Genomic DNA, 72,089 nt, shown 5'->3' with positions numbered 1-72,089 from the left:
TTTCATTTAAGACCTGCCATAGATGGGCCAAAGTCTTCTGGCTGATTGCCTTCACTGCATCAAGCAAATGAGAAGCAATGTAAGAACGCAGACTTGGGGCAAACAATATCATCAGAAACCTGATGAGATTTATTGAACCCTATCTTATTTGGGTTTATGTACAGTGGATTCAGAACATCTTGCTATGTTGCAGCCTTCTGCTAAAATCATTTAAAATAATTTTTCCCACGCCAAGCAACACTCAATACTGCAGAGCAACAAAGTGAAAATGGGACTTAGACATTTTTGATAATGTATTAAAAATAAAGAAAGTAAAAATCATATTGGCACAGCATTGAGACCCTTTACTTGGTACATAGTTGAATATCCTTTTTCAACAATTACTGCCTGGATTCATAAGTTTCACACACCTGGATTTGGGTATTTTCTGTCATTCATCTCTGCAGATCCTTTCAAGTTCAGGCAGATTGGATGCAGACTGTCAGTGAATGGCTGTTTTTAGGTCTCTCCAGAGATGTTCTATTCGGTTCTATGGCTGTCCCAAAGCCACTCATGTCTTGTCTTTGCTTTGTGCATAGGATTATTGTTCTTTTGGAAGGTGGACCTTCTGCCCGGTCTGATATCCAGACTACTCTGGTGCAGATTTTTGTTAAGGGTATCTCTATACTTTGGTCTGTTCAGCTTTCTCTCAACCAGGTCTTGTCTCCAAGTCTCTGCCACTGAAAAACAACTCTACAGAATGATGCTGCCACCACCATCCTTCACCGTTGACATTGTATTGCATAGGTTATGAGTGATGCCTGGTTTCCTCCAGACATGACACTAATCTGAGACTCATCACACCAGACAATCTATATCTCACAGTCTGAGAGTCCTTTAGGTTAGTTTTCGTGAAACTCCAAGCTTCCAGGTGTCTTTTACTGAGGAGAGACATCCGTCTAGCCACTCTGTTATAAAGGCCAGTTTGATGGAAAGTTTTAGTGATGGCTTTCCTTCTGGACGTTTCTTCCATTTCCACATAGGCTCTCTGGGGTGCATCCAGAGTGACGATCTACCGCTTAGTCACCCCTCTTGCTATGGTAATTCTCCCACAATTGCTCAGTTTGAGGCAGATGGCCCTCTCTAGAGAGAGTTGCAGTTATTCCAAAACTCATCCTTTTAAGAATTATGAAGGCAGCTGTGCTCTTGGGTACCTTTAATCCTGCAAGAATTTTGTGGTCTTCCCGGACCTTTGGCTTCACACAATTCTGTCTCTAAATTCTGCAGGCAAGTCCTTCAACCTCCTGGCTTGGTTTTTGCTCTGATACACATTGACAATTGTAGAACCTGATATAGATAAGTATGTGCCTGTCCCAACCATGTCCAATCAGTTAAATTGACCACAGATGTACTCCAAACACAGTGTAGAAACATCTCAACAATGATTAATAGAATGGGATGCACCTGGACCAGATTTCAAGGGTCTGAGTACTTGTGTCAATGTGATATTTCTGTATTTTATTTTCAATAAACTTGGAAAACACTCTAAATCCTGTTTTCACTTTGACATTCTGGGGTATTGAGTGTTGCTTGAAGTTGGAGAAAACATAAATAATTTTAGGACAAGGATGCAAAGTAGCAAAATGTGAAAAAAAACTGAAGGGGTCTGAAAACCTTTGAACCCACCACATACCTGTTTGTTGTAACCAAGAAAACACCTTTGCTAGCAATCTAACATCTGAGTAGAAATAGCAGGTAAGTTAGTCGATTCCAGAATGTCGAGGAAAGTTCTGGTAGTAGAACATTGAGACCTTGAGGTTGCCCCAGAACATTTGAATCTCAATTTTCCAAAAGCTGTGTGTGAGAGAGAGAGAGATTGGGGTAAGTAATATGGATATAGGGACTTCCTCATCTGAAACTCTGGGGAGTACCAGGATGCAAAAAAAAACAATCTTGTAGATCAGAAAGAGGCGCATTTGAGTTATTCCAAAATAGCTTATAATAGAACTCATTTATCAATTTCATTTATCTCAGCATGACTATTAATGAGGATACCTGACTTTTTTTGATTGTGGAAATTTTAGTGAAAGAATCACATAACCAAAGCCTTAATGCTAGCATCTTGTTGGGCTTAGTACTAGACATGTAATAATGAAACCTTATGGGGTTGATTATAAATCCTGCACTTTGAAAGCAAAGGGAGTTTACTTCCATTCTGGTAAACAATTAATGACTTTTGCCTTGTATCAACCAAATAAAGATGTATTATCTAGAGGAGTATGGGTAGATTGATTTCAAGGCAGATATTCTAAGATGTCTCAAATGAGACAAGCTACTGGCAAAACTAGACTCAATCTTTAATTGCCAGCCAGAAAAAGGTAGTGTTAGTAGAGATTACATTTTCTAAATATGAGGATATTTGCTGTAAGAATTGAAAATTTTGTAGTAATTGGGCATTGAAATGCCAGCACTTGGCACATAGTAAAAGGGAACATGAGTGGAGTTAAAAGACAGCAAATCTGTGACCTGACAAAGAGGTTGATGTGCTTAAGGTATTTCTGACATGGACGGTAAGGGGCTTACAAATGAAAAGATTATTCAGTCGGGATTGAGACTGGTAACCAGATGAAAGAGGGTATTTTTAGTCAAAGTATTCAACATCCTCAACAAATCAACCAAATTCAAATCAGAAGCAGATTTTCAAAGAGCTTGTGCGGAATGGGGTATGATATTGAGAATTTTGTCTGTGGATTTGTGTGGAAGTTGGCTTAAAATCCAAGCAGTATTTTAAGTTTGAGGATTTCATTGGTCAAAAATGGAAGAGGTGAAGGCTGATAATGAATTTGGGCCACAGACTGGGCACAGAGCTAGTATTTTCCTCCAAGCTCACTTAACAGATTGCAAATTCAGCATCTTATAGTGAAGGGCAGTAGTATATAAAAATAAGCACTCCACAAATACATACAGGGACAGAGAGGGAAGCAACCAAAGAATAACATTTGTTTCCAAACCTGAAGAAAGCAGTGTAGAAAAGCAGGGGTTGATTTTCCACTTCACAATCTTGTTTTATGCTCGATTTATCACTGCTACCATTACTTTCCAAATGTCCACCGTAACTGAGAAGTAATCAGAGATAAGAGTAGATGTTCTGTAACTCAAAATGTTGGCACAGGATCGAGCTTACTGTAGAAGTGTCCAGTGGTCTGCAAAGTTGAGAAGTCTATGACATCTGGAATTTAAATGTGCAGACACTCTGTTCTATCTCTCAGGGATAGCAGTGCTGTCCCAGATATGTGGGAATTTTTCAACAATTCCATTGACCTTTCATTTTCTATTTTTTTTCTCTGAGCTCCACTTATATGGATGTTATTCCTTCTGTTCTTGTTCCATAAATTGATTTATTTGAAAATGAGTGTGGAAAGCTTGTTCTCCAGAAATTTAATCAGATTGTTGTGCTGTCCACTGTATTCCTCAGCAAGCCAACTTCTTTAGTGATGGCATCCTGCACGGATGCAGGTAGTTTGGGTACATATTGTTTCTCATACCCAAAGAAGGGTGCCATAGTGGATTTAGGACTTATGTCAGATCTTCTTTAACAGGACTGGTTATATCTGAATGCAATCTTTTCACAGAGAATTATATTGCTGGGGAAGTAATAGCAGGTAAACAGAATGGTTAATTGACAGAATTGAGGATGAGAGTGCCAAATAAAGAGGGTACCAGTAAATCAGGAGAACTATTATTACCACCCAAGGCCCCATAATTCCCTCTATTACCTGAAATATTCAATAGTTTACATTTTATTACATTTGGGTTGAGTCAACAGTCCTACTTCCTTCAGCAACAATTTTAATCAAAATATACCTGGCTTAAGAAAAAAAACAAAACAATTAAAAAAAAGGTTAGTCAGCATTTTTTCAAATGCTTCTTTATAATTGGGTAAATGCTTAAATCCACAAGCATTTGGTCATCATATTTTAAAGTATAAGATATTTGTTATGTAAAGCTTTGAAGAAAAGTATCACATTTTTTAAATGTAAGTGAATTTTAAATTAAACAAAGTTGTAATTTCTGTATTTACAGCTGATAAGAATAGTATTTAATGACAAAAATAAAAATATATCATGACATTAGCAAAACTGTGACAGTCATGAGCTATATTTTCAAAGTATTTCATTTGAAAAAGTGCCCACCACCAGCCCATCATTTTTTGTGTCATTTAAACAAAATTAGTCAGCTAACCCATACATATCCTGTGATAAAATCCCCTCTAATGAATAATTTAACTTGACATGTTTGATGTGGATCAGAGGAAGGAATGCATGCCAAACATCACCCGGGTGACAGTCCGCAACACAATGTCTGCAAATCTGAATTGCATGGTTTTGAAGCACCCATTACCAACAAGCATTTTGCACCACTTTGTGTTTATGAAAACGTCTCTTACAACAAACCAAACTGCTTTGAAAGATTTGAAAATAGGCTGTCCTCCTTTGAAGTCAGTACAGCTTGTGATCTGCTCATTTAGAACGACACAGAGCTTTTGTGGTCAGAATTGTTATAGGAAATAACTTATACAAGCGCCTTTCTTGCTTTGTTTGGAGCGTCTATTTAGGACCTTCGGAATGGGTCAGAATTAAAGGCAAGTTCAAGCATACTTCATAACAGGGGTGCAGCAAAAAAGCTGCTCAATGCAGTTTCAAGAATTTGAGTTTAAGTCATGGTCCAAGGCTAAGTCAGGGGCTCGACATACTGACCCTTAATGCTCTTCTGTTAATAATAGATGGGAATGTTTGAAAAAATAAAAATATTTTATTTAGAACTGTTGAAAATAAAATAAGCAAAGTTTTCTGAAGATGTGTGCTCCTGATTGTTATGATTCTCAGTTTGTTTTTACTTAAATCCATATTTTGTGCCTTTAGTATTTTTGTGCGGCTTTGGCATGTCTTTCTTTTTGTTCTTAGTGTTGATTATTTTTATCTTTGAGATGGTGACATCACTCCTTTGCCATTCAGTGTTTTTGTTTTGATCGCAGTTGACACTATTTATGTGGTCTTGACAGAGACACGGCCATCTTTTTTACCATCTTGCCATTGCAATGACGTTTGCTGGTCACGTTATGTAATGACATCAGCTTCATTTGCCTCTAATGGGTGTTGATGCCACAGTTCTAGTATTGACCAAAAGCCAGCCGCAAACACCTTTTGACTTTTCTGGCATAGTTAGGAGTAAAAAAATCCACTTTACCGTAAGGCCCTTTGGCAGCATTATTTTCACTTTATCCCTAACTTACTTTTAGCTTTGCATTTCATTTTGTTTGATTCTCTGGTTTCATATTAATAAAAAATCAGAGCACTGGTAAGGTTAGCAGTTGTAAATTGGTCTAAAGGGAGAAGCCAACAAAGAACAATCCATTAATGACCTTCATGAGAGGCTTAAGTAAAAGAATGAGAACCTTGCTTGGCATTGAAATACTGTGGGCTGATTTGCAACGAGGGCATGCTGGCTGGGTGATCTATGTAAACCAGTCGGGCACAGCCCAAAAAACACTGTGGAACCACCATACTCAGTGTGCTCACCAACCACAAGGGAAAGGATGAGGGTCATTTGCAAAGCTGGTCAAGCATAAGATTAAACTGTGGCAACTGAAACTTTGGCTTTGGGACATTAAACAGAGAACACAATTTTTTTGGCGGTATTAGTTCTGGAAGTAGACTTCTAAGTGTAGAAGATCAGGAGAAGCCCTAGCATATGGTGCCACAAAATTACTATTTGATTGAGTTGATGAAAAGATTACCTCAGTGCTACTTCAAGTTTCAGTGAGGAACTCTTTTATTGTTATTTTTGTATATTCACTATATACTATATATAACATTTGGGAGTAGTCATTGCTTAAAAGAGTACCATCTACTTACTTTGTAGTCCTACTGCGAGTCTTCAGTGCTCATGTGAGGAACACTAAAGATATCTGGATGATGGTGGTGGGGCTTCCTCATCTGAACCCAAGTGTTGAATTGTTGCTGAATTTTTACGGTATGCTAGTCATCAACTGTCCACATTGAATATCATGTCTAAACACAGGGATGCTTGTATGAGTACCTCATACCAGACTACCTTAGGATCAAAGGTTAATGATCAACAATTCAGAGTTATTAGTCAGCCGCAATGGGACTTCATTAGAGTATACAAGTAAAACTGGAGTACCCGGCAGTCCCTGTATTTTAAGAACATCCAACGTACAGACAACTTGTTCTTACGAATGGACTGACTTAAAGCATATTATTTAAAAAATTAGAAGAAGGCCTGTTTATACAGTCATGCATGAAGGATTCACGCCCTTCTCTATTTAGAGTTCAAGGATTGAGGTTGCAGGATTCCCATATGTTTTTTTTCTTTTCCTTTACACATCAGTCTTGCAGATACAGTAATGTGCCAACCTAAACCTCCATTTGGAACTGACCATTTTGCCGTTTTTCAGTCACAAAGTTTACAGGTCATTGCAAAAGAGGCTGTGTTGGTTTGGTGCAGATCACTGGTACACATTCTGTAACTCCCAGTGTTAGGAGTAGCACAAACCAACAATCAAGCCTTGGTGTCTGCACACATTGGCTTTGTGTAAGGCAGTGTTTCTCAGCCACTGAGCTGCACCACCAGTGGGTCGCTGGCTGTTGGTTCTCAGATGAGTTGCTACTGGGTCGCAACCTTGCTACAGGTGGGTCCCATATTGCCATTGTTGGTTCACGAGCGTGACATAGCAGGATTGCCTACACAATCGGCAGCAGAACACAATGCTTCAGCTTTTCTAAATCGGCTCATTTCATCAAGGGGGACACCCTGATCACACTCATTTCACCTAAGGGGTTTACAATTGTTGCTAGTATGCCATCAATTCATTTAAAAAAGGCAAAACTGGCAGGTAGGATCATGAAGGTTGAGAAGCACTAGTGTAAGGAAGGTAGTGCAGGCTGGATGTATAGGAATTAGATACACAGAGCAAGCAAAGCAAACCTTAAAGCTCCCTCCTATAGGCAATATCTTGAACATTATTACTAAATTGTTTTCCAGTGGCCATCGACCATAAGTATGAATTGCATTTTCAGTTGGCTGTATTCCTTTTCTAAGTGCAAACACTTAACACTTCTCCACAGAGTCTGGGTAATTTCTCACAATGAATTTGTGCACATATGGCTACCACTCTATGCTTTAAATGTTGGATTGTGTGAGTGCGGGTAGAGACACTTCAGATAACTATTTCTCTGATGATTAGATATTTTCTTGTCTAGCACATGTAAAATGAACAAGCACAGGGCCGCATGGTCCATCTTCCGGCGCCGTCACGGACGGCAGCCTGTCTAGTGTGTTCTTTTTAAACTCTTTACTACCTTATCTTTATTCCTCTTGTTGCACTGAGCATGTATATGACAAAAGAATTTCCCTCGGGATAAATAAAGTTCTTATCTTATCTTATCTTATCTTATCTTATCTTATGCCAGGACTGATGATGAAATTTATATCACACACACTTTAGTGTAACACACTGATGCATGCACTATAGTACATGGTGATGCTCAGGAAAGCATTGCGCAGCTTCAGCAATTTGCTGGCTCGAAAGAGGAGCCGTTTTAAATCAGATCACATTACTTTAACACTAGACAGGTAAAATATCTCTCTATATATAAAATCCAACGTCTGTATGTCTGTCTACATTTTACGAAAGAACTATAGAAATGTAATGAATTATTATTATTTTTATTACTACTTAACGGATTTAGATTGTTTTTTTTTCTATAATTTGCTTGAATATTCCAGTTAATTTTGCGACCTGTCTCATCATGCTAGGTATCATAGTTCGCTTGCTGTACCGATTTATTTGCGCGAATCCGAGACAGAGGCAGCAGGCCAAGGCGAGGGGGCGGGGCCCTCCTCACTCACACGCCAGCCTCGTGGTGTATATTACATCCACTTAGCTAACAAACGAAAGAACTACTTAACGGATTTAGAATTTGCTTGAACATTCCAGGTTGATTGTGCAACTTCTCTCCTTGCGCTAAGAATTATAGTTTGCTTGCAGGAGTGATATATTCTCGCTAATCCAAGACAGTGGCTGCAGGCTGAGAGGGAGGAGGAAGTGTGACATCAGGAGTTGGGAGTCGGTATACCTCTGCATTTTGGAACGTAATTTGCCTCCGCTTAGCTAGCAATAACTGTTTGTTTATTGATATTTAAAGTTTGTCCTGTTTCACTACTTCACGGACAGAGCTGCGGGGAATGGCTAGTATACTATATACTAAGATCAACATTTGACTAACTAAAGCAAAATAAGAATTGCATTTACCTGTTCTGACTTATCTACAAATTAAACTTAAAGATTGACTTTACTGCGGTGGGCTGGCGCCCTGCCGAGTTTGTTTTCCTGCCTTGCGCCCTGTGTTGGCTGGGATTGGCTCCAGCAGACCCCCAAGACCCTGTAGTTAGGATATAGCGGGTTGGATAATGGATGGATGGAGATCGACTTTATGGATCTCATTCATACCCTGGGGATGGCCTGTACATGGAAAAAATATACATGCAGACTTGTAAACTTGACATAAACAGTGATCAGACTGGGATTTGAAGAAAGGACTAGTTGTGTCTTCTAATTCTAATCTGAAGCATAATGTTCTGGGCACACAGGTAAAACGAGGTGCTAAACTATAAACTTGGTGAATACTTAGTGGTGAGCTGACCCAGATAATGTGGAGTGATTTCTAGACAGACCTGGAAAATCTTATTGTGAAAGGAGATGAAACCTATTTTAGTAGAGTCCCACAAATTCAGTCAATTTACTTGATATTAAGTATGCAGAGTTAGAGTTGTGTATCCAAATACAGGGATCATATGGAACACAACATCACCCCTGAAGCCTCATATTTGTTGTAGCTCCTTCCACAAGATAGTACAAGCTACATGATCATAAGAATTTTTCTAAGTACACAAGGCAGATGTTTGCAAGAATGGCACAACTGCCATGACTAGTCAAAGAAACTGATCCACTCTTCCAAAGCCCAGGACAGAATACTGTATGTCTTGTCCCTCTGATGTACAACTATTGAACAGAGTCTGTACTTACTTACACTGAACATCATGGTAAATCAGCAACTGAAAAACACTCATTGTTTTCCCACTTAAAAGTGAGGCCCACCATTTTAGTCCACCAATGTGAACACACCATCCCTACTTTCCATTGAAGAGGTGCGTTAGCCATGACACCACCACAATATTCAGTGCTTTCAAACTTTCTGACAGTCCATTCCCATAGCCTTGCAACTATGGAGCTTTTTAATCACTACTGTAGCCTCAGTCACTGTAAAGGAATGAATACTCACCAGTGTTTGAGTCCACCTGGTTTAGATGTTTTTCAAAGAGCACTTTCCTTCTCTCATTGATTCAACTGATCCAGGCAAAGTCTATATTTTCCTTACTTGAGAATTACCAGACTGATGTTCCTCCAACCTTTTTTGCATCATCAAAGTGTTTGCCAGAGCCTCATTGAGGCCATCCAGAATTATTCTCTGTATCCTTCCTTAAGTTATCCAGCACACAAATGTTTCTTTTAGAAACCTCTGCCAGCTAATAACCTTTTAGTCAAATCCTAAAAGGGTTTTTACTTACAAGACCTCATTCTTAAACTGCTAAGTCTCTCATCTGTCCACCAATGACCTCTATACAATACAATACAATACAATTGATTTTTGTCACACAAGGAGTTCCTCAATGGGCTTTAACAGGCCCTGCTTTTTTACAGATAAGCCTTGACTCTCTAAGAAGACAAGAAAAAAACTTCCAATAAAACCCTTGTAGGGAAAAAAATTGAAGAACCCTTGTGAAAGGCAGTTCAAAAAGAGACCCCTCTCCAGGTAGGTTGGGCATGCAGTGGGTGTCAAAAAAAAAAACAAGGGGGTAAACACAATACAATACGCAGAACAGAACACAAATAATCCTCAATACAATACAATAATAGTGCAATAGAAATATTACAAGTACAGAGCAGAATTTAACGGTAAATGATATCACATAATATGATTTGGATTTGTTCAGAGTCCTGGAGACCTCTGCCATCAAGCTGCTTTTCCCTATTGGCCATTCCACAGCTGAGTCAGCATTGGGCCAGCCAATCCCATGAAAGGACCTTCTCTACCTGATGATTCCTGCGATCCTCCACTAGAGATGACTTTACCTTAGGCAGGCAAAACAACTTGACAGGTGGGCAGTGGTACGAAGTGCCACATTTGAGTACTGAGAAGAGAAACAGAATAGATGAGGGTTGGTAACAAATTAGAACTATCATATTACTTGTGTTTTAGTGTTAATGACTAACAAGAGAGATGCAGTCTGTATAGTTAATCCAGAGTGGTCATGACAAGCACCAGCCAACTTTTGGTCTTAGGCTTCCTTGTAGCTTCCTCCACTAGTTAAATTTTGAACAGGATTAATTTAGATTGTTTATCCCAAGGCCTTTACAAAGATGTAGGAAAAGCTTTCCCAGAAGTGAGGTTTGAATTCATCTGGATCAGAGACATTTTCTATGTATTCCAGGCTCACCTTTGTTACTCATTTGAGTCTTCTGCAGCTGCTTCATTTCATCAGTTAGTGATCATTTGATAGCTTAATATTGCTGCTTACTTAAATAGATAGATAGATAGATAGATAGATAGATAGATAGATAGATAGATAGATAGATAGATAGATAGATAGATAGATAGATAGATAGATAGATAGATAGATAGATAGATAGATAGATAGATAGATATTTTATTAATCCCAAGGGGAAATTCACATATACTGATAAAGAAAATATTAAATTAAAGAGTGATAACAATGCAGGTATACAGACAGTAACTTTGTATAATGTTAACATTTACCCCCCCGGGTGGAATTGAAGAGTCGCATAGTGTGGGAGAGGAACGATCTCCTCAGTCTATCAGTGGAGCAGGACGGTGACAGCAGTCTGTCGCTGAAGCCGCTCCTCTGTCTTGAGATGATCCTGTTCAGTGGATGCAGTGGATTCTCCATGATTGACAGGAGCCTGCTCAGCGCCCGTCACTCTGCCACAGATGTTAAACTGTCCCGCTCCATGCCTACAATAGAGCCTGCCTTCCTCACCAGTTTGTCCAGGTGTCTAACAGGTATAAACAGGTATAAACTTCAACTATAGCCCAGCCTGAGGCTTATGAGAATCCTTTCGCCTGCCTGACCCCCTTTCGTGTGTGTAAACTCCAGAGCAGGTTCAGAGCCATTGTTGTGCATAGGAGTGAGTCTGACAATATCTAGTTATTGTTTTCAACCTCCTATGCAAATTCAGTTTCTTTCCTGTCAAATAACTTACATTTTATGTTCAAAGAGCCTGCATCAATCTCACAGGGCAATATGGCTTGGTTCCTTTCAAGCTGTGCCTGTCACCCGGCCAAACCATTCCCACCTTTTAGGTAGTTAACCCACATGGTATACCTGAAGAGAGGCATAGTTTTTTTTTTAACAGCCACTAAATTAAATTATAATTATGATTTTTATAAAACCAAAGTCTTAGGCAATCACTGGGTGTTATACATTTTTTAACTAAATGATTGATCTATTTGTACTAAATTGTTAATCACAAAACCGTTTTACCAATTTTTTCAAGATGGGATGCTTAAAATGTACTTTCTTAAATGTGTAACACAAATAAATCCTTTGTTGAGGTCTTGTTACATTTTAGTAATGAATAGAACATTCACCTAGGTAGCCCCCTGTTCTTATGTGCTACCATAAAAGAATGTGAATTCTCTTTAAAACACAGTCCTTATTAGAACCAATGCTATTTTAAATTATCATTATATTTATGTTGTTAATAAAAGAGATGAACAGATTTGGCAAAAAGAAAAAGCAAAATACATCAGTATGTCTATGCAGACTTGAGTCGAAAAACAGAACTGATTCACTGTTATCAAGATGGCATTTTTTATAGTAGGACAGAGGAAGTGACATCATCGGGCCTGGAAGTGTAAGTAATGCAATCGGGATCCTGAACCAAGAGTGATGTCATCAGGCCAGGAACCAGAAGTGTTGTTGACAGGCCCATGCAGGATTTCCCTTGGGTGGTCTGCAGGAGAAAAAGAGAAAGAGTTAGTGCACACTGCCACCCCCTGGTCAGGTAAGAGATTACCATCTTTTGAGCCCTTTAGCTGCCTCCCATGCACGAGTGTGTGTGTGACAGTGTTTAGAAAAAAACGCAAGCAATTTACAGATAATCCAAAAGTAGGTTTTAGGAAATAGTCAAGAAGCAAAATCTGAAATAATTACAAATATGAGGCAAATTAAACAAATTCTAAGCTAATGCAGTTCATTACAGATAAGTACAGAAGCAAAAAGTAATATATAAAGAGGCTTGTAAAATATAACTCTGTAATTCTTATGAGGTGTATTTCCATTAATTAGCCAAGCTAGAAAGTGAAATACATTATAAATTTAAACGAAAAAGAAATACAAAACATCAAAGGAGGAGCACTAAGAAATACAATCATATGACAAAGTAAGTACAGCCCATGATTTTTTTTTTCTTTTATAACATACCAGTAATGGCGCACTGCACGATAACGTGCACTGAATCCACTTGACTTGAGCATTCCTACTTTTCCTCCTCTTTCTTTCTCTGTATGTTTACCATTCATTTGCTCAGAGGTTGATGCGGTTGCTGCTTCCTGAGCAGCTCTTCTTTTCTCCACCCTAGCTGCCCGCTTCTTCTCTTCTTCCTTCTGCATCTTTCTCGGGTTAAAACTGATTAAGTCGGTGTTTGTGTTGCAATTACTTAGTACGTTTTCCTTAATTTTTCACTTAAGCTGGCACTTAAATCTTCAATCTGCCTCAAGAATTATTTAAGATATGAAAAGGTAGGGGAAGTGACGGCGAAGGTGGTAGGGATGAGAACGGCGCCTGTACACATGCACCGCATGGCCACCCTGCTGGCTGCTGCTGAGAGTTGATTCTACAATAGAATAAAATTAAAATGAAAAGAGGAATAACCTTGGAGGTCAATCATCACCCTGAAAGCGAATAGTAGACATCACGTAGTATATGTGTACTAAATTTCAGGTCAATTGATCAAACGGTTTGCAAGCTACAGGTGATTTAAAATCCTGGACAGACAAACGGACAGCCATGGTAGTGTACTATATAAGAAGATGTGGACATATAAAGATTTAACCTTCTTTTAAACAGTCCCTATAGATAACATGATGCAATTGAAACAAAAAATGAAAATCTCACTGCAAATATATATTCAAAGAAACATAAACTGATATGACATTTCCATCTATGAAAAGAAAAAGTCCACCCTTGGCTGTAATAGCTGATACTTCCCCCTCTGACAGAACAACCTCAAGTATGCATTGGCATTGACTGGGAAAATGTTTTTCCCCACTCCTCCATGCAGACTTCTTTCAGCCATTCATTATTTAATAGGGGTTCTTGCATGCACATCCGTCCACATCATCTCAATGGGATTTAGATCTAGGCTTTGACTTGGCAATTCCAGAACCCTCAGTTTCTGCTGGTATATTTAGGGCCATTGTCATGTTGCAAGGTTCACTTTGGATTGAGCATCAATCTTCTGACAGATGGTCTCATATGATCCTTAAAACCCCTCTGGCACAATGAATAATTCTTAATGGATTCTAGGATGGTGAGCTGCCCAGTCCCTGATACAGCAAAGCAGCACCAAACCATAACAATGGCACCACCATGCTTTACTGTTGGTATCAGGTTCATCAGGTCAAATGTTGTCTTTGGTTTTCACCATACCTGTCTAAGAAATAACTCTTATCCTTGCCTTGTCTGTCCATAGGTTTGCTCTTTGCGGAGGTGTTTGTGGGCAGTCTTTACTCTTGCCCCCATATTATTCCTGGACAGCAAAGGTTTCCTCCTGGCACACCTCCCATATACAGTTAGGTCCATAAATATTTAGACAGAGACAACTTTTTTCTAATTTTGGTTCTGTACATTACCACAATGAATTTTAAATGAAACAACTCAGATACAGTTGAAGTGCAGACTTTCAGCTTTAATTCAGTGGGGTGAACAAAACGATTGCATAAAAATGTGAGGCAACTAAAGCATTTTTTTTAACACAATCCCTTCATTTCAGGGGCTCAAAAGTAATTGGACAAATGACTCAAAGGCTATTTCATGGGCAGGTGTGGGCAAGTCCATCGTTATGTCATTATCAATTAAGCAGATAAAAGGCCTGGAGTTGATTTGAGGTGTGGTGCTTGCATGTGGAAGATTTTGCTGTGAACAGACAACATGCGGTCAAAGGAGCTCTCCATGCAGGTGAAACAAGCCATCCTTAAGCTGCGAAAACAGAAAAAATCCATCCGAGAAATTGCTACAATATTACGAGTGGCAAAATCTACAGTTTGGTACATCCTGAGAAAGAAAGCAAGCACTGGTGAACTCAGCAACGCACAAAGACCTGGACGTCCACGGAAGACAACAGTGGTGGATGATCGCAGAATCATTTCCATGGTGAAGAGAGACCCCTTCACAACAGCTAACCAAGTGAACAACACTCTCCAGGGGGTAGGCATATCGATATCCAAGTCTACCATAAAGAGAGGACTGCAAGAAAGTAAATACAGAGGGTGCACTGCAAGGTGCATGCCACTCATAAGCCTCAAGAATAGAAAGGCTAGATTGGACTTTGCTAAAGAACATCTAAAAAAGCCAGCGCAGTTCTGGAAAAACATTCTTTGGACAGATGAAACCAAGATCAACCTCTACCAGAATGATGGCAAGAAAAAAGTATGGAGAAGGCGTGGAACAGCTCATTATCCAAAGCATAACACATCATCTGTAAAACACGGTGGAGGCAGTGTGATGGCTTGGGCGTGCATGGCTGCCAGTGGCACTGGGACACTAGTGTTTATTGATGATGTGACACAGGACAGAAGCAGCTGAATGAATTCTGAGGTGTTCAGAGACATACTGTCTGCTCAAATCCAGCTAAATGCAGTCAAATTGATTGGGCAGAGTTTCATGATACAGATGGACAATGACCCAAAGCATACAGCCAAAGCAACCCAGGAGTTTCTTAAAGCAAAGAAGTGGAAAATTCTTGAATGGCCAAGTCAGTCACCTGATCTTAACCCAACTGAGCAGGCATTTCTCTTGTTGAAGACTAAACTTCAGACAGAAAGGCCCACAAACAAACAGCAACTGAAAGCCACTGCAGTAAAGGCCTGGCAGAGCATTAAAAAGGAGGAAACCCAGCATCTGGTGATGTCCATGAGTTCAAGACTTCAGGCTGTCATTGCCAGCAAAGGGTTTTCAACCAAGTATTAGAAATGAATATTTTATTTCCAGTTATTTCATTTGTCCAATTACTTTTGAGCCCCTGAAATGAAGGGATTGTGTTAATAAAATGCTTTAGTTGCCTCACATTTGTATGCAATCGTTTTGTTCACCCCACTGAATTAAAGCTGAAAGTCTGCACTTCAACTCCATCTGAGTTGTTTCATTTAAAATTCATTGTGGTAACGTACAGAACCAAAATTAGAAAAAAGTTGTCTCTGTCCAAATATTTATGAACCTAACTGTAGATCTAATTTGTGTGGCTTATTTCTATTGCAGACTCGTGCACATTGATATCAACATACCATGAGTTACCTGTAGTTCTGCTTTCAAGCTAAAGTTCCTGTGATGGTCTGACTCGGACTCGGTAGTTGTTTGAAATTTTCTCCATTTGTAGATGATCTTCCAGACTGTGGAATGGTTGATTTCCAACAGTTTGAAGATATTTTTAAATCTTTTCCCAAATTCACAGGCATCTATAACCTTCCTTCTGAAGGCCTCAGAGAGCCCTTTCAGTCTCGGCATGATGATAATGCACAGTTCAACAACAAGAGCAGTCAGTCATTATCCATCCATCCATTATCCAACCCGCTATATCCTAACTACAGTGTCACGGGGGTCTGCAAATCCTGAGCCCACCACAGGACACACACACAAATACACACCAAGCACACACTAGGGACAATTTAGAATCGCCAAAGCACCTAACCTGCATGTCTTTGAACTGCGGGAGGAAACCGGAGCACCCGGAGGAAACCCATGCAGACAAGGGGAGAACATGCAAACTCCACACAGGGAGGACCCGGGAAGTGAACCCAGGTCTCCTTACTGCGAGGCAGCAGCTCTACCACTGCGCCACCATGCCGCCCCCACAAGAGCAAGCCAAACTAAATTAAATAAGACAGGTTCCTTCAAGATCCTCTGTGATGATGTTCTAATTATTTACACTTGATGTGGAGCACTTGATTTTAATTTGAGGTAGTAATAAATGGAGAGGTAGGTTTACATTTTCCAATTGTGTAGTACATGGGTGTTGTACTGTGTTATCTATTATGAATGTAGTGAGAAGTAAAGCAAAATGACACCTTTTATTGGCTAACTAAAAATATTACATTTTGCCAGAAGAAAAGGCCTGAGTTGCCTCGAAAGCTTGCATATTGTAATCTTTTTAGTTAGCCAATAAAAGAGGACATTTTGCTTGATCTTTCACTATTTTCCATGTGTGAAATTTGTATTTATATACATTATAAGTTAGTAAATGTGTTAGTCGAGTTAGTAAATGTGGCATGATGTTTGTCATACTTTATTATATCATTTTTATCTATAGATATGATTTAAATGAAGATCAAATCTTGAAGAAATGTCCACACAACTGTATGTTAATAATGAAAAAAAACTTTTCATGGGGAGTACTTTCTTTTTAAATACAATAAATGTACGTACAAAGTGTACAGAAATACACACAGATGCCAGATGGTTTTAAGGCCAAATTGTAACTTTTTGAAACAACTTCAAATAGGTAAATCATATGTGATGATACATTCACTTGAAGCGCAAATCAAGCACCACCACAAACTGAGATAGAAAAAGAAAATATAAGAGACTTCAATTATCGGGGTAATTATTGTCATGTTAACAGAGCACAGTGAAATTCTTACTTTCCTGATCTCATAAATTTGTAACATGTCACCAGTAATGGCAAATCAATAACAATTACTATAATTAGTTAAAAAGCAATAAAAGAGAGCATGCACGTAATACCTGGCAGCATATTGAGTGCCACCATTTTTTTGGAAACTGTGTACATACTTTCCACTTGAGCTTTCCCAGCCAAAGTGTATGGTGCAGGCTGCAATGAGATACAGTTAGGTCCATAAATATTTGGACAGAGACAACTTTTTTCTAATTTTGGTTCTGTACGTTACCACAATGAATTTTAAATGAAACAACTCAGATGCAGTTGAAGTGCAGACTTTCAGCTTTAATTCAGTGGGGTGAACAAAACGACTGCATAAAAATGTGAGGCAACTAAAGCATTTTTTGAACACAATCCCTTCATTTCAGGGGCTCAAAAGTAATTGGACAAATTAAATAACTGGAAATAAAATGTTCATTTCTAATACTTGGTTGAAAACCCTTTGCTGGCAATGACAGCCTGAAGTCTTGAACTCCTGGACATCACCAGATGCTGGGTTTCCTCCTTTTTAATGCTCTGCCAGGCCTTTACTGCAGCGGCTTTCAGTTGCTGTTTGTTTGTGGGCCTTTCTGTCTGAAGTTTAGTCTTCAACAAGTGAAGTGCCTGCTCACTTGGGTTAAGATCAGGTGGCTGACTTGGCCATTCAAGAATTTTCCACTTCTTTGCTTTAATAAACTCCTGGGTTGCTTTGGCTGTATGTTTTGGGTCATTGTCCATCTGTATCATGAAACGCCACCCAATCAATTTGACTCCATTTAGTTGGATTTGAGCAGACAGTATGTCTCTGAACACCTCAGAATTCATTCGGCTGCTTCTGTCCTGTGTCACATCATCAATAAACACTAGTGTCCCAGTGCCACTGGCAGCCATGCACGCGCAAGCCATCACACTGCCTCCACCGTATTTTACAGATGATGTGCTATGCTTTGGATAATTTGCTGTTCCACGCCTTCTCCATACTTTTTTCTTGCCATCATTCTGGTAGAGGTTGATCTTGGTTTCATCTGTCCAAAGAATGTTTTTCCAGAACTGTGCTGGCTTTTCTAGATGTTCTTTAGCAAAGTCCAATCTCACCTTTCTATTCTTGAAGCCTATGAGTGGCTTGCACCTTGCAGTGCACCCTCTGTATTTACTTTCATGCAGTCTTCTCTTTATGGTAGACTTGGATATCGATACGCCTTCGCCCTGGAGAGTGTTGTTCACTTGGTTGGCTGTTGTGAAGGGGTTTCTCTTCACCATGGAAATGATTCTGCGATCATCCACCACTGTTGTCTTCCGTGGACGTCCAGGTCTTTTTGAGTTGCTGAGTTCACCAGTGCTTGCTTTCTTTCTCAGGATATACCAAACTGTAGATTTTGCCACTCGTAATATTGGAGCAATTTCTCGGATGGGTTTTTTCTGTTTTCGCAGCTTAAGGATGGCTTCTTTCACCTGCATGGAGAGCTCCTTTGACCGCATGTTGTCTGTTCACAGCAAAATCTTCCACATGCAAACACCACACCTCAAATCAACTCCAGGCCTTTTATCTGTTTAATTGATAATGACATAACGATGGACTTGCCCACACCTGCTCATGAAACAGCCTTTGAGTCAATTGTCCAATTACTTTTGAGCCCCTGAAATGAAGGGATTGTGTTAAAAAAATGCTTTAGTTGCCTCACATTTTTATGCAATCGTTTTGTTCACCCCACTGAATTAAAGCTGAAAGTCTGCACTTCAACTGCATCTGAGTTGTTTCATTTAAAATTCATTGTGGTAATGTACAGAACCAAAATGAGAAAAAAGTTGTCTCTGTCCAAATATTTATGGACCTAACTGTATGAAACGTCCAGCACAATTTTCTTGATTAGTGACTAATGTGTGTGTCTGTGTGACTCAAGCACAAGGTGTTACACTGAGCAGAATGTGTATGTTTAACATGAGGAGAGCAGCCATATCTCTAGCTGATGATGCCAGATAAGAAACTGAAAATACGCTTCCTATATTCTGTGAAAAAAAAAAAAACAGAGATGGCAGAGTGCCAGGATTGAATCATGCAGTGTGGTGCTTGGTATTATTTTTAACTTTAATTACCTGTTATTAGGGGTTGTCCTTTCACAGCTGGGAGCCATGCAATTCTAAACTGAATGAGTTGTTACACCAGTTTTGGGCAATTTAGAGCTACTGAATTTTCTAGGTGAATAAAGTTAGCTGTGAGGCTCACAATTTATGCAATACTTAAATCTGCATTCCTGTATTTCCTAAAAAAACAATACCAGAACAGATCTCAGTGGTCAAATGTAAAAAAGCATAGACCAGACTCCATCAAGCATTGATTCAGGGAGTCAGTGTGAATTATTTTCTTGTCCAGAATATATGTGTGTTGCCTATTAGCAGATCCACCTATCACAAAGCAGTTTATTGTGGCCTCTTGTCAAATCAAATTTGAGGAAAAAGACCCATTCAAGACTGTACTAAATATGACAGTAAATACAAACGCTTTCTGAGATGTGATGTAAAATTATAATTATGAAAAAATAGCCTTATCTTTCATAAAATGTGGTGGCATTGGCCCGTGATCTTCCTTTACCAGAAAAGCAGAAATTCCCTGACATTTCCATATCACCTAATGACTAAAAAAGCATCTAAGACTATGGTCTTTGCCTCATGCATCTGCTTTGAAAAACAAAAATACCATGCTGTTAACTGGATTTAGGAGAATATGACCACCTTACTAATCTGGAGATACTGGTAAGCTTTGATGGTCTTGCAGTTTCTCATCATCTTGCTATCCACTTATATGGATAAAGTAATTAAAAATATCCTCATACACAACAGATGCCTTTCATAAGTTGTCCTCCCAGGTTGTCATCTAATGAGGATTGGGGCCACTACTCTTTATAAATAAGTGCAATTTTTCTCAAATCCAGACTGCATGTTTACCTTTAAGTTATCTTCCATCCATCCATTATCCAACCCGCTATATCCTAACACAGGGTCACAGGGAGTCAATCCCAGCCAACACAGGGCGCAAGGCAGGAACAAATTATGAGCAGGGCGCCAGCCAACCACAGGACACACACACACCCACACACCAAGGACAATTTAGGACTACCGATGCACCTAACCTGCATGTCTTTGGACTGTGGGAGGAAGCCGGACCACTTGGAGGACACCCACGCAGACACGGGGAGAACATGCAAACACCACGCAGGGAGGACCCGGGAAGTGAACCCAGGTCTCCTTACGGCGAGGCAGCAGTGCTACCACTGTGCCACTGTGCCACCGTGCCGCCTTTAAGTTATCTTATGCAGGGAATTTTAGGAAAGGTCAGAGGTCACGCATAAGGTGTAAAGGGCTGCAACTGTGTGAGAGAACCATAGCGACAGCTTGAAAGAAGAGCACATGCCATGCCAAAATAGCTCAAACTTAATTTTAATACTGAAACTGATGGGAATTATCTAACTCTGACCCTCATACAATACACTTATTTATTTGTTAATTTACACCATGAGCACATCCAGTTTGGATAATACCACCTCATTAATTCAAATCCAGTGTGAAATTAGTGGAATTTAACACATGGAATGATTAGGATTCTCTTAGGAGAGGTTCATGAACTAAGTCAATGTTATTTCACAACCATAATTTGCTTTTCTAGTCACCTTCTGTTCAATGTCTGTTCTTTTGCCCATTTTAATCTTTCTTTTTATTTGTTAGTTTCAGATATTTCTTTTTTCTTTGAATCTCTGCCTCTACAGTAAGGCCAGCATTCCAGCGTTGTCTTTTTACTGTTGTAGTTGACACCGGGGTGTGCCGTGTATTTGAGGAAGAAGCCAACTGAGGGCCTGTAAAGCATTTGTTTCTCGGGCTACACACCGTGATGTACTTATGCAGTTGTGACTCTGGGCCTTCCCCTTTCTTTTCTTTCCTGGTTACGTACAGTTTGCCCTCTTATATCGAGACAGGTAACCTGTCACATGTAATAACCTTCCTTCTTCAAATAATAATAGACTGACATGTTTGTTGAGAATGCCGATTCTTTTTGGCCATTTCTGAACCTGAACTGAACTTTAGAAATGCCAGTACCTTGCAACTCAAGTGAACAGAATATCAGGTTTCAGTGTTGCTAATGCAATTATAAGGATTCTATAATAACCAATTATCACTTCAACATGACTAATTAGGAATAAGCCAAGGGAGTTGACCATTAGGGCACTGAAGGAATTGCTGATAAAAATGGGGCTTAGCAGTCATATGTAAATAATGAATTAAAAATCAGTAGTTTCAAGCAGTAATGGCCATTAGAAACACTAGTAATATGTTAGATGTATTTTTGGATGTATTTTAAAATGAGGCTAGGGATCTGCACTGGGAATCGGAAGGTTGCCAGTTCGTATCCCGTAAATGCCAATAGGGACTCTGCTCTGTTGGGCCCTTGAGCAAGGCCCTTAACCTGCAATTGCTGAGTGCTTTGAGTAGTGAGAAAAGCGCAATATAAATGTAAAGAATTATCCATCCATCCATTTTCCAACCCGCTGAATCTGAACACAGGGTCACGGGGGTCTGCTGGAGCCAATCCCAGCCAATACAGGGCACAAGGCAGGAACCAATCCTGGGCAGGGTGCCAACCCACCGCAGGACACACACAAACACACCCACACACCAAGCACACACTAGGGCCAATTTAGAATCGCCAGTCCACCTAACCTGCATGTCTTTGGACTGTGGGAGGAAACCGGAGCGCCCGGAGGAAACCCACGCAGACACGGGGAGAACATGCAAACTCCACGCAGGGAGGACCCGGGAAGCAAACCCAGATCCCCAGGTCTCCCAACTGCGAGGCAGCAGCACTACACACTGTGTCACCGTGCCACCCTAAAGAATTATTATTATTATTATTGTTATTATTAAAATCAATTTAATTGCATCTTGATTCAAAAAACATGACAGTTCTATGTGTGTTCAGACTTTTGACTGGTAGTTTACCTTACAGGTCTTTGTAATTAGGAAGAATCATTAGGCGTGTCACAGCTGACAGTATACAGCAGGGGTCCCCAATTCCAGTCTTGGAGGGCCGCAGTGGCTGCCATGAGCACAACCAGTTTGGATAATACCACCTCATCAATTCAAATCCAGTGTGAAATTAGTGGAGTTTAACACATGGAATGATTAGGATTCTCTTAGGAGAGGTTCATGAACTAAGTCTATGTTATTTCACGACCATAATATGCTTTTCTAGTCACCTTCTGTTCAATGTTTGTTCTTTTGCTCATTTTAATCTTTCTTTTTATTTGTTAGTTTCAGATATGACTTTTTCTTTGAATCTCTGCCTCTACAGTAAGGCCAGCATTCCAGCGTTGTCCTTTTACTGTTGTAGATGACACCGGGGTGTGCCGTGTATTTGAGGAAGAAGCCAACTGAGGGCCTGTAAAGCATTTTGTTTCTCAGGCTACACACCGTGATGTACTTATGCAGTTGTGACTCTGGGCCTTCCCCTTTCTTTTCTTTCCTGGTTACATACAGTTTGCACTCTTATATCGAGACAGGTAACCTGTCACATGTAATAACCTTCCTTCTTCAAATAATAATAGACTGACATGTTTGTTGAGAATGCTGATTCTTTTTGGCCATTTCTGAACCTGAACTGAACTTTAGAAATGCCAGTACCTTGCAACTCAAGTGAACAGAACATCAGGTTTCAGTGTTGCTAATGCAATTATAAGGATTCTATAATAACCAATTATCACTTCAACATGACTAATTAGGAATAAGCCAAGGGAGTTGACCATTAGGGCACTGAAGGAATTGCTGATAAAAATGGGGCTTTGCAGTCATATGTGAATAATGAATTAAAAATCAGTAGTTTCAAGCAGTAATGGCCATTAATAACACTAGTAATATGTTGGATGTATTTTAAAATCAATTTCATTGCATCTTGATTGAAAAAACATGACAGTTCTATGTGTGTTCAGACTTTTGACTTTTAGTTTACATTACAGGTCTTTGTAATTTGGAAAAATCATTAGGCGTGTCACAGCTGACAGTATACAGCAGGGGTCCCTAACTCCAGTCTTGGAGGGTCACAGTGGCTGCAGGTTTTCATTCTCATCCTTGTCTTAATCAGTGACCTGTTTTTGCTGCTAATTAACGTCTTTTGAATTCATTTTATTTGACTTGCTCTTGAAGACTCAGACCCCTTAATAGTTTCTTTTTCCTTCATTAGCAGCCAAACAATAATGAGATTCAAAAACTGAGCCAAAACAGGACCAGCAAACTGTGATCATCATACAATATTTGAAAATAAAGAAAGGTGAAGGTCTCAGGAATGCTGATCTGCTCTTAGAAAAGAGAAAATCCACAATTCCGGAAATGTCTGCTATTGCACAATGAGACCAGCAACAAGCCATGGAGTTAAAGAACGAGTTCAATTAACAACAAGAATCAGCACCTCATTAAGCGATTGGTTGGAGTGAAATTTTTTGGAGTTTGAGGCCCTGACTTAGTTGGTCTTCTGTTGGCTCACTCACTTCACATTTCATTTCTGTTTGGGTGCCATTTAAGGAAAGAAATGAAGCAATTCAGAGGAACGATGAAGAAATTCAGGGAAACATTTCTTAAAAAGCAAGTCAATTAAAATTAATTCAAAAGAATTTAATTAGCTGCAAAAACATTACTAATTTAGAAAATGGTTAGAATGAAAACCTGCGGCCCTCCAGGATTGGAGTTGGGCAGCCCTGGTATACAGTGTGATTTTCTTTGATTTTAAGAGAAACCTTGATTTAAATTAAATGACTTAGCTCAAGCAGACAGGTTCTTGTAAGTTAATTACAGTGCACTCTTAAGAAAAGCCTCCTTTTTTAAAGCATCGACGTAGCAAATACATGAATGAAATGGTACAGGAAATAGATAGCTGGATGATTTTGTCACGCAGCTAAACCAGGATCAATGAAAATCAACTTCATTTTTTGCCTGCACTACTACCAGTGTATGTATTACACTGCAGAGGGGCAGTTTGTCCAGCAGAGGGAGCACTTGGCTATGCAGCAGACAAGTAGTTGGGACAGCACCCTTCGTAGTCTGTGAAGGATTTAACTGATGTTAAGCAACCAAGGTTGATATCAGTCAATATACCCCGTCCAGTTTGTTAGTGTTAAAGAAAATAATTATAATAATATTGTTGAATAAAAATGTACATTTTTTTGTCTCCTTAACAGTAAAATATGTTTAAAAATGTCCCTTACTTGAAAAAATATAATTGAGTAAACTTTTTATAAGAATGGTCAATCCAGTTAAAGAATGTCCCGGTTTTCAGCACAGTAAGTGTATAATGGCATTTATTTTTGCCGATGATAGAATAAAAGATTGAAAAACAATGAGCATAAATTCATTGTCCCAGTGTTTCCAGCAGTAACAAGACAACTCTTACGGGACTCTCCTGATTAGATTCATTATTCACAGTCATGATAAAGCAATTTACAGCCACCAGTCAATCTAGCAACTGAAGACTCGGTTAGACGCTCAGCATTAGGAGCTGGAGAGGAAGAACTGAAGGAAGCTTTGGATAATCTGTGTTGTAAAGGTGGACTGTTACCTACTATGCAATTTAGCAGTTTGACTATGTTAATGAATTAATAACCATATACAAAGTTCTATTTCTTTTATAAGAAAGTTAACATAAAAATAAAATCATAAGTGGGAAAAATCTTTGGTTTTCTTTTTAACAATACTCATCAATCCATTAATCTATTATTGCTGAACAAGCGTAATCAAATTCAGGGTTGTATCATATACAGACAGCATGGGGGTCATGTTAGCTAACCCTAGGAAGGAAACTCTCACAACACAGGGACAATTTCAAGTTTTTAACTTTTCTTTCTTTGGAATTTGGGAAGAAAACCAGAGTATCCACAGGAAAAAGTACTGCATACAAGAGAAGAAAGTGCAAACTACTGGGATTTGAACACAAGACACTGGAGGGATGAGGCAGTACCACTAAACACAACAGTAATGTGACAAACTCATTATGAAAATCCAGCCATTTACTAATCAACTTATACGGCTCAGTGCCTAACCAAGCAGAACTGAACAAAAGTCCATTGCAGGGCACCAAAATGCAACACCCTCAGTGCACACGCTCCATGGAGCTCTTAATTCAAATATTCTTCAGAAATCTAAAATCTAAGGTAAAGGAATAACTGTATTTTTTTTCTTAATTTAAAAATCGCATATACATTTTGTTAATATAAATGAAAAGGATACATTATGCTTTATGTAAATGTAATGAAAGAATTATGAAGAATCTTGTCGTGGGGCATGTTTTAAAGCACAAGGACACACTTCAGTCCATGTTTTTTGTCTGGATTGTTAAGCAGTCATTTATCCTAAACTACATGGAGCTTTTGTTCAAGTTCTTCCTGTTTTCCATCTTAAGCCAACCCATATTTAATTTCCACCGACAGCATATCTATGTATTTGACTTTTACTCTCTTGAAGTTATCCAGTAGGTTTGAGGATAACACGTAGTTTGCTAGATGTTTCCTTTAGTATACACATAAAGCTAATCAAAATAGTTGAAATGATTTCAAAACTTGAAACATAAATGGTCTTTTATATTTTTTAATTTTTTCACACAGTTAGGTCAACTTCTCTAACTGAGCATAATCAAGAATTCTTACTGTGTGGTTTTTAGTGAACTCATAGTATAAATAATGCTTTAGGTACGTTCTTTTAAAGAAGCTACACAGACTCAACATCAATTTCCATGTGATGTATTTGCCCCATCTGGTTTCTGAGCTTGTATCTTCCAGATGTATCCTTGACAGGACTTTTGTCTCTTTGTGTCCCTGACCGCTCAAAAAATTACCTAATCATTTAATATTTTTTACTTTAAATATTGTTTTAAAAAATTAAATTACTTCTACTGTGCTTAAAAACATATTGTAGATCATAGTTGCTGCTTCTCATCTGAAAAGTTAGTTGCAGTCATGAGGATTCAATTTAATTTAACAATTAACAAGTATATAGTTTCAGTAAAAGGTGCCCTGTTTGGTTTCTCACTAAATGTGAAGATTTTGAGTTTAAGGAAAGAAGACAAGTGGGTTAGTGTATATATACAGTATATGTATATATATATATATATATATATATATATATATATATATATGTATATGGATATATGCATATATATAAATATAAATATATATATGACTCGCGCTGATTCAATCTGGCTGAGGGCTTCTTGTTCCAGCAGCACTGGGTGCAAAGCAGAAAGCAACACTGGTTTGGGCACAATTCCTTCACAGAAGCCATTCATGTACAAACCCCAAAATGACCAATTTAGAGCTGATAAATAGCCTAACTTGCATTTCTTTAGGATTTTGGAGGAAAACTGAACCACCTGTAGAACAATTCATGTACTGCAGACACATGCAAATTCCATAATGGCAATGACCAAGGTACTGTAACTCAGCAGTGCTAATTGTTGTGCCACCATTCTACCTTATATACTGTAATTATATGATCCTTACATCAAACATAAAGCTGATTATAATGAACATTTACAAAAATGTTAACTAAAAATAGCATTCGTACTCTGAGTTGATTTTGTGTAATGGTTTACTCTCTATTTTGTTTTGCTCTTTTCTATCTCACGCCTCCTCACCTTTTAATTTAATTTACTACAAGTTGAATTTACAATTTCTATGTTAACTGACTTTTTCAAACTTGCCCTTTAAACATATTTGTGGAGTTTAAGTTAATTTGCATTTTGTATGTTGACAGTCTGCACAGTGTCCTGTGCCAAAATATTGTCAAGGTCCGTATATTAAAGTAAAATCAAATACCAGAATAAAGTGTGGGTGGTCCCGTTTTATGGTTTTGAGAATGTCTGTTGTTGAAGTTCAAGAAATGACTATAGTTTTCATTTCTGACACTCTAATGCACAGGTGTTGAACTCCCGCCCGCAGGTTTTCATTCTAATCATCTTCTTCATTAGTGAGCAGTTTTTTGCTGCTAATTAACTTCTTTTGCCTTAATTTTAATTAACTTGACTCAGGCCCCTTTGTTGTTTCTTTTTCCTTAATTAGCAGCAAAACAATAATGAGACACAAAACGAGCTGCCCACACGACCAGCTATCCACAATATCTGAAAATAAAGAAAGGTGATCTCTCAGATCACCAAAACATTTTGAAGGTGTTCTTAGAAAAAACAGAAAATCAACAATTTTGGAAATGTCTGCTGTGGCAGAATGAGAGCAGCAACAAGCCATGGAATTAAAGAACGAGTTTAATTAACAGCAAGAATCAGCTTCTTATTAAGAAAGTGGTTGGAGTGAAATTGGTTGGAGTTTGAAGACCCGATTTAGCTGATCATCTGTTGGCTCATTTCACGTCTCATTTGTGTTTGTCTGTGATTTAATGAAGAAAGGAATCAAGTCAGAGCACTGAAAACGTAAAAACAGGGCTATTAAAACAAAGGGCAAATGAGTTAATTAGCAGTGAAAACTGATCACTGATTAGGAAAAGGGTGAGAATGAAAACCTGCAGCCACTGCGACCCTCCAGGCCCGGAGTTCGACACCCCTGCTCTAATGCTTTGCTATATAAAATGCTAGCAGATGCATAAGAGCATTTAAAAAGTTTTATGCTGGACTACAATTTTGCACAATTCTTCCTTTTGTTCGTCTGAGATATGCTTTAGAAATGAAAGTACATTTTATCTGATCAACTTAAAGGCTTTGGTTTATCATTTGTGGCACCTTTGAGCCTCATCTTTAGAAAATATCTAGTTCTTTGTCCAATATGTAAACTTATGCTGCTTTAACACATTTTTTTGTTTCTTTTCTGTTCTTAATTGTTCGGAAACAGTAGTTTTAACTTTTAGGACTAGTGAAAAATAGATTAGTAGATCATTCTCTCCTTACGCCCTCCTTTCACTTTGTAAGTAGCATTTCCTTTAACTGTGAAGAACAGCATACTTTATTCTTGAATAAAAAGTCAGATATGTGCTAACATCAGTTTAAAGAAATGCAGCTCCCCCCCCACCATCACCACTTTAGTATGTGGTCAGTTGATAGGTTCATATGTATCATGGTGTTTTTAAGAGGAGATGACGTTGTTGATTTTATATCTAGATAAGCATCCTAATTATTATTGTCTCTCTGATGACCATACTTCACACACTGTTGTCTTTAAAGTGAAGTACAGTATTGTTTGCCTTTTCTCACAAAGATGGATTATGTTTATGTTAAAGTGCATTTAAAACCCAAAGATAACATTTGTAAAATGTGTATTAATTTTTTGTGTAGTATAGCCAGATTCTGTTTTTTAATTCATCAAAAAATGATAAATTGTTGAATAACTGAAAACAAACTTTTAAAGTGTTGCCTGACATTCACAAAATATTTTATGTTATTTCATTTTTTGCCTTCACCATTTTGTAGAGTTGTATTAAATATACACTATTTCCCAAAAATTCTTTACAGACCCTTTTCTGATAATATATTTTGTCAGTAATTCATTCTTCTTAGAAAATATATAATTATTATGAAATAAATTATCAGTTTTTTAAGGATGTAAGTAAACTAGTTTTAAAATTATTTAAATAGCCATTCAATCATATCTTGACATAAAAATTTAAAAAGACCATTTGACATTGATAGATGTTTTACAAAGCTATGAGTAAACAGAGTGTAAAGTATCTTGTGAATCCTATGTGCTGCTGCACTTGACAAATAGCAAAGTTAAACAGCCAATTTTTAACTAACCTAGAAAAGCTTCACCTGGGGAGACTGGTTTGAAGAAGGGAGACTGGGAAGTGCTAGTTAGGAAGAAGTATTAGTAGAGAGTGTAAGGATACAGACTTGGAATGTTGAGGAAACAATAGGAATATTGCTAAACTGTGGAGTGTGGAGGCGATGAAGAGAAGGAAAATAAGTTTGTGAGGCAGAAAAGTGGAAAAAGTAAAAAGCTGTTATTGTGGCTGATGTAGTAGACAAATTCATGTAGGCGCTGAAGAGGATGAGTGAACATGGTGTAGTTTTAAAAATGGAAATAAATGACTAATGAAAAAATCTCAGTGTCTACCCCCCACACAAAAAACACAAAGCTTAATTTTCTTCATATTGTTGTATGTTTGATTGACCATAAAATTATTTTTAAGTGGAGAACAGGGAGATTAAATGACTTGCTCGGGGTCTCAGACTGAGTCACCAGTAATCTTGTGTTTTTAATGTCCAGTGTTCTAATCACAGTGCCTGCAGGTCTTGTCAGGTGCTAGTATGCTAGATGGTGACCTAAATGGACTTAATACATGTGTTGGCTTTGGGTTCAGGCGTGATGATTCTAGAGCCCATGGAAGGAAAGACGTTAGTCATATTTGAGTCTAAAGCAAATAATCAGCTCCTGGTTAGTAAGAAATATATGAATAAAAATGTGAAGACGCTTCCAGTACAAATTCAAAACATAATGAATCAGAGGTATTGAAGGAAGAAAAAAGCAGGTTAGATGAGTTGCAAGACCAAAGACAGAAGACACTAAGACAGTTTGAAAGAAAAGAAAGCAAAATACTAGAAAAGCATGAGGTAGGGATTAAGACACTTAGGCATTTTTATTTAGACAGCATATTAGCATCTTATGAACAATCGCACTCCATATTTAATTTTCCAGCTATACACTTTTTCCTATTTGCAAATTAGAAATATTGTATAAAGAAACCCGCTGAACTTTCCTCATTTCACACCCAAATCAATCCCAAAGGTCATACTGGTTAGTCTTGATGAAGACTCCGAGAGTATTTCAGCAATATATGAAAAAATGTCAAGATCATAGGGAATGGTGGGATAGGGACCTTTAAATAAGCATCTCAGAAAAAGAGTGGAACTCGGCCATGCACAGAATACACTCTAGTTCTATATGTGCCAAGTATTTCATAATTTAACTAAAAGCCTGTCATCAGTCACATTTATTTATTTCAAATTGTCCAAAATGAACCCAGGGCAAGACTCAACCTGCAAGCATTGCCATTTAACTCCGGCATCATTAAGCCATTGGTTTTGGGAATGCACTAAATTAGCGACATTTTGTACAAAACTCTTAACATACCTCTTCAACAGCCTTGGTGTTACAATTACTCCTGATCCACTATTTGGTGCACTCCCAGATGGCATTAAGGTGCATAAGGAATAATTTAATAATAATATCTTATACCAGTGGTTCTCAATCTGTGGGGCGGGCCCCCCTAGGGGGGTGCAAAGAAACAAAAAAAAGGGCGCGAAGATGTGAAAAAAAGGAAACAAGAATCGAAAATATGAAAAATACATCTATTGAAACCAAAACAAATTAACTTAAACTACATTCTGATACTAGAAAAATAAATATAGAGTTAGATAAATGTCGGGCGGCACGGTGGTGCAGTGGTAGCGCTGCTGCCTCGCAGTAAGGAGACCTGGGTTTGCTTCCCGGGTCCTCCCTGCATGGAGTTTGCATGTTCTCCCCGTGTCTGCGTGGATTTCCTCCCACAGTCCAAAGACATGCAGGTTAGGTGGATTGGCGATTCTAAATTGGCCCTAGTGTGTGTTTGGTGTGTTTGTGTGTGTCCTGCGGTGGGTTGGCACCCTGCCCGGGATTGGTTCCTGCCTTGTGCCCTGTGTTGGCTGGGATTGGCTCCAGCAGACCCCCGTGACCCTGTAGTTAGGATATAGCAGGTTGGAAAATGGATGGATGGATAAATATCGATAAAAGTTAAGTAGGTATAAGAAAATATGCATCTATGATATATCATTAATTAAAAAGGAACAAATTAGTATTAGTGGCCTCCTTTAAAAAATAACGTTAGGGGGGCGCGATTAAAACTGTTATGAAAACTCGGGTTGAAAATACTTAAAGGTTGAGAAACGCTGTCTTATACCACGCTAACAGCATGCAGACTTATCTAGCTCAACTAAAACAATCCAACCCACCTTCTGTAACTCAGTGGGTAAGTGATGTTCTATATTATCTGATATTAAAAAACTCTAATTCTCTCTTAGTGGATATGTCCAAAGCTTTTATAAAACAAGGCAAGAATTTGTTCATGTTATTTTAAAATAAGCATGCTGTGGCCTATCATTGACTCATGTTCAAAAAGCTTTTATTTTTTTTGCTCATGTCTCTGTTCTTTTTCTCTTTCTTTTGAGTGGGCGTTGAGTCTTGTTTTCCTTTAATTTTTTTTTTGTTTTTCTCCTTTTTATTCATTTCAAAGTAAATGGTTGTATCAGTTATGTTATTATTATATGTTTGATTAGGTAGCATGCCATTCTATTACTTCGGTTTTCGAAAATAAAATTAAATGAAACATATTAAAAGAACAAAAAGGCATAAGGTGGGAGTTTTAAAGTGATCAGCAGAATTGGTGAAAAATTGGAACGCATCCATTGTTGTAAACCAGATAGTAAAGGAAAAAAAATAGTGATTTAAAATAATCTGACTAAGACTACCTGAAATATGTACATGAAGCAGTTACGCAATGAAGAGAACTAACGGGATCATGTCACGGGTTGTAAAAATTAGTGTAATTTCACAAGAGATAAAAAATAATTACAGAGGGGTTAAAGTGCTGGAAGTGTCTGATAAATCAGAGTCAAACAGTTATTAGATCAGTGTAATCTGACTGTGAGGTAAAGGAACACTTTGATTGATTGGAAAAAATTAATTAACAGTATACAGAAAAGAGTGTGATCTACTCAGGTAATAAACAGTATAAGCAAACATACATAATTATTTGGTAAGACAACATTTAGAGTTGGAATAATGGAACTAGAAGTGAAAGCACAAAAGTTCAATGAAACAGAAATATCAGATCCAGAGATAAAGAAGTCGCTCAATTATAAAGTGCAGGACCGGACGCACGGGCTGTATGTATTTGTCAGCTCAATTAGTGGAGCTCTGGGGTTATTATGAAGAAAAGCAGCCAGAGATGCAACATGCAGAAGTGCAGTGAAAGCAAAGCCACCAACATAAAACAGAGGCCCAGTTATACAGTAATAGGCAGTGCTATAGAAGATAGTCAGACATCAAAAATATGTCTATTTGACATAGCACCTTTCTATAATCAGAACCTTTCCAAGGGTCTTTGCAGGTTCAAAATACAAGTATGTTTTACATTCTCCTGCAACTGTCATAATGCAGGTGCAGTGACTTATTGGTTGAGAGTATGATGGAAATTTTCTTTTTTACAGTTCAATTAAGAAGTTGGATAAATTGGCTATGTTATCAAATAAACAATAAAATGCAGTGTGGTGTAAAGTCTAGAAATGGTAATGCAATATTTTATTGTAAAGCAATTGCAGAAAAAGGTAAGGAAGCCACATTACACTTTTGTGCATCTTAACAAAGTGTTTTGATGGCAGGTGATGTAGCCTAAAGCTATTTCAGACACACTGCTCCGCTTTGTTCAAGACATATTAAGTATGGCATACACTGTCTGAGAAGGACAAAGAGTGTTATTAAATGCCTCGGTTATTCTGCTCTGTCACTTTTCTCCATTTGGCATTACAACAACACCACAGGACCGTTAGTACCTGCACTAATAGGGTCAGGGACAGGTTTACCCACCGGTCTTGAGGCTTCAGCACAAACTCTTGCTGACAGTCGCATGGGGGTTTCTTTTACATCCATGATTCTCAAATTGTTAGTGTGTGAATCCACATTCAAAATCAATACGAAAATGGCAATTCATTTTAAAAAATAAAAAAAATTAATGAACTTCATCTACTTATTTTCTACTACAGGCTTCCAAAAGTAATTTATTAGATTCTGGAGTGATACAAACCAACCTCATGAATTTTCACAATGCAATACCCTACCTGCATGTAGAATAGCATAATAATTGTAACAGAAAAGAGTTTGAAGCTTTTTAACATTAAAATTTTAAACTGAAGAACCCACATCTCAGCAAAAAAAATTACTATTTTCTTTATCTATAGGATAGCAATTCAAAAGAACACAAAGAAATCCTGGAGTACATTGTGACAATAAAACACAGAGTGCAGAAATAACACTTTAAATGTTAATAATGTCAAAAGAAGATCACCTGTCAGTGTGTACAGCAAAAACACATCACAAAATGACATATTCACTAACTTCGAAGTGCCTATTCATATTGAAAGATGAATAGAAATGGTAAAATAAACAGATGGAAATACTAATGTAAGCCACATTCTGTGATTTATTAAGTATAGCCTTCTGAAGGAAAGCATAAATGAGGCAGGCATCACGGGGGGGGGCTGGGGTGGGCACTGCCCCCCCCCCAGAGACAAGCCGTGCCCACCCTGCGAAATGTTCTGTCTGTCCAATGAAAACTCCGGAGAAGAATAACATTTGATTTTCAAAACTGAGTTGCTTTCCAATCGGCCCGTCTGAATTTGGGGCGTATCCGGCAGTGTCTCCTTCACTAGACAGGCACCGTACTGCTCACAGTTCACTTCACTGCACATTTTGCAGCACGTTTTGAACTTGTTGACCGCATTCTTTTATTAAAACATCGTATACGTTCCATTCTTCTTTTATTTTCTGGTTGGTAACACCAAAGGCTATGCATAGGAGGCTTATTAAAAAGCAGACATCTTCAACCTCTGTCCATCCGCAAGCTGCTGGCTCCACGGTTGAGCCCAGTACTGCTGCTACCAACAGGGAGCACAGCGCACCCACGTCGGGAACTGAAACTCCAAAAGATGTAGATAAGCCTACACAATCCTCCAGCTCTGCGCCCGTGTCGGGTACTCCAAACCTCTGCCTTCAACAAAATATACAGTCCGGTCTGCCTGACTTACATATGGATAGCCCATCCCAGCCCATTTTAATTAATTATCCCAAGCACGCATTCGGAAAGACACTCAGATGTTTTAGTGCAAGCTGGTATCAGTCTCGACCATGGCTTGAATATTCTGTTGTCCATAACGGCAGCTTTTGCTTTGCCTGCCGCAAATTTAGCGTTTCCAATTCGGACCGCGAGGACATATTCACCAAACACGGCTACACTAATTGGAAAAAAGCTCTAGAAAAAGACGGTGGCGGCTTCCACAAACACACGTCTAGTATCCCGCACATCAGAGCCATGTCTGCATCACAGCACTCATCATTGGTGTGTCTTCAGCTGCATGCGAAAGCTCTTTCTCTACTTTGAACCGCATTCTCACTCCACTCCGCCGAACAATGCTGCATTCAAGGAAGAGAAATGTAGTCATTCTGGCACATGAGAAAAACATCACAGAAAATCTAGATATGAATGAATTTATTTCAGAATTTGCCAAGAGTAACCGCAGACTGGTCCTGTAGATACTATCCAGGTTAAACACTGGAAACTGATGTCCTAGAGCCTCCCATGACTACAATAAGCCACGTTTCTGTTCTTGCTCTCATATGTTGTATACATTTGACTTTATTGATATTTACCTTGTAGATGTAGTTCTATATTTGTTCACAAAAATAATAATACAAGTTACATTGCCTCTGTTAATTTTATTGAACATTAGGTTATGATTTATGCCACAATTTTTGCTTTTATATGTTATATAAAATTATGTTGTTATTATTGTTTGACCACCCTACAAAAATGGGGATGGATGGATGGATGGATGGTTGGATATTTTGTGCCCCCCCCCAGACAAGCCAAATGCCCACCCACACATGATGTTCTGGTCACACCTCTGGTATCAGCTCAGTCCAACATTCGTTTTATTGTTCTTTTGAAGTCTCTTTACATTCTAAAATAAGTAATTATCTCAAATGTACTTTATATTTATCCTAAGTCACATTCAAAGACTCGGAATAGATGCCACTGAGAGCACTCCTACACAATCTGATATCACAGGCATCGAGTCATTTGGTGACATCATTTTCTCAAGCTGGTGACCCCAAATTTGAGAGCCGTTGTTGTATATACACATATCAACAATGTTCTGATTACTGTATCATGTTGTATTCAGTGTTTGTATGTGTTTGTAAACTTGTGAAATTCACAGATGACACTTAAATTGGAAGGATAGCAGGAAAAATAATTCAAAAAGACCTGGACAGGCTTCAGAACTGGGCCGACACCTGGAAAATGTAGGAAAAAAGAACATAAATTTTATATTTACATATAAGATGGGAGACACAGTCATACAGAAAGCAACCACTGAAAAGGATTTAGGGGTTTATGTTGATGCAATATTTTCTTCAGCTAAGTAATTCTCAGAAGCAATTAAAAAGGTAAATAAAATGTTAGGTTATATAATATAAGCTATTCAATTTAAGTCAAGAGATGTTATGCTCAAACTATATACTGCACTGGTAAGACCACATCTGGAGTGTTGTGTGCAGTTCTGGCCTACACGCTACAAGAAAGAAGCTGTGCAGAGAAGAGCAACCGAGTGCATCATGGGACTTAAGGACACGTCATACTGTGACAGACTCAGAGAATTAATCCTGTTTAGTGTCGAGAAGAGGAAACTGCGTGAAGACATAATCCAGGTATTCAAAATCCTCAAAGGCATTGATAAAGTAGATCCAGCAACATTCTTTCAATTTAGTGGTGAATCACATACTCGAGGACATCAGTTTAAAATAAGGGGAAGTGCACATAAAACTGAAGCCAGGAAACACTTCTGTGCAAAGAGAGTTGTGGGACTCTGGAACAAACTACCAAGATATTTGGTTGAAGCAGAAACCTTGACAAGCTTTAAGAAGAATATGGATGAAACTTTGGGATAGCTTAGCTATTAGCTAAACAAATGGGCTTGATGGGCCGAATGGTCTTCTCTTATTTATAACATTTCTTATGTTCTTATGCTACTGCCACTGGTTACAGGTGGAAGACTTGCAAGTAACAGTTTCAGTTACTAAAGACATATAACAATAAACTTGAACTAAACTAAACTGATATGGTGTATCCAGTAGGGGGTGAATGATCCTTGGGAATGTTTTCTTTTTAAATGTACAGCTGCTAGTTTGAACCTGTATATACTGTATACCCCTTCTGTAACCATGGTGAAAATATTGAGACTAGACAAATATGGTACACAAGAAAGGGTATACCTTATTTAACTTGCTTTAAAATACAGCCGAAGAGAAGCCTTTGGAACAGTGGAATTGTCATTCAGTTCTTCAGTGGAGGTCGTTCGCAACTGTGGTTCCATCTTTCAGTAGGAGTGTGGAGGCATGGCTCTTGGTACAGAGTCACTGTTATATCTTTGCCAACTTGGCCTCTAGCTTTGAAGCATCTTGACAAGCCATAAAGAACCCACACCTTTAGCCTTCAGTAAGCTATTTGTGACCAATACCACAGACAGACAGACAGACAGACAGACAGACAGACAGACAGACAGACAGACAGACAGACAGACAGACAGACAGACAGACAGACAGACAGACAGACAGATAGATAGATAGATAGATAGATAGATAGATAGATAGATAGATAGATAGATAGATAGATAGATCAGAATTTGTGACACGTTAGTATGTTCTGCATGCATATATATTGCTTTTCTTCACTCTATAATGGAGCCCCAGTCATGTTTCTTGAGGCACTTCTGCTGAATAATTTGTTGGCTGAAAGTCCTCAGTCTTAGTGAGTCAGAGAGAGGATGTGCAGCATTTTTCATAATAACACTCGTTTTTGTTTTAATTTTTCTCTTTAGCTACAAGATTCGGGGTAGAGCAAAGTGTATCCTATTACTAAGCCTGCCCTTTTAATTAGCTTGTAGATCCATTGGGCCTCTCTTGAAGTGATGTTTCCAGGTCAGCACACCACAGAGTAGAAAATCGCACTGGCCATCACAGAGTTATAGAAGATGTGAAGGATGTCACTTCCCCCATTAAAGGAACACAGTCTCCTAAGGAAAAAGAACCTGCTCCATCCTTTCCTATTTAGTTCCTTGTGTTTTGAGACCAGTCCAACCTGTCATTAATGTGGACCCCAAGTACATGTATGAGTGGACCAGAAGTACATCCACTCCTTGAATAGTGACTGGACATAGAGGTTCATTGGAATGACAAAAACCAATAATCAGTTCCTTGGTTTTGCTGATGTTAAGATGCAGACAAATCTCTTTGCACCAAGAAACAAACTTTTCCACCTGATTCCTATCCTCTGTCTTAACTACTTTTTCAATTCACTCCATAAGTGAAGAATCATATGAGAAATTCTGCAAGTAACATGACTTGGTGTTATTTTTTATAGTCTGAGGTGTACTATCAGCTTTGAACAGAAATTAAACTGAACTGAGGTCATGAGGTCGCTGGAAAGGGGTGTGTGGCGCTCCCGATATCTATGCAAAAGGTCGAAGGTCCAAGTCTTTTGAGTCCTGGTGCTTCCTGTCTTGCTATATGGATGTGAGACATGGACGCTATCCAGTGACCTGAGATGAAGACTGAACTCCATTGGTACTGTGTCTCTCCGGAAAATCCTTGGGTACTGTTGGTTTGACTTTGTGTCGAATGAGCGGTTGCTCATGGAGTCCCAAGTACCTGCATTGTGAGGGAGTGTCAGTTATGGCACTACGGCCATGTGGCACGCTTCCCCGAGGGTGATCCAGCTCGTAGGATCTTCATTGTTGGGGACCCGAGTGGCTGCACCAGGCCAAGGGGTTCCTCATGTAGCATCTGGCTGTGGCAGATAGAGGGTCATTTCCAGAGGGTGGGACACCTGGGGGACTGCCAACCGGAATCCTGAGTTGTTTCATTGTGTAGTGGTTGCGGCAACGCACTGTACCAGTGCATGCTCCCCAACTTGACTTGACTTGACTTGAGATGTACAGAGTGAAGAGACAGGAGATCGGACTGTTCCTTGTGGTGCTCCAGTGTTGCTTACAACCTTATCAGAAACAAAGTCCTTGAGTCTCACAAACTGTGGTCTGTCTGACAGTCAGTCCATTATCCAGAACACCATAGGCTCATTCACGTAACTGAGCTGTTTGTATATGCTATGTATAGATTAGGCCCTCTAAAACCCCACAGTCAAAACCCCAATAGAGCACATTCTTTTATTAGATCTTAACAGTGTCTTTGCTCACTTAAGGTCCCAGCCTGAAAGAACTGTCCTTGTTCCAGCTAAAAATGTTTGCATGCTAAACATAATGTCTTACAAATCACACAATCTAACAAACATGTTGCTGCAGAATGTACTACAGTGACGTGGGCATTAGTAAGTTAGTGCCTACATTGATACATGAAAAAAATACAATGGGTATCAATATTGCAGGTAAATAAGAGTTTTGCTTTGAGGCAGTTGCTGCTTCTGATAGTAGGTTGTGATCGAAAAAGTTTCTGAGTTGTTACAATTGGATCTAGTATGATGAAGAACTTATATTGATGGATAACACAAAGCAGAATTGAAAAAGAAGGTGCGGAAATGAAAAAGGCATAGATGTGTTAGAAAGCAATGCAATAAAAGTCATCAAGAAACTGATACAGCCGTAGTTGCAGAATCGATGTGAAGTCTGTGTGGAAAAGATGTTGTTAAGAATTTTTTCCTGCAAAGCTATTGTACATGAATTTATATCAGGTGCACTGAAGAGAAGAACAGTGTGCAGACACTGAAGTAGAATATCTTAAGGTCAAAAGTGTATGTCAAAAATACCTGGTGCTGATTTAGTGGGGAATTCCACGTAACCGATTCATTGTCAGAGGTTTCTGTGACGATGCCGGCCCCCTACAGACTCCTTCTTCCCACATGGGAGTCTGCTGAACCAACACCGCCGATAGTTATGACCAAGATGAGCTGTCATATGAGGACAATTCACTGATGAGGGCAGAGGATGGTGGAAAAAGTGCTCATGTGCCTTTATTAAAAGCAAAGTTAAAACACAAGTAAAACCAACAAAAGTGCCAATGGTGCAGTGTTCAAAAACAAAGTACATACTGTATATAAATCCATAAAATCCAGTGAAAAGTGAGAATAAAAAATAATCAATAAATACAGTAAATCCATTAAAATCCAAGGTTAAAATGCAGTCTAACTTGTTCCGATCTCTGTCCACCTCCTTCTCATGCTCCTCGGCTCACCCATTGCTCGAGTAGCTGGTGGAGACTCAGCAGCCACAACCTCCTTTCGGCCGACCTCCATCTTGGCTGCCTCCAGGTATCACGGCCAGACCATCCGAGGTCGGTTCTCCTCCCTTCTTCCTTCGTGCTCATGTGGTCGGACCTCAGAAGCCTAGGGAGGGCACCCGCCTTGCTCACCACACTCCACCTGGATGTTCAGTGGGGCGAACTAGCCCCTAGAGCGCCACAGCTAACACTCCTTCAAGGGGCCCTAGCTTGTGCTGTCTCCTCCTTCCAGGTGGCCAGATCCTCTTGCTAAGACTGATTTTCACGTCTTTTAACCTCTTTCCATTTCGATCTTTCTTGCGATCTCCCTCCATCTTTGATTTCTCCTATCTTTGATTTTCCTCCACTTTCACGCGTCTCCGTGGGCGCAGCGCCTTAATCACATGGCGCAGGAAGCCAATGAAGCAATTGAGAACCAGGTGCGACTCGCCCCAACTACCTCATTAACTCCCTGTGGTCATGCAATCGCGCCCATGGAGTGTGACATGGCTCTATGGATTTAAAACTTTTTTTGAAGTCGTGGACCTGCTATACCACAGTTTCCACAACACCTCTGGAATTAATTGTGTTTGCCTGTAACATAATTCACTGATTGCAAAGTATCAACAGTGGAACTAGGGGCTCAGTTGAAGTTAAAGTTAATATCTAAGATTGTAATTGTTAACAATGTAAATACTCATTAGCATTACACAAATGATGATCTGACAAAATTTTACATTTCTTTGTATCAGTTATGTGGTGTTTTTTTTTTTTTTAATATGATGTTTTCTATTTTAGTAGCATATCATTTCCTGTTTTCATTTCCCTATACTATAATTAGTGCATTAGTGCAAATTCAGTTGAATTCATTTGAGTTTGCTGGAGTGGTTGTGTGCAGTTTCACTGATATCAAGTTAACACTAAAGGGAAAGGGTTAGAATAAGTTTGAGGAGTTGACTGGTGAGTTAAAATCAGGCTGGAATGGTTTGGACATGTGAGGTGAAAGACAGAAATTAGGAGGGATTTTTTATCAAACCATAATGGAGATGTTACTGACTGTTTAATGAAGTGTTAGTTTTATACATTAAACCAGTGATCAATGAACTACAAATATTGGTATTAAAACAGGCAATAGTGTAAGTGCACATAATTTAAGAACCTTAAGGAGGCTAAAATCAGTTTCATAGTCATCAGGAATGTGACTCGGTACTGTGAAAACTATAATGCTCAATTTAAAAAAAAATATGAAACACGTGAAATTTCTTTTTCATAGTGGATGCAAATACTTTTAGAACTGCTGAAGAATGTGGGTGCAATTTGCTCATTTAATGAAATCCAAACCACTTAGAATCATATAAATGAAATCAACCTTTATTGCTATTATTAAGCTTGTGAGTAATGCAGAAAGCGTCCCTGAAAGAGTCGTCATGCTGTCTGTAGGAGATGCTGCAAGTCTCGTGTTAACAATTTAGTTTAAATAACATAAAGCTTAATGTAATTCTATCAGAAAACAAGCAAATTTAACACCTCGTGTCCAGACAGGAAGTGCAATTGTGAGACTTTATGAAATTGGACCAAGAAGGTGGTAATGTACAGTAGAATTTTTAAAGGTCTCACGTCAGTTTTTAAAAGAAAAGTTACAAAAAAGGATACTCACATCTCGGGCTTTGTCATAGAACAAGAAAAGAAATCATGCGAAAAGTTGAAACAACAAGGTGATTTGAAACAGGTGATTTTTTTTTTAACATTTTATTGAATTTATTAAAAGTAAGTAACATTCCATACAAGCAAATCATACTTGACAAAACTAAGTTCAAATCACCCCCCAGACATGACAAAGAGAGCAAGGCCAACAGCCAGAATAAAAGTATAATAAGAGTAGTGCAAGAAAAAAGGATGAAAATCATTTTCCCCAATTTAAATTCTTATTCTAAAATGTTATTGATTAGATCCTGCCAGGTTTTAAAACAAGTTTTGAACATATCCTCTAATTTGATTTTTTTCCACTTTCAAATAGTACATAACATCTGTTACCCACTGAATTAAAAGAGGTGGGCTCTGATTCTTCCAGTTGAGCAAGATAAGTCTACGTGCCTATAGTGAAGTAAAGGCCATTACAGTTTGTTTGTCCTTCTGCACTTTAAGCCCCTCTGTGAGCCCACCACACACAGCTGTTAGTGGGTTAGGACGGCTCGTGACAACATGGCTGGCTGAGGGGTGTTTAAAGATTTTGATCCAGCATGATGTTAATTTGCTGCAGGCCCAAAACATGTGGCCCGATGAGGCTGGAGCTCAATTGCAATGTTTGCAGGTTGGATCTTGCCCTGGGAACATTTCAGACAATTTGAAATGAGACAGATGTGCTCTATAAAAGATTTTAAGTTGAATAATTAAATGCTTGGTGCATATGGAGCTCGAGTGAAATCTGTGTACAGTAATCCCTCCTCCATCGCGGGGGTTGCGTTCCAGAGCCACCCGCGAAATAAGAAAATCTGCGAAGTAGAAACCATATATTTATATGGTTATTTTTATATTGTCATGCTTGGGTCACAGATTTGCGCAGAAACACAGGAGGTTGTAGAGAGACAGGAACGTTATTCAAACATTGCAAACAAACATTTGTCTCTTTTTCAAAAGTTTAAACTGTGCTCCATGACAAGACAGAGATGACAGTTCAGTCTCACAATTAAAAGAATGCAAACATATCTTCCTCTTCAAAGGAGAAAATAAATCAATAGGGCTGTTTGCTTTTAAGTATGCGAAGCACCGCGGCACAAAGCTGTTGAAGGCGGCAGCTCACACCCCCTCCGTCAGGAGCAGAGAGAGACAGATAAAAAAATCAATACGTGCCCTTTGAGCTTTTAAGTATGCGAAGCACCGTGCAGCATACTTAAAAGCTGCACACAGAAGGTAGCAACGTGAAGATAATCTTTCAACATTTTTAGACGAGCGTCCGTATCGTCTAGGTGTGCGAACAGCCCCCCTGCTCACACCCCCTACGTCAGGATCACAGATAGTCAGCGCAAGAGAGAGAGAAAGAAAAGTAAGCTGGGTAGCTACTCAGCCATCTGCCAATAGCGTCCCTTGTATGAAATCAACTGGGCAAACCAACTGAGGAAGCATGTACCAGAAATTAAAAGACCCATTGTCCTCAGAAACCCACGAAGCAGCGAAAAATCCGCGATATATAATTAAATATGCTTACATATAAAATCCGCGATGGAGTGAAGCCGCGAAGGGCGAAGCGCGATATAGCGAGGGATTACTGTATTGCTGCCTTCCACTCCTTTTCTGAGATGTTGAATAAGAAATTCTTTTCCCACTGTACTCTGGGATCTTTGAAAAAAAGGGACTTTAAAATGTTTTTATATATTATAGAAATGCTGTCTGAGTCCTCAAGACTGATCAATATTTTTTCTGGAATAGAAGTAGGTGGGAGGTGAGTAAAATTGGGCAGATTTTGTTTAGCAGAGTTTCTAATCTGGAGGTAGTGAAAGAACTGTGTTGATGGAAAGTTAAATTTGGAGCGTAATTGTTTGTAGGATGCAAACACATTATTCTATGTACAAATCTCTAAGTGATGTAATTGTGTATGTTTTCCAAACATTAATAATTGCGTACATTTGAAAGGGTTAAAAAAGGTGGTTATCGTGCAGAGGTGCCACAGTGAAACAGGTGATTTTTAACGGGTGAATATTTCCGGTAAACCTTTGTCAGTCAACACCATTTTCTGCTACATCTACAGATGCAAGTTAAGTTTTTACCATATAAAGCAGAAGCCATGCATTAACACGGCCTAGAAAGTCTGCCAACTTCTCAGGGTTAGGTTTCATTTAAGGTGGAAACTGGCACATTGAAATTGTGCTTTGTGGTCTGCTGATTCAACATTTCAAACAGTATTTTGGAAAAATACCCAAAAGTCATGTTCTCTGGGCCAAGGGGAAAAAGGACCATACACGCTATTATCACACCAGATCCAAAAGCTGGTCATGGTGTGGAGGTGAGTCAGTGCCCATGGCAATGGTAGGTTGCACTTTTATGAGATCACCATTAAAGCACAAAAATGTACAATTGTTGAGGCATTATATGTTGCCACCCTACACTGTCTTTTACAGGGAAGTCCCTACATTTTCCAGCAGGACAACAGCAAACCACATTCTGCCCGGATTGCAGGTGGCTGGCTGTGAGTGAGAATGTGTGGCCCATTATGAAGTGCAAATTACAGCAGTGAAGACCTGCATGATGGATGAATGGAGGAAAATTCAACTCTTAATCTTAACTAACTTATCTCTTCACTGCCAAAAGAAATGGTGATGTTGCACAGTGGTAAACTCTCGACTGACCAAACGTTTTTGGCCATGAGTGTATATTTTCAAAAAGGACAGGTAAAACATCAAACAGTGTGGTTATGTTGTGCTTTCAATGTACTGCAATGTGAATAACATTTTCAAATGAATCCTTTTTCTTTTTATTAGCATTTTCCACGCTGTCACAGCATGTGGTTGTATTATTTATAGATAATTATATTTTGCCCTTCAGTTACCTTGTCATGTGCTATTGAGCAGACATTGAATCTTGGCAACACTGCAGATTGATGTTATTTGTAACACCCTGTCTTCTGTTTTAGTCATGAGAATTTCTGGGAGGGCATCTGAATTAATAATGTGACAATGGTAAGCCATGTTACAGCTGTTCTACCTTCTGTTCTCTTTTTTTTTATTTTTTCCATCATTCCAGTGTCCTGCTGGGAATGTGAATTTTTCATAGTGTGTAGAAAAATCAAAGTTTCACCCCAGTCTTCAGTTTCCCAATGTTAGAGGCATTTGTTTGTTTTTCTGGTGGTCCAGCAAGGTCTCAATTAAAGACTACTAATGCATTAAGCTTTTCTTGTCTTGTTTTTGACTGTTCAGCTTTCTTATTTAATTAACCTAACATAGATGACCGCTGCATTCGGGGTAAACTTTGTGCTTATAGATATTTTGTAGTTCTTTGCTGTTCTGTAAGTGAATTCCTTGACTGCTGCATTATTTGTTAATGATTGATGCCATGGGACCAAAACTATCTGCAACTTCAATATCTTCTTAGTCAAGCCTAAAGCTCCCTCTTGCCCAAAGCCACATGATATTGGTTTTTGCAATATTTAATCGTATATCTATCTTTTCATTCTTTTCCTTTGTTGGTAAAATTTCTGAAACTTTTAATTTTCAACTGACAAAGTAGTGTTGGTGGGTATCTTCAATTCATCCAGTTTCCCTTATTGTATATTCAGTATACAAACTGAGCAGAAAAATATACAGTGTTTCATAACTTTGGTAATAGAGAGCCAATTTGTTTTTGCACATTCTGTTCTCAGTGTTTCAGATTCTTTATAATGGTGATTTTATTTTTATATGTGGTTACTTTAAATTGCATTCTTGTTTGATTATGGGTGTTTTTAGCATAACATTGCTGTTATGCAAAATTTAGAAAATTACATGTTTTTTTGATCCTACTCTTACATTCACCTTCTTCAGTATTGAGATGTTAAGTGAAATCTTACAGTCCTTTGGCTATTTTTTTTTTATTAATATAAGTGAGCTACCAGTTTGAATTTGTTTTGTTTGCAAAGAGGTGCAGAGTAGGGAAAATACATGTTAATTATATAACCCATTAGTAATTCTTATAATCATATCAATGTTGCCTTTAAAATATCATTTTAGAGACAACTACTCCCATATGGCTCATGATAATTAGATGTATTGAAAAAGCATTGAAACTGTCTTCACTGCTCAATCTATCTATTAATTCCAATTTAACCATTGGAATTGCCTTTTTTAATATATGCCATCCATTGATGTGATGTAATATATTATTTAGTTCATTTGGCCAAAAAATGTAAACCACTATCATGGCTTCCTCTACCAAGATGGCGGATATCTGATTACTCTTAGTTTGCAAGTAGTCAATAATCTGTTATGAGATTTCCAAACTTAAACAACTCTCATTAACATAAATTTTGTTTTTTATGGATTCATCTTAGACATTTCTGGATTCCTCTTTGTCGTATTTGTGTTACATTTGGATTTCTGCATGCCCTGATTGTTACTGATCAAAGAAGTACACCTTAAAATATGTGTCTCTCCCTAGCAGACTCCAACCATCGTTTAACCACAGACACTTTTAGTCTACAGGCACAAATCTCTGTAGGGGCCCCCTAACCACCTTTTTGCTCTGGCAGAGGGCTATGGAGTACTTCAGCATTTGAGAACTGGCAATTTTAGGTTTGTATCAATCAACTACTTACAAGAGAGAAGGAAGCTAGAGCCAGGTGATTCAGCTGAAGATATCATCTTGTATTTTTTCTTTCAGAATTCAGAAAAGCGGCACGGTGGCACAGTGGGTAGCGCTGCTACCTCGCAGTTAGGAGACCCGGTTCGCTACCTGGGTCCTCCCTGTGTGGAGTTTGCATGTTCTCCCCGTGTCTGTGTGGGTTTCCTCCCACAGTCCAAAGACATGCAGGTTAGGTGCATTGGAGATCTTAAATTGTCCCCAGTGTGTGCTTGGTGTGTGTGTGTGTGCGCCCTGCCCAGGGTTTGTTTCCTGCCTTGTGCCCTGTGTTGGCTGAGATTGGCTCCAGCAGACCCCTGTGACCCTGTAGTTAGGATATAGCGGGTTGGATAATGGATGGATGGAATTCAGAAAGCATAAATATTTTTTTCAGCAAAAAGACATTCTCAGCCAATTGTTAATTATCCTTGGTATTTGAAATTTTTGAAAAATGTTGATATTTTTGGTTTAGCTTTGAAGTTGCTTGCTTTTTTTTTTTTTTTTTTTTTTTTTGTGGGAAACCAACAAAATCTCCAGGTTTTGAAAGTATGCATAGTTTGCCGCTAAAAGTTATGTTCTTAGGATACTGTGCCTTATCTCCTCCCCCAACAAACCCAGCAAGTCTTTGTGGTTCACTTTTTTAGTTTGTTACGTCCTGTGCTGCCTCCACCATCCTGCAAAATGAGTATGTGTCAGTGACAAAATGTAAAAAAAAAAATACTTCATCGACATCTAGACCCACACACAGGTACTTTTGCTCATTCTACCATATAGTGATTGCTGAAAGCTTCCTAAGGCCAAATTCTCCTCACCACTCCTCGAAGAGAACACCATATGATAAAGCCTCAGGTAAGCCAGATTTTCAATTCTTTCGCTCTTGTTTTTTTTTTCATTTTCATTCAGTTGAGAATGAAGAGGTTCGCTTTTCTCAAGACTGCAATACCACAAGCCACTTTCATCTAAAGTCTTTCTTAGATGAAAATTTCTTTTCACTTAACCTGCCCATGTAAAGCCGCATTAGTTTGAAGGGCATGGCAGTCTCGGATGTGTCTAGTACGTATCTATGTTATACTACCTTAAGTCTAAATAAGGAAAACGTAAAGCATGTAAGCTACTTAGGTACAAATGTGAATGTGTCACTTTATTTATACATGGATGGTGCATCTAGCAATTCATGTTATTGCATATTTGCTTTGCTAAGAATTAGTTGATGAATCAGTGGAAATTAGTGTGTGCTTTGTAATGGTAATATCCTCTTATAATTAGAGAGATTACTTCAGTCATAAGACTTCGATGTGAGCGGAAGATATGCTTAATTTGCATATTCCTCAAAAACATTTTCAGTAGTATCATTTAATGTGTCTCCATGCTCTCTGTTTTAGTGTCCTACAACTTCATGTTTTCTACAATAATACCAATGCTCTGTTAATGTATTCTGTTTTCTTTTCCTAGTTTATTCAATTTCATTTCTTTGTGCTTACATTATTTTGCATACCTTTTGCAAACTGAAGTGTTTTATTACAAACCAGCTGTGAAAGTCCCAGATGAGATTTGAATCCAGAACTTCAGGGGTGTCAGTGGGCAGTTCAAACCACTGTGCTCTTCCCACAGGCATTCAACACAAATTGTCTTGCACAATGTGCTTCTAGTGCATAACTACAGGGTTAATTTAAATATTTTGAACGTTATTTTCTTTCATTTAAATGAAATAAGCATAAATTATATACAGTAGAATCATGTGAATACATGTACATTTAAAATAATAATAGTAGATAACGTAAATGTGTACATAGTGTACACGAGTACATCTTAGTGCACATCTTGCGTTTGATTGTCCTTAAAAGTAATAATTGCTTGGCATTTTAATTAAGAATTAATCTGTGTTCATGTGTTGAGAGGCTCCAACAGAATACGTCCACTACAAAGATGAAACACTCAAGTATTAAGTGAGAAGGCTGATTAGTTATTGTAGGTAATGGAATTTTGCCCTGAGAGTCCAATGAGGGTAACATTTCATGGGAACACTGCATGAGGGGAAAACAGTTCAGTTATACATTAAGTTCCATATTAATTTGTGATCTTCTTGAACTTATGTACAGGAGATCTACATTTGGCTAATGCAGCAATTGCAATATATATAATTTATTATCAATCTTATTATTCCTGCTACCTCAGAAAGATGTTACCTTTGGGTAGGGTGCTGTTTTTGTAGATTTTGCATTTTCAGGTTTTGTATCAGACTTCAACTGGATTTTGATTGGCATCATTGAAAAGGTTTATCATGAATGAATGTGCTCTGTAATTAGCTGGCATCCTGTTTTGGACTAATTGCTGCTAGGAGAACAAAAGGGAAAATAGATAGAGGAAAGGACGTAAGAATGTTACGTCAGCATCATAAATAAAAATAATGTTGTTTTTACTTTCTCGTATGTATTGTAATTATCCAAAGATTCGATGTTGAGATTTGATGAAGCTCGACATTTTAGGCCTCCCTGACTTTCTTGTATACGAATTATAAGGAAAGTATCGTGATCCTCCAAAAATCCCATTTCGAGATTTTGATGAATCTCAACCTTTTAGTCCGAAAATATCATTTTTGGAATTATGCCTGTGTTTCTGTGTGTGTGTGAAAACACGATAACCTGAGTTCACTTTCACTTAGGTCAAACAAATTTTGCTTACAAGTATTAGGTAAAAAACGTAGGTTTCTATCAACTTTTGGGCTATTTCAGTTAACCGGAAGTGGTACGTTACCATTTATTCTTGCTGCTCCAAAGTGCAATTTTACTTTTATAACAATTGTATAATTGTATATTATTAATTTGATTTGATTTGTTGTAGATAGTTCTTTAATGTATATAATATAAAAATATAAACATTGTCTTGTGGTTTACTCCTCAAATATCCATCCCCATATCTGAGTATACAAGAAAGACTAGGGGAGACCACTGACCCTTTTTTTTTTAAGTGTTCTGTATTTCTAAACAGATAAAAGAGGATAAAAATAAAGGTAATGGCATAGAACCTTGCTGTATGGCAAGATAAATCCTTCACTGTACTGTTCCTTTTTCTATACTTTCCAGGACAAATATTGTATTTTTTTATAACAAACACAGTAATGTTGAAAACAATATATTTTCTAATGGCTGAGTCAAAAGCTTACTTACCTAATCCTGGCAGAACCATTACATTTCTCACAATTCATCATCCCACCTCATTACAAATTAACCAGAAGCTGTCTCAGATATCTCTTGAATTAAGTTTTTTTTTTTTTTTTAATTTAACATACAGTAGACTTGACCAGACCATTTTAGTGAAATTGAAAGATGTATCTTTGAAGAAAATAACAGTGTGCTATTTTACTTCAGAAACTCAGTTAACAAAAATTAAGATTTTTCATGTCAAATTAACAGTGTGTAATCAGATAAAAACTGTTTTCCCTTCAGTCGCTGAAATAGTGGATTAATAGAGGTGATCCTTCAGGCTTGTTGTGGCATTATGTTACTTTTGTGAGGTCCCTCAGTTTTTATCAAGCAAGACATTAATAAGTGCTAAAGTTCTGCTTCTGAGTTTTTAAGAAGTCCTTTGAAGTTTTCTCAAGTGTTCATGATTATGAAAGTTTTGGCTGGTTAGGTTTTCCTATTGGTCATAAAATGTAAATGTTGTATACATTCTCCAGACATGTCATATTTTATATTTATAAAGCTAAGCTACAAAATGATTACTTTTTGTATATTTGGGATGAACCAGTTTCCCAGACACTGCAGACATAAAGTTCAAATGATCTACTCCAATTATCTACCGAGAATAAAAAGTACAACATGCAATACATTTTAATGATATCCTCCTAGCAGACTGGCTCTGTTTTCACATTAAAGAAATGAAAGATTATGATGTACTCTACTTAAAAGTTTCAAAGTGTCATATGAAAAGCAAAATTGAAAATTAACAGTGTTTTGGCCAGCAATCTAGCAAGGCTAAGTACAAGTTTTAAAATGGCAATTGGATTAGTATTTTAATTTCAAAAACCGTCTAAAGTTATTCAGTAATGCTATGTGTTTTATTGATACTTTTCTTAATTAACAGAAACTACAGTGTAGCAAAAATATCTGAAAATGAGAAGTAGATATTTTCTTCACAATGATACAGTAAAAAAGTGAGTAAGAAAATATAATTTGTTTAGTGAATGTTGATATACAAATTTCATGCTTGTACCCATTTATCAAGCTTTCAGATCAGTCAGATATATTTATATTAAAAGTGTTAGAATGTAATAAAATATTATATACGTACAAGTACATCTTTTACACAGCATTAGTGAAATGGCACAGCAATAACCTTTTAGTGTATGTAGGGACTCATTGTATTTGTATTCACAGAATGAGGATTTTAAGTTTGTGTGTGTTTGGGTGTGTCTTGGTTGGTATTATTGTTACTGTTTTGAAGAGACATGCAAGTAAGACTTTCATATGCTTATCTATCTATCTATCTATCTATCTATCTATCTATCTATCTATCTATCTATCTATCTATCTATCTATCTATCTATCTATCTATCTATCACTGTGAATTTTTTTTAAATACCGTGTATTGGCACCAGTCTTCTTAACAAGGTTTAAGATTTAAACATAGTGATTAAATATTTTCAATCAATTTTTAAACTTTGTGAACCCTCAGTGTTATATAAATTTATCTTAAAGCATCGGGTAAGATCAAATACAATCACAGATGTTGAAAATCAAGGCACAATACAGTGTGGGCTGCATTGTTTAATCATAGTTGTTTGATAATATTAAAGGATATCAATTCTATCATTTTTGAATGTAGTTGTAAATTAAGTAATATTCAGAGACTGCAATCAATTCAGGACAGTTTTACAGGACAAATATTGTCAAAACCAGTTAAAACTGAAATTGTGATATTTAAATACATCTGTTTATAAATTGTTCAAATATGTTTTATTCCTGAAAATACAAAAAGATTTTTTGTGTGTGTGAGTGATTGTATTCAGTGTTTTCACAGTTATATTGGTAATACTGGTTTAAAATCTTCTGAATTTTTGCATACTTAAGTAGCCATTACTAGATGTGTTGTTGTGTAAGACAAGTGTGATGTTATTTGCTTGCTGTTCATAGTTTTAAATGATCCGTTGTTTTATTACATAAAAATGAATACTTTAATAAAAGGAAACATAATCTGAAAAGAGTGTAACTCACAGTCTTAATGTGTGAAAATGAAAGCTAAGGTTAGATTTATTAAACTGTATTTTAAACTTTTCATTTATTAAAAAAGGACCAATACACTTGTTAATAGCAGTCATGGCATACAAACTCCGTAACAGTCAGTCAGTCATTCTCCAACCCGCTATATCCTAACACAGGGTCACGGGGGTCTGCTGGAGCCAATCCCAGCCAACACACGGCACAAGGCAGGGCGCCAGCCCACCACAGACTCCATAACAGTCTATTTTGGAATATGGTGGGTTGGATAAACTGTTAGCTCTCACAATTAAGACCTCAATCCCTGAGCCGTATTCTTCGTGGTGACAATCTCTAAAAATTAAGAGAACATTTAGAAGTTCTCAAAATTTGAAATATTTAAGCGTATGTGTGACTCAAGTGCCTGTTAAATTGCTTTTTAGTCTCCCTTTACTGGATAACATTCCCAATGTGTCAGCTTCTCATATTTTTTGACTATTTTATTACTAAGGTTGAAAGAAACTGTTTAAATCTAAGGCATTAGCAAGTCAGAAATAAAGATTTAAGATTAAATGTGAAACACTTTAAGGCAAAACTATGCTTGAGATTCTGAAAAGCAAACCAATGTATTTCATTGTGATGCTAAAACTTCTTTTGTAAAAGTGTAGCAGTTTTCAAAATAATGAATGTTGTTTAAGTGCATCATACTACAGGTGCCAATAGATAGTCACAGTATAATTTAAAATTTGTGAACACAGACATTGCATCATTTATGTATGCTTGTCATATTTAAAAGTTGGGCTGGTGTGGGAAGACCTGAAGGCAGAACTGATCTGCAAATAACTTTACTTCATGCACACACAGCTCATGGAAGAAACTGATATAAACTTAGTGTTTTGGTGTGCAATTTTAAAATGCATTCTAAACAAATTCGGTGCTTCATACTATAGTCAAGACTTTTAGAATAATTCATTAGTGAATTATTAATCAGTTAAAATAATAATGAAATAATTAGATTTTAGGAAGACTATGCGGATTTAAATTCAGGAACATTGCATATCATTATAAATAGAACAGTCTGTCTAAGTGTCTGTGATATCTCTGACGCTAGGACAGATACTGACCAAATCTTTTTGACTGTATTTATAAAAGGTTGTGGGCAGTGCAGTGAAATGTTGGCATAGTCAAAAATAACTGAATTATATAGATACGCAAATTGCAAAAATCTAATGGTTATAGATACGAGTAGTTTTATATGGCATGCTGCGTTTTATGTTTAGATGGGCATATCTGAAGATATGCATTTGTTTGAATAATAGAAATATTACTTCCTTTAAAGACTTTGGCAGTGAAAATAACAAATATATGAAACCTTCTGGATTTGAATTGCTTTCTTCAAATATTTATTTAGAATCTGTCAGACTTCATATGAAAGTAAAATAGTTACTTTGTCATTAAGGAGACTCTAATGTTAATGTTCTAAATTTTGTTTCTTTACTTTTACATTTTGAAAGAATCTTCTGTGATACACATATCCTATATAAATTGATAAAAATCATAAATAAAGCTTTTGTACTAAATCTAAACTAACCTAGGAAAAAAAATCTTAGAGTTTCTAGAAAATATTGTTATGTGTACACCTCTTGCCTGCATGCCACCCACAGACTAGTGTCAGTAGTGTAATACAAAAAAACGACGATGAATGCAACACCGTTGGGATCAATAAATAAATTATAGAGCATGTGCACTGTACTGGGATAACTGGAAAGGTTGCTGTGACAACTGGGAAAGACAACAGACTTCCATCATACAAACAGGCTTTTCATTCAAATGTCAAAGTCTACAGTTTTTAATTAAATTTAGCTTTACAGTGAGTATAAAAATGGGCCAAATAAAAACCAATGGGAATATTTTAAGTTATCTAGACAATTATATATCAGTTGCTATCCTGATAAGAAAGAAAAAGATAATCATTTTATGGTCAAATTGAGAAGAATGATCATTTATAAGTTATATGCTCAAATTGAAAAACAATGAATAAAATATATTAAGACATTTTGTAGGTTTATGGTGTATACTGTAAGTTAATTAAATGTATTGCATGTCTTTTAAAACAAAACTTGATTTATTTTGCAATGTTCTTGGATTAAACAATACATTATGAGTATTAAAGTTGTAATATATGAGGGGATGAGGAAATGTTTTGAGCCTGACCTAATAAAAGAAACACTAGTAAAATCAAATAGGTTCTGCTATTAATATAATCCTTATGATTCACTTGTTCAACGCCACATAAAAAATGTTTTATCTTGCTTCTGCCATTCTTCTGTAGATGAATTAATCTCTTTAAGTTCAATTTTTTACACAGCATCATAAAAAAACTGTTCACATAATCTTGCCAGCACTGACTTGGACCTTGAATTTCCTTGCCGTAGTGATGTATCCAAGTTTTAACCCCAGTTATGAAGTAGTTCTTATATTTCTCCCAGTCCATTTACATTTGTTCAAGATACTTCTTGGAAAATAGTAGAACGTAATACTTCATTTCAGGAACAGTATTCTTGGGACCACTGTGCATGGTTCATGTTTAATTGTTTATGAAGAACTAATTAATCGGATCTAAAACCAATCTCTATAACATTTGCTGTCTCACTCACCCCCTCTTCACTTCTTCATTGCAATTCACTCCACAGTGGAAATGTTTTCTTCTATCATCACTGTAGAAGCCCAGATGGACATTGAGTCGTCTACATGAGACGTTCTGCCCTTTTGGAGCTCTGCAGCACTTACAGAATGTTGATTGTGTCATGTTTAAGGCACTGGTCATGGTACGTGTTGGCTATATGAGAGTGAATCTGCAAAGGTATATAGTTCTCTAGAGTTAAAAATTAATTTTGTGTTTTTTAACATCCATGTTGATTTTGTTGTGAAACAAGTACTTGTAATTCATTTATTTTTAGTAAAGCTACTTTATACTTTGGTCACTTCTAAAATCAGGAACATAGGAAACCCTTTACAGATTTAGTCTCAAATATTTTGTTCACTTCTTGAACATACCTATCTCCTCATATTGCCCATGTATTACATATCGCCTTTAGTCGCACTTAACAGAGATTCTAACATTCATCTCATAGCAATGCACCATATTCTTTTTGGCTTTACTCTTTGTATTATTGGCTCATCGTTGGCAAGCTACCAAAACCTTGAGAAACAAAGTATAATACTTTCACTGCCATGACTTACAGCTGATATGACGTTTTTGTCTGCCCCACTTTGTTCCGCAGTCCAATGATTTTGTATTAAACAAATTGCACGTTTGTTTTCTTGTTTATTGGCATATGACACACTTTTCCTGACCTTTCTCCCTGACCTCCTGTGTAGACCAAATTTATGAACTCACTTCTTCTTACAGATGACTCATGTACTGTATTTACTGTGTGGCAAGACAAACAACAAGAAGTTGTGAAAGGGACATGAAGACTGAAAAATGCTTCAGCAATGTTTAGAGATAGGCTAGGGTCAATTACCATGAAGTCAGAATGATAGTGTTCCTAAACCAGTTCATTAAACAAAATCAAAGTCAAAAATTATACACTAGAATTGGTTACCAAATAAAGAAAACTCTCAAAGCCACTCACAGGGATACTACAAACTTGAACAATGGGAGATGGCTGACGGTGACCATTATACTATTGCACCCATAACATCATGGGTTGTGACCACCTATTCTCACGTGGTAGCAACGTGCATAACGACTTCAAGTAAAGGAGATCATAATGTCAGTGCCCATAAGGTAACCAAATGGTGGCACTCCAAGGCTCAGAATATTTTAACATATTGGAAATGAACCAAGGTAAGAAAAACAGTCACAAAAATAATTCCATGTGTACAGAAACCCCTAACATGTAGAAAAATTCCTAGAAATACATGAAATAATTATAGAGAAAAATTAAAAACTATTCAACTTTATGACGCAGTGAAATTAATTTGAAACATCTGAATACGCCTTTACTTCATTTAGTATTTGTCCAAGGGTCTTGGAACCATCTGAAATTGCTCAGAATGTGGGCTGAATTTGATGAACTGGCTTGTACTTTTTAGACTTCAACTGATCTGTAATTTTTCCATTTGTAGTTAATCTGTGTCATGGAAAGATTGATTGCAACTGTGTGGTAGCATCTATGACAGCCCTAATATGTTTAAAAATTAAATAAACAATTTTAAGATTTAGTGCTTGCATAGGTAATGCATAGGTCATAAGATCTTAATGCAGCAAATTACCTTATAGGACACACCAGTAGCAAATATTACTGGCTTGGTGGTAACAGACCTCTCCTCTTTGGATTTGGAACACTATTATCAACACTGAATATTAAAAGAGTATTTTAGAAGGATAAATGATATTTCTTTGCATTTAATTTGAGATTTATTGTTATGTTTACATAGAAAAAATAAATTCCTTAATTAGTTGGTGATTGAACATAATTGTTTATCAATATTTGAATACAATTATGTGTATTTTTTTCAAAGGAAAGACCTGTCTACATATGAAATAATGACAAAACATTTTCGAGTTTACGTAGGTTGAAAGCACTTACATCTATTAGGTACTTTAAAACACATGGTGCAAATAAATTAAAAAGAAAAAGGTAGTTAAAAAAAAGAAAGTAAGGCCTGCATTAAAACATGAAGAACACCACCAGTGTAGACATATGCTCTTTAAAACCTAACGAGGATGTCTGTGCCTACTGAAACCAACCCTTGATGCGTTGCCAATCTATTGCAGGGCACACTCATTTACTGCATGTAGACCCTGTTCAGAAATGCTATTTATACTTAAACAACAACATTAATTTCTACAGCACATTTTCATGCAAAGATGCAGTTCAAAGTGATTTACAAGGTGATAAAGAAAAAAAGAAAAAATAATAAATTCAAAATAAAAAGAATAAAGAATAGATGATATACCAAAAATATTAGATAAGAGTAAATTAGTATGCATTTATCTAAAATTGATACATAGTTAACAGCAAAAGTAGAGTCCTTAAATATTCTACTGTGTATAGATTAGTTTTTAAGTCTATAAAGATAGGTCTGAAAGTATGCTCAGGTGACTGGAAAGGGCAGAGGAAATTTGAAAAAGCTTCAGAGGTGAAATGCTGGAGAAAAAAAAAACAAAATCTGCAAGGGTTCCAAGGCCAAAGACCACCCAGCCCCCACTACAATTCATAAATGGGTCACAATAACAGGAAACCCTTGTGGAGCTATCTTCATCTTCCCAGCATCTCTGGTGGCTCACCATAATTAAGTCAGGGGGCACTGGCACAGAATACCGGAAAAAAGAAAACACACAAAAGTAATGATTAGTGACCAGCCTACAAAACATTTATTTACATTTAATGAAAAGAAACAAGGAATGCTAGTGATATTAGTAATTTCCTAAATGATCATGCAAGCCAGATTAAAGAGGTGGGTTTTTAGTAATTTTTTGAAGTGTTTTGGTCTACTGGCCTGCATATCTCTAATGGTGAAGTATTTCAGATTTTTGGTGTGTCGAAACAGAAAGCTGCCTCACCAGTTCTTTATTATCAGAATATTGATCAAATTGATGTTGGAGGATCCAAAATGACAATTAGGAATGTAGAGGGGCAACTAGTCTAAAATAAAAGAAGGATCTAGAATAATTACAGCCTTATATACAATTACTTATATTTAGTATATTAAATTAATCCTAAAAGACAAAGGCAGCCAGTTCAATAATGTCAAGCCTGGTGAGATATGTTTAGATTTTCTCTTTCAATTAAAATTCTTGCTGCTTTGCTTTGGACTAATTGCAGTGCACATTTATCTATTTTGGTAAATCTGATAGGAGTGCATTGCAATAATCCAGACAGCTAAAGACAAAAGCAATGAAATAAAAGATCTAACTCATGCAGTGTTTCTTAAGTGAAAGAATCCAGTCCAAGTAGGGTTAATGTGCGATTTGAAGCTTTGCTTTGAATCTAAAATGATGCTGACATTCTTTACTTGTGGCCTTATTTGTAAAGCCAAATGGCCTACTTTATTTCTGAAGTCCTTACTTTTTTGTTTCCTGCCAATAATTTAAATGTTTAAAGGCACATGTTCGTGATGCAGGACAATTATGGTGCACTCTGGGAATATGCAGATGCCCACACAGACAGTGACCAGGCAAGTGACTTAAAGCACAGGCTCCTGGTGAAGCATACCAGCGATGGCAGCCTCTGAGCCATGCTGGGCCCTAGTATGAAAATAACGTGAGCCAAATACATCGCAAACATGAGCTCAATTAAATATATGTAGAATATTAATAATGTTGATTTATTCCTTTTACTTTAAAGACTTATTTAAACACTTTAAAAACTGCTTAAATTATTTAATGAAGATCACAATGTTTTAAAGAAATTTTTGAATTTTCAGGAATGTAACATTTAAAATGCTTTGCTACCTTATAGTTTTTGAGTAATTAAAAATATTACTTGTGTTTTCAGTAAACAAGAACACAGTTCATAAAAAACATAACATTGGCCTACCCACACAAGCTTTGATGGTTCTTATCCTTTTACTGACTTCCTGCCTACATTCATAAAGAAGTAGTTTTATTTTATCCCTCTTTTGTTTTATTTAGGTTGAAATGATTTTGCTGACTAGATTGAACAGACAACTCTGTTTATGGTGATGAAATATGTTGGTTGAAGAAGTACAGGTAAATATGATTAATCTAAAATTAAACTATATAGACTTTTACATTTTGCTGTTAATTTTTAAAGTGGCTGCTTACAGTTTAACTACTTAAATTAAATTCTTATTAGTAGCCAGTATTGAGGACTCTGTGAGTTCAATAAATAATCTATTTTCTTATATTTCTGGTCACATCATATTTTGAACAGTATGGTAGCACAATTGCTAGTACTGCTTTGTCATGCGTCTTCAGTTTGAATCCCACATCTGGCTGATGTCTGGATGTTTTCTCTGTGACTGTGTGGAATTTCTTCTTGGTACCCAGCAACAATCGTAAGCCAAAAAACATGTGTATTAGGTTTGGTGGTGACACTAAATTAGTCCCAGAGAGATTGTGGGGGGTCTGCACAAGTTTACCCTGCAATGGAATGATAATCCATTCAGGGTGGGCACCTGCTATGCACCCAGTTCTGACAGAATAGGGCTTGCCAATCCACAAAAGGCAATTTGTAATATAAATGTAGGAAACCCAGCATAATACACTATACTACAGTCTGTAAAGACCACAGACAATCAGAGGAAGAGAACTGTAAGTGTCCATTAGTCGAAAGCAGTTTGAAAAATCATGACAAAGCATTTCACAATGAATCAAGCTACTTTTAAATGTATAGCAAAAAGTGTAAAATACTATAGAGAAATGTCTTTATAATCATTGCAGAAAGATGAAAGCAAGCTCATATGAAATTGCTAAAGTTTCGTAGGTATCTTCAAGGGTCTCCAGTTCGCTTACTACAACCAAGGTCAATAATCATAATTCGGCAAAAAGCAGTGCAATTTACCACATAAGAGGATCAACAGGAGAAGACTTCCCAAGAAAGGACTTGGCTTATAATCTATTTTTTTTTCCAAAGACTACATGGATAATGATATTGAATTTTGGAAGAGTAAATTCTGGATGGATGATCTCTTTAGCCCTAATACAATTTAAAACATCTAGAATACTGTGGCTGGAAATTTGAATTTTTTTTTTCTGTGATCAAATTTGTATCAATGCACACAGAACTACACAGCAATTAACTCTGAGAGGCATAAAATACCACCTTTAAATGGTGTCCTTCCAAAGTCTCAGGTAGCAGTAATACAATGGTTGGTACCATCAGGCTCTGGGAGGACAGGAAATGAAATCAAACAAAAGAAAGGCTAAAGAGCTACTAGCATTGCCAATGGGAAACCTCAACGTCTGGGCTTCTGCATCATATGTTCCTGGCTTTAAAGACTTAAACCCCAACATCAGCAGACTCTTACTATTGATTCGGTCAATGCCTTGTTAATATCTTATGTTTATGAATTTACAATTTGTAATACCCTGTAGTTTGTTTCAGTGGTGCAGTGGTTACTGTCGCTATTATGCCTCACAACTCCAAAGAACTCATGAACACCAGCCCTGTCACAGTCTTCAGAGTTTCTTTACCTTCCATAAACCCAAAACATATATATTTGGTTAGTCATTGATGCTGCATTTATCAGTAAGAGTGAAGGACAATGTTTGTCTGAGTTTGTACTGTGGATGAGTGGCATTACTAATTGATTCCTTCAGTTCTTGCCCTCTGTGCTGTTGAGTAATTACTGTGGCTTCTCTGACCCTCATTTATTTAAGTAGGTTCAGAAAATGAGTGGAAGAGTATTTCATAACAGCAACACGTAACGAAATGTACACATGACATAACATGCAAGTGTGTTCTGGGACTTGGTTAACTGTTTGGACAGTTGGAGCATTTCTAATTTTCCAGTAACTTCATCAATGAGTGAGTTACCACATTTTGTTTGTTTATATATTTTTGTAACAGTGATCTATTTTTTCTTTTTTTTTAACATTTTATTAATTTTATTAAAATCAAATACCATTCCATACAAGCAAGTCAAGTTTAATAAAGCTAGGTTCGAAACAAATCATCCCCCACCCATGAGAAAGAGAGATAGGCCAGCAGAGTAAAACTTGCAACTATGCAAATAAATAAATGAATCAAAATAACTAGAATAAAAAAATAGGGGAGAGAATCCGCTTCTTCAATTTAAATGCTTATTCTAAAATGTTATGGATTAGATCCTGCTAAGTTATGAAAACATTTTGTACAGATCCTCTAAGTGAGAATTTGATATTTTTCCAATTTGAGATAATATATAACATCAGTTACCCACTGAACTGTTTCAATATTAACAGTGATAATAGAATGTAAGTACATTTGATAGAGCTGTGAAACTGCTCTGCTACGGGTAACCAATGATTTGCTTATGGCAGCAGACTCTGGACAAACCAGCATATTAATTCTGTTAGACCTCAGTGCAGCATTTGACACTGTCAGACATGACATCCTACTGTCCAGAATGGAGAACATGCTGGGTATCTCTGGCACTGCCCTCCAGTGGTTCAAATCCTATCTGACTGATAGGCAAGAGTTTGTTAGTCTTGGCAACAGCAGATCCAGCTCAGCGGCAGTCACACAAGGAGTCCCTCAGGGCTCTGTCCTCGGTCCTCTGCTTTTCTGTATTTATATGCTTCCCCTTGGCCATATTATCCGTAGTTATGGACTGGGTTATCATTTTTATGCAGATGATACTCAGCTCTACTTCAATGTTAAAAGTGGAACTTCATCAGAGCTTTCTCAGCTCACAACCTGCCTTGGCGAAATTAAAACCTGGATGGAGCAGAACTCTTTAAAATTAAATTGTAATAAAACTGAACTCCTGCAAATTGGGACTAAAATGCAACTTAATAAAATGAGCTCCTTCCCAGTCTATCTTGGCGGTGATCTCATCAGACCTGCCTCTACTGTAAAAAATCTTGGTGTCATTTTTGATTCCTCCCTCACTTATTTCGCCCACATAAATCACATTAGGAAACTTTCTTACTTTCACCTCCGTAACATATCCCGTGTTCGCTCCTTCCTCTCCTTCTCTAATGCTGAGAAACTTGTCCATGCTTTTATCACATCCCGCATCGATTATTGTAATTCCCTACTGGCAGGTGCCCCTTCTAATCTTATATCACAGCTCCAGCTTATTCAAAACTCAGCTGCAAGAGTCCTTACTCGAACCAGCAGCAGCGAGCACATCACACCCATCCTGCTCCGTCTTCACTGGCTCCCTGTGTCCTACAGAATCGAATATAAAATCCTACTAATAACCTACAAAGCTTTAAATAACCTTGCACCAAACTACATCAGTGACCTTCTCCATCACTATGTGCCTGCCCGCCCACTAAGGTCCTCTGATTCTGGCAATCTTGTCGTACCCCACACTAATCTACACTCCATGGGTGACAGGGCCTTCAGCTGTATAGCGCCCAGACTCTGGAATGACCTACCGAAATTAATCAGGTCAGCTGACTCCATGAATTCTTTTAAAAAACAACTCAAAACTCATCTGTTCATTAAGGCTTTAGCTCTATTTGACTTTATTACCTTTCTCTCAGTTCACTTCTCTGTCAAGATGCTCATGTAACCCGTGTATGTGCGAGACCATCAATTATGTTGTCTGTTTTTTTTTTTTTTCAGAATTTACTGTCTTAATCTTCTTTATTTATTATCTGGTTTGTACAATGCTATATACTGTATATTCTGTCGTTCTTTATTATATTCTGTAAGTGCCTTGAGCATGGGAAAGGCGCTATATAAATAAAATGTATTATTATTATTATTATTATTATAGTAGGATACATACAATACATGTTTTTGACAGCATTATACAATATCATATGGTTGCAAACAGAGCCCAAATAGACTCGTGAAGGCTGAAATACAGTAGCTTTCATGGGCAACAGAGTCCAACTCAAGTGATGTATTGGTAGATGCTATTGGTAGATGTTGGTTTAAAGAGTCCACGGTTTATTGAAGTTTTTAAATATAACATTTCTGAGGGGGGTACCCAATGGGGATTTAAGATCTGTTTTGAAGCTCCAAGGTACAGCTGTTGGCTTCTGTATGATCGATAGCAGATCATTGTGGTGCTTTGCTGATAAAGTATATTGCCAGAAAAATATTAAATCATTATGATCAGCAGATAACATAGTCATCAGATTGATTTTAGTGTAACAGAATCCTGAGTACATGCTTATTCACAATATACATAATGTGTCACCAAGATACGACTAGAGAGCTCATGCCCTCTTCCATGCACTTCTGCTGAAGTTGGGTTGCGTACGTTTTTACTTTTACAGCCATGAACATCATGAAACTTACCTGCTGAGATTTCAAGGAGCAGGACAAGTGAGCTACTGGGACAGAGGTTCATGCAAGCACAGATCACTACATGACTCTATTGATATAAGATAGAAAATCTACAGAATAGTCATTTTAAAGTGACCTCCTGCAAGGTAAAACAGTAAACTAATCCTCAATTGACTTTGCTCAGAATGCATCTCAGTTTTAATAATGAAAAGTCTGAAAATAGACCAATGCTTTTCAATGGGAATTTTTGAAATTTCAAAAATCTGTACAGTTTGATCTGTTTGAGATATTGTAAAAAATGTAACTTTCATGACAAATTTCCTTGAAGAATAAGAGTGCCCAATTTAAACAAATTATGCTCACCCGGAGCGGACTTGTTTTATGTGGAAAGACATACAGACAGACTTGATGGCAGCAGTAGGCACTTTTCTAATTACATGCAAACACACCTAAAAAACATAAAAAATAAATAAATCTAGCAACAATGAACTAATAAAATGCTTAAAATTCAATGCTCTACAAAATGGTCTGATTAGAGACAAGAGTTTTATGACCAGATATATGGACTAACAGACTGATTGACCAGCTGACTACATCAGAGGCCTATCTTACTACAGACAATGCACTTTAAAAAAACCTTACAGGACTTTCTCTATTGATGGTTATCTTATCTCTACATTTTATTAGTTCATTGTTCTCTTCTGTCAGGGTTAATTAATCTAAGATTTATTAATTTTGCTAACATTTGAAGAAAAAGGTTGTTAAGATGAAAGAAAAAAATCACTAAGCTAGAGTATTTTTCAGTTTCTTTGTTACACCTTGCCTGATGAAGGGGCCTTAGCTGCCTCAAAAGCTTGCATTTGTAATCTATTTAGTTAGCTAATAAAAGGTGTCATTCCACCCTACTTTCTCATGTAAAATTTGTGTCATAGATTTTACTGTGGATTAATAAAAAAAATAAATCTTTTTTAGGTGAGTAGCAGAAATGTTGGCTCTGATTCCATGTCTTACCTCTTTCGTCTCAGGGAGGACAATTAAACAGCATGGGCGCATCACTCTGCCTGATTCCACATTTGTGACAGCCTTTTATAGTTATATCAATTAAAGTTCACTGCTAAATATATGTGTATAAAGTACATGAGATCAAATATCGGAATTCCATAGACACATTTCACTATATATGTATTTGTTTCTGTACACGGTGTACAGTAATCCCTTGCTATATCGTGGTTCAACTTTTGCGGCTTCACTCTATCGCAGATTTTATATGTAAGCATATCGAAATATATAACGCGGGTTTCTGCGAACAATGGGTCTTTTTACTTCTGGTACATGCTTCCTCAGTTGGTTTGCCCAGTTGATTTCATACAAGGGACGTTATTGACAGATGGCTGAGAAGCTACCCAATCAGAGCACACAGTTAAGTTCCTGTGTACTGATTGGCTCAGCGACGGTGTGCCGAATTCGATTCCACTGCATTAACCAGGAAGTCTCATCTCGCTCATTCAGCATCAACGTGTTTCGCTGTGTAAAGAGTTAACTTTTGTGCTTTTTGTGTTTATCTTTGTGCATAGTCAAGCCCTTCGTTATGGCTCCAAAACGATCTGCTCCTGCTACTGCTTCAGGGGCTGTGCCCAAGCGTCAATGGAAGATGCTAATGATTGCCGAAAATGTAAAAGGTTTGGATATGTTTTATTTAAAAAGGAAAAAAAGAATATAAGATCTACGGCCGCAGTGTCCTTTAACCAGGGCGCAAAACGAGTTGTAAGTGGACGTAATAAGGCAGTAAGGTTTATAAGAATATGGGAAGGGTTTATAAAGCCTTAAAATATATATATAAATAATAAAATAAATATAAGGTCGCTACTTCGCGGATTTTCACCTATCGCGGGGGTTACGTTCCAGAGGATGACTGTATTTGTTTTATTTCAGAGTGTGTGTATTGTTAAAAATAAATTATTTCTTAAATGATGCCTTATAACAGCAGACAAGTTTACCTACAGCAACCCAGTTTTATACCTCAATCGCTGCTGACAGCATGCACACACAAACTTGCTGATGGGCACAATGTCAGGTCATTGACAAGTATACAATTACTGGAGGCAGCAGGCAAGAACCAGAGTACACTGATTAACAACAAATGCCCAAGTAAAAGCAAATTAAGTAGTTGGCTAATGTTGACAACAGTGAAACCTCACTTTGTCATGCTGGATGTTTGGAAGGAACTGATTAACTGAAAATAACAGTTTGTGTTAAGAATAGAAAAGCATATATTCTGAAATGAAAGTGTACATCTTAAGGTTTTGGACAGTAAGATGTGCCATGTTTTTCTATAATATGATTTAGTATTCTATGAGACTCACAATCAAAAAAGCTTCTGTGAAAGTGGTTCCAAAATTTTTGTTATAGCATTTTGTTGCATTTTGGTATAAAATTTCCCCCAGTCTGAATTCATTCACACCTAACCTGCATAGACCAAGTTCATGTTTAATTATTAATGAACAATGGATTCAAATGACCAATAACTAACCCCTATCATTTGCTATCTCACATGCTGTTACATTTTGATTTTTTTTTTGTTACTTGTTCCACGGTGGCAACATTTTCATCATGTTATTGATGTCATATTTGACATACATCTTCCAAGGATGAAATTCTCTTGACTCTGGCATTAAGGTGTGTTATTTGCTAGTGTTAATAATTCAGTGACTGAACACTATTTAAAATTACTGAAAAAGATTTTCCTGTAACCCTCTCTTAAAAACAGACAGATATTTGTAAATCACATAGACATACTGTGTATGTCAGTTCCCGCTTTGAATTGTATTCCTTTTTTTAGCATTTAGGTTTAATAAAAGATATAATTGATTCTCTGTAGTGAATATTTTCTGGTATTTTTGATGTTTCTTCTCCTGTTTATCTCCATTAATTAGTTTTTCTTCTTTTTTCTAGGCAAACATAACATACGTATGTATGTGAATATGATGCAACAAATCTCACTCAAATATACATATGAGATAGACTACCAAAAAATGTAAAACCAAACTAAAGCACACATGCATAAGACATGTGGGACATTCTCATGCCTAAAGACACATACACTCACACCTTTAAGACTAAACAAAACATCTGCAGGATATTTACATAACTATACATACATAAAAAAAACAAAGGTAACATCATTTGGGACTCATAATCCTATCATCTCCTACATTTCTGTATAAGGTATTTAAATACCCTTTCTTTTGTACACCTGCAGACATGTATGAGTGCATTTTTTTAGTTATTGAAAAATTAAAGCTGTTGAGATACCCTCTAGTTAAATATACTACTCATTTCACCACTTCCTGTTTTTTGTGGTTTGTTCTTTTTTAGTAAGTATAAAAAAATGTAATCTCCTATTTACACACAAATGTAGCCTTTTGCCACCTGACAATATACTCATTTAATGGGAAATGTAATGCTTTCTAATTATTCGTTAAAAATCAATACTTATACAGTGGCACATTGCCAAATGCATGCAGAATTCCAGTTCAACATTAATAATATTCTGTCTACTTTCAAATCGGCTACCATTATTATATGTAAATAAAAATACCAAAAGATTTTATGACACATGGCAGAGTTATAAGCCATTTTACAGTGAAGATTTTAATTTACAACAACTATCCATCCATCCATTTTCCAACCCGCTATATCCTAACTACAGGGTCACGGGGGTCTGCTGGAGCCAATCCCTGCCAACACAGGGCGCAAGGCAGGAAACAAACCCCGGGCAGGGCGCCAGCCCACCACAGGACACAGACACACACCAAGCACACACTAGGGCCAATTTAGAATTGCCAATCTAACTAACCTAATAAAATAAAAATTTAGAATCTCCAATCTACCTAACCTAATAAAAGTCCAGTCTTTGGACTGTGGGGGGAAACCCACGCAGACATGGGGAGAACATGCAAACTCCACACAGGGAGGACCTGGAAAGTGAACCCAGGTCTCCTAACTGCGAGGCAGCAGCGCCACCATGCCACCCTTACAACAACTAAGTATATCATTTAAGATGCTTAAACAATATTTTAAAGTATTTATCCATTCATCCCTCATCAGTATCACAAAGGGCCAAAACCTATACCTGGAGCACTGAGTTTAACCGAGGAGGCAGCTTTGAAGAGGGTTTAAGCCTCTCACTAAACAATACCAGAGTGAAAACAGAATTTAACTATTGTTGCTGTTTCAAATTTAACATGTAGATGTATTCTTTTATTTGTATATTTCGAACCAATAATCTGTAGTTCTAGGGTGTTGTACCATGTTAGCCATTATGAATGTAGTGAAAAGTCAAGCAAAATGACACCTTTTATTGGCTAACTAAAAAGATTACAATATGCAAGCTTTCAGGGCAACTCAGGCCCCTTCTTCAGGCAAGATGTAGTCATCTTTGTCTCCAGTGCGCAGTGACTTCCTAAATGGAAGCCTCATGGACAGCACCACCACTCCCACACTGACAGATCTGCCAGTTAACATACCCATCGTGAGTTGTGGGAAGAAAATATGTCAGCTTCATGCAAGCAGTGCCTGGGGGTGGAATCTGAAACTTGGATACTATAGTTGAACTATAACAACTGGTTATTTTGGTTATTTTTATTTCATTGTTACTTGAGGTTTATATTTTTTTTTACATTTTGTACATTATAAAGCCATACTTTTCCTAAATTTCTATTTTTATATATTAAACTGTAATCAAATTAATATTTTGTTTATTGTTAATGCTGTTCTTATCTATGCACGTTATTGACTTTTTGTTTTACATTCGTGGATTTTAGCTATTGGAAAAATACCTCACAACAAAAATATATAAATACATTTTCAATGCAGCCAGATACATTTTGGAATCTACCGAGTACATTAATATTACTCTCTTAACAAAGTTTAATATAATTTGTCACTATTTACTCCTAAGTAAAATGTTCATTGATACTTAGGGTGTTGCATTAAAAGATTACTAACAACCAACAGTGTGCAGTCCAAAATGTACTAACAACATCCTATGTGTATTAAAGATACTGTTAATAAAGTTCAAAAAATCTGATTGTATGCCCTTCTCAGGACTTCAAATTACTCTTGCTACTATGCAATTTTTAATTTCATCTGATGAATCTTAAGCATCTGAAATTACAATCTGACTTAATATGCATATAAAGAACTATTTTATCAGCATGTTTAGATTAATATATTTGTAGCATTTACTGTAAAAAGAACAAACTTTTCATTCGCTGAAATTAAAGAACAAACTCTAGAAAAAGCAGTAGTAGTAATAGTATAGACTTACTTTTAATTTTTAAACTAACAAAACAGGCTCACTTTCTCAGATCACAATATTTCAGAAAGTGTAATATTTCTGTTTTGGGGAATCATATTTTCCTCTCTTTGAAGAGTGGTCTTCTTGTGCTTTTCAGAGAGAAGGCAAACCTGTGAACATTATTGTGGGTGTACAGTGTAGCTATCCAAACACTGGAACAGATGTATACATGTTAGGCAAACAAAGCAGAAAATTAATGCAAGACAAAAAGTGCCATTTTGTTTATCACCCACAGCTTTTTTTGGTTTGACTTTGTGTCGAATGAGGGGCTGCTCATGGAGTCCCTACTGAGGCACATTACCTGCATCGTGAGGGAGTGTGAGTTACGGCACTACGGCCATGTGGTGCGATTCGCAGAGTTTGATCCGACTCACTGGATCCTCAGTTGTTGAGGACCCGAGCGGTTAGACCAGGCCAAGGGGACATCCATGTAACACCAGCAGCAGATAGAGGGTCATTTCCGGGGGGGTGGGACTGGACCACATGTCTGGGGGGCTGTTAGCCAGGATCTCGAGTTGTTATGTTGTTTGGTGTGTGCAGCAACGTGTTATACCAGTGCGTGCTCCCCAACCTGACCTGACCTACCTCCAGGGGGAGTCCAGGTTGCATTCCAAAAGTGGGCTTGCATTTTTAGTTAATTGATTGTTTTTTATTAATACCTTTCTGAAATTATTTACTTAAAATTTATATTTTTGTTTTGCTAAGCCTGCTTATAAAAACAAACAATCCCTGCGTAGAATGGATTTCATTACTTTTTTATGATACAGAAGTATGGCATCAGCATAATTTTATTCTCTTGAGCTCTTTGAAATAGTGTTGATATATGTGTTATATTAAACTACTGTAGTATGATGTCTATTCACCAATTAAAAATTAGAGTTTTAGAAAGTAGAGTTAATACACATTTATTATTAAAATAATTAAAACTGTTTTAACCTTTATAAATGGCCTGTTACTCAAATGATGCATCATTTAGTTAGCTTATTTATAGTAGATAGATAACATAAACTAATGTGTTATTTGAACAGATACCTTTTTAAATTTGGAAGAAAAAAAACACAAGTGTTGTTTTATGTTTTCTCTGCCCTGGGGTCCCTCTCCCTCTCCCTCCGCCTTTTCTGCTAGCAGACCTTCCACCTCAGCTCTTTATTCTAGATTCCAACAAGGTCCTTTTTAAGTAGCTGACTCGATTTTTACTACAGGGACACCAGGCCACAACTTCCTCTGTTTGTCCCAGGGATCCCAGTATCTCTGAGCCTTGACTTGCCTTTAAACAGAGAGGCACATCGTCAGCATCCTCTATTCTCAGTAGTTCAACACAATTTCTCACAGGATTCTGCAGTTGTTTCTCAGAGTCTTCTGCTTCTTTTTCAAGAGGTTTTGTGGTTTTCTTCCCAACTCTCTCTTGCCCCACTGACTGCTCAGATATACAGCGTATTCAGGTGTGGTCAGGATTGCATTATTTGCTTCTTTCCATGCTGTAACATAATGGTACCACAGCCTTTTTCCTCTAATTGGAAAAACAGAGTGTGCTGCTTTCCATTTGGCAATGTGTTTTCACACTGACATGAGTAGAAACATTTCTACTAATAATGTAATTCACTGTCTCTGCCTCTGAAGGTCTCCTACAGGACTTCATCATACCCTGTGACTTCCTACTTGGGCCTTTGCTTCTGACAGCCTCTTACTCACTAGATACAACCTTCACATACTGTATATGCAAGAGCTGAACAAAAAAGGCAAAGTTTATAATTCATTACGTCCAAGAGGAAGTTACTGAAAAGCAGAAGCCCTAGAAGATAAAATGTCATAAATGGCGAGGCAGATATTATCTACAAGAGCAAATAAAAACTGTGTGCTGCCAGAAACAAATTATAGACAACTGAAAGTGTGATCACATTTACCTATGTGCAATAACGCTATTTTCCTTGAGCTCAGATAAGTAAAAATTAACTTTGAAAAGTCCTGCAAAAAGTATTTTTGTTTGTTCTTTATGCCCAGCTTTGTGTTTAAATCCAAAGATCTGAAATTTGACACACACACACACTTCTCACCTCAAGTCAGGTTTTTGACGTGTAACTTTCGGCTTTGCGGCACCAATAGGAGTGGCTTGGGGTCAGAGTAAATGGTTGCAACCCAACAGCCAACTCTAATCTCCTAACAAATTGGGAACATTGCTTATTTTAATCTAAACACAGGATGTTTTTCTTACTTTAATTTTTTGTAGTTAAGTATGCAAATAATACCTGGCATAGAGAGCTACAGTTTTACAATAGTGGCTTGAGATACCACTCTGTGATCCATTGACAGAGTACCGATGGTGGAGAGATGCTTAGCATATTTGCCTTTCAACAAAGAAACTGATTTCATTCGCCCCGGTCAGTGTACTTTTTGGTATTTGAAATTTTGTTTCAGAAAATATCATTTAAAACAGAAAAAGACACTTATTTGATTTTCAACTTAAAAGGGAAAAATGAAAAATGCAAAACAATTACTTTTTCCTTTTGTTCTTTCACACATCAGAAAAGAAAAATGCAAGAAACGATAATGAGAAAGGACCAGGTCCGTGTACTTTTTGGTATTTGAAATTTCGTTTGAGAAAATATCATTTAAAACAGAAAAAGAGACACTTATGTGATTTTCAACTTAAAAGGAAAAAATGTAAAATGCAAAACAATTACTTTTTTCCTTTTGTTCTTTCGCACATCAGAAAAGAAAAATGAAAGAAACAAGAATGAGAAAACGCCCTTTATTTATTTTGTCTGAACCGGACGTTTTTGTAGGTCAACAACCTGGTCAGATAATGTGCCACTTGCTGCAAACACTGGTCACTGGTGTGTTGACTGGACCATCGTCATGACGTTGTAATGGTCCTCAGACGTGATTTTAGAGATGGCAAAACAAGGCATGTTATCAAAAATTATATCAGAGCGTCTGTCATATGAACACGGAGAAGCGAGAGGGTTTTCTGTGAGAAATGTTAGAAAGATTTGTGCTGAGCAAATCTCGGGCTCTCGACTCTCTGACACACATTTGGAGATAGAGGTGACAAAAGCTATAAATGCGTCTGTTTTGTTGTTTTTGAGCTATTACACTTTCATTATTTGAATCACAAATACATCCAGAAAAGTATGTGTAATTTTAAGTTTTTGACTGCTATTTGTAACCATAGAATTAAAAAATACCTTATTTTCTCTCATTTTATTGTTTAATCAAAAACCTAAATCTGAAAATTCTTTTCATTTTTGTTTTCCACACCAATTTCTTTTCATTTCTTTTATTAAGCATTTTGTCCACTGTATTTGTCACGGCTCTAAGCTGCTCCAGTTGGAGCAATATTGTGAATTAGTTAGTTTGCAATTTGGCATTCTTTGAAGAAGGATAATATATATATCGTGTACAAACAAGTTGTCCAATATTAACAGCAGTTATGTACTGCAGCAAATTTATAGGTTATGAAATTTGGTGATACTGTATATAATTTGCATTTACATTTTACCTTTTCGTCTTTCTTATCTTCCCACTTTCCCCACCTTCTCACCTAGGCAATGGCAGGTAACTCAGTTAGTGATTGGTTAACGTTTCTGAAAGGTTGAAAAGTTTCTACAGTGCAAGAAAAGTCTGTTTTAAATAATTTAAGAGAAAATATGGCACGTAACATACCAGAGTGACACTGGTCAAGGAAGGCCATCAAGATCCCAGTAGCAAGTCCATATTATAAGAAATTATAGTTTGCTACGACAGAGATTGCAGAAACTGCGTATATAGGTTACGGCACACAGGGTTTCAAGAAATAATGTGAGGGGGAGAAACCAGGAGATGGTTTTAATGTGAAAAACTGTAGTGAAATGCTAGGTCAACATACCACAAAGTCTGACCAAAACTGACCAAACAACAGGATCAAAAAAGTTGAAGTCAAACTTACTTAAAAGAGGTCAGAACCAGCACACCAAAATCTAATGTAATGGCCTACTTGAAAAAAGGCTTATTAACACTAAAGAGAAGGAGTTTTTGCATCCTTTGAGAGATAATCTGAAAATACGAACATCATCAGCTTTTATATATAACATCCCATGATGTCATGAGGACAGCAGCACATTCATGTAATCTCTACTGGGAGTGTTGCATAAATGATGAAAATTAAAATAGTAATAAAATATAATATTGTAAGTTCAATTCAAAATGTAAAACAAGCCTCAAAAGAATATTATACACATTAAAAAAACGTACACAATAATACAATGTGGACGCTAGGGGTCGCTGTTGCCCTGTGAAACCCACCAGATAGACGTCCAAGACACACTTGTAAAAAGCACCAAGAAGAATTTTAATATTTTTCTTCAAATACAGTGCACAAAGCACCACACTCGCCACAATTCTCCAATAATAATAATACAATAATCACAATAATCCTCCACTTCTCCCAGCAGCTCCGTCACTCTACCACCCAACTCCGGCTCTCCTTGCTGGGTCTTCAGCAGTCCTTAAAATAGTTCCTGACCCGGAAGTGTTCCTTCTCTTCTTCTGGGTCAAACGCCACATCCTCCATCCTCAAGTTTCCCAGAAGTACTGCGGGCTTCCATCCTCATGGCTCTGAAGTACTTCCGGGTTGTAGTAACAGTAGGAGTCCCCAGTTTCTTTGTGAGCTCCCCATGGCGGCACCCACAGGAACCAACAGGGCCTGAGGAAACGGACTCCATGTCCCAGGATGCCCTGAGGGAGTCCGGGGAACCGTTGCCATCCAGGGAAGCTGCCTCCCAGTGTCCCAGGGGAGGCAGTGCCCTAAAAAGGCTGCCTTCCTTCATTCTTCTTTTTCAGGGACGCCCCGGCCAGACTGACCGCTGGCCATCCCTCACAACATATATAGAAATACGTGTATAGATTATGATATGGTACTGTAATGACTACTGGAGAAAGTTGATGTGACCATGCAAATTAAATAGATTTAACCCCAGTAAACCAGAAACACACTTCAGAGGTGCCCATACATGCAAAAACACAAAATGCTGGAGCCAAAAAAAAAAACAAACACACAAAATGTTCTCAATATGATATCACTTAAATAGTCAATAGAATTTTGCAATCCCGACAATAGATTGTTAGAAGATGAGTGAGAGATTTAGAGCCCAAGTAGAAAAAGACAAGACAGAATGGTCAGATAAAATTTAATTTGTTGTCTCAAAATTAAGTGCTCTATGTGTCTTGAATGTTAAGTTGCATATTATTCTGAGAATT

Source organism: Erpetoichthys calabaricus, chromosome 12 (genome assembly GCF_900747795.2).
Source record: "Erpetoichthys calabaricus chromosome 12, fErpCal1.3, whole genome shotgun sequence".
Classification (NCBI taxonomy): domain Eukaryota; kingdom Metazoa; phylum Chordata; class Cladistia; order Polypteriformes; family Polypteridae; genus Erpetoichthys; species Erpetoichthys calabaricus.
Note: the sequence above shows the minus strand (reverse complement) of the source record.